Source organism: Diabrotica virgifera, chromosome 10, assembly GCF_917563875.1.
Source record: "Diabrotica virgifera virgifera chromosome 10, PGI_DIABVI_V3a".
NCBI classification, from domain to species: domain Eukaryota; kingdom Metazoa; phylum Arthropoda; class Insecta; order Coleoptera; family Chrysomelidae; genus Diabrotica; species Diabrotica virgifera.
In genome coordinates, this window is record NC_065452.1 from 36335911 (window position 1) to 36396858 (window position 60948).

Genomic DNA, 60948 nt, shown 5'->3' on the forward strand with positions numbered 1-60948 from the left:
ATTTTGATTTCAAAAAAGTGTAGGAGAACAATTCAAGATGTCAGGTCGTATCGTGGTGCAAATGCAGATTCTGACCACTTCCTAGTAATAGGAAATATGGAAATGAAAATAATTAAAGACACAAAGAAATTCACGAAAAGAAAAAATTGGAACGAAAGGAAAGTAGATTCGGATACTGTTCAGAAAGATTATTCTAAAGAGTTTGAAGCAAATTTAAAAGTTTCGAACCCTAATAACATAGAAGAAACGAGGAAAGAAATAAAAGGCCACATTTCCATAGCAGCAGAAAAAGTAATAGGATACAAAGAAATAAAAAGGCAAAAATAATGGTATGACGAAGAATGCGAAACAGCAACCAGGGAGAAAAACCTATCTCGAAAGATATGGCTTAAGACAGGTAGAGAAGAAGATCTGGAAGAGTATAGGAGAAAAAAGAAAGACTCAGATAAATGCTGTACAAATAAAAAAAGATATGGATTGATGAAGTTATAGAAGAGTTGGAAGTAAATAGCAAGAATAATGTAAAGCTTTACAAATATATAAAATCACAAAACAAGAAGAAACCAACAGTTAAGATTGATGCCAAAATATGGGAGAAATACTACGAAGAGTTATTTAAGGAGAGAGAAAGTTCTCTCGAATATACAGAAGAAACAGACCTTGATGATGAAATCGAAGTCGAAAAGCCGTCATATGAGGACTTTTTACGTGTGATAATAAAACTAAAACAAAAGAGAGCAGCAGGCCCAGATGAAATCCCAAATGAGCTAATAAAACGAGGCCGAGAAGAACTGCAACGGAAAATATACGACCTAATAATAAGGATTTGGGAAGAAGAAAGATTGCTTGAAGAATGGAAAACTGGATGGATATTTCCGATTCTTAAGAAAAGGGACACCACAAAATGTAACAACTATAAAGGAGTAACACTGTTAAACAGCTGCTACAAAATATTGACATCATTAATCAGGCAAAAACTCTCAAAACACATTGAAACTAAAATAGGAGACTACCAGCACGGATTTAGGGAGGGAAGGTCAACAATAGACGCAGTTCACTTAATCACACAGTCAATTGAGAAATGTTACGAACATGATATCGACTTACACATCCTTTTCATAGACTTCGAGCAAGCCTTGAGAGCTTAACAAGACCCGACCTAATAAAAGATATGAAAAACCTAGATATACCAATGAAACTTATAAAGCTTACGAAAATGACAATGAAAGGATCGACTGCAGCAATAATTACAGATAACGGAATCACCAAAAATATAGAAATAGCAAGTGGAGTATGACAAGGCGACTCTCTATCAACGTCACTATTTAATGTGGCTATAGAAGGAACAATAAGAGCTACAGAAATAAAAGGTACGATTATAACATCGACGTCGCAACTTGTAGCGTATGCTGACGACATAGCATTAATGAGCAGAAACCTAAACAGTTTAAAGGAAGAATTTACGAAGTTATGCAAAGAAGCATCCAAAAGGGGTTTAGAAATAAATCAAAACAAAACAAAATACCTAACATGCTCAAGAAAAAACCCAGTTAATATGATAAGCTTTAATATTGGTGAATATGAATTTGAAAAGGTAGAACATTTTAAATATCTTGGAGTCTCAGTTAATGGAACTAATGATAGAAGTATCGAAATTAATGAAAGAATCCAGGCAGGAGACAGAACCTACTGGAAATAGAGTAACTTCGTCAAAGATAAGAAGCTTACTTAGAATACAAAACTGAAAATTTACAAAGCAGCAATTGGACCAGTAATCACATATGGTGCTGAAGTAATGTGTCTGACACAGACTAGAAAGATTAAGGATCCTAGGAAGGAAAATAATTTGGAAGATAGAAGGACCACTAAATTTACGTAATAATGAATTTAGAAAACTCATGAACCACGAAGTAAAAGAACTTCTGAAAGGAGAAGACATCCTCAGATTTATCAAGGCACAGATACTCAGATGGATGGGACATATAGAAAGGAGGAATCCAGAAGCCGTTATCAAGAAAATTTACAAATGGAGACCTGTATCAGGCAGACCACGAGGAAGACCCAAAACTAGATGGGAGAACCAGATAGTGTAGGACCTTAAGAAGATGGGAGTCAGAGAATGGGTAACCAGGAGCAAAAACAGGAACGAATGGAGGAAAATTGTAGAAGATGCCAAGTCACACAACCAATTGTAAAACCAAAATGTTAATGTGGATTGATTCACCGCGACAAACGAATCGGAAGGGCCCAAAGAGGGCGGTAATCACTCCGCTAGGAGTGTAGATGGCATGATGATGATGATAACTAGAATTTACGACACTTGCTCATGTTATATTATATTATGTAGAGCGCGCCCGCTCGAATACACCTTTAAATAATCGTTCGTTTGTGGAAGTGTTATACTGGTTGCATACGAAAAAGGAACTCTTAAAAATCAAAAACTCTATGACGAACCGATCTTTACTGAGAAGTTATTGTTGGCAACATCATCAATCCGAATTATTTATAAAAATAATAATGTAGAATCTACACGCTTCTCTCCAATTTCTTTCAATCTTGCAACTAGTTTTTTTCATGCAATGCTTGAGATTTTCTGAACCTTCATCGGTTTCTTCGACGGAAGGATTAGCTCCGTCCAGTTGGATATCTCCATGTTTACGTTGAATGAGTTTTCCATGATTTCGTAGGATACTTCATCTACTAATTTCATATATTAGTATATTTCATTAATGTATTGTTATTAATATACGTGCGGGACGTTCAACGGTAGACAATCTCTTCACTTTAAAAATAGCACTAGAAAAAAGAATACAAAGAAATCAGGAAACCCACATCGCTCTTATCGACCTAGAAAAAGCATATGATAGTGTCCCCATAATAGAACTATGGAATTCAATGAAAGACATCGGTATCGATGGAAAACTCATACAAGCAACTAGAATGTTGTATGAGACCACTAACACCAGAATCAAAAACGGCAAAAATTTCACTGAGGCATTTAATACTTCAAAAGGTCTCCGACAAGGATGTTGTCTATCTCCCACTCTCTTTAAAATATACCTTGACCAATCCTTACAGGGTGGACAAAAGCAGTAAAACCGATGGGACTGAAAGTGGGAGACGACTCCCTATTTACATTATACTTTGCGGACGACCAAGTTGTTATAGCCCAAGATCAAGATGACTTAAGCTATATGATACTGAAGCTAAATGAGCATTACCAACAGGCAGGATTAGTAATAAAGATGGATAAGTCAGAATACTTCATAGTGGGAAACGAAGACACTGAAAACCTACCATTGGAACAAGGACATATTGTTGGCGTGAAACAATGCAAATATTTGGGAGCTATATTTAACAAACGAGGAAATAGTGAAGATGAAATACAACACAGGATCAATAAAGGTAGAAGCATCACTAGATCCCTCAATTCAATTTTATGGGACAAAGATATCAGGAAGGAAACAAAGAGAAGAATATATGAAAGTATAATGAAGAGCGCTACAATCTACGGTGCAGAAGTTTGGGACATAAGTGCAAGAAATAAAAAGAAGCTACTTAGTACAGAAATGGACTTTTTGAGGAGAAGTTGTCAGGTTTCGAGATTAGAACATGTAAGAAATGAAACAATTAGAGAACGTATGAAGGTTGAAAAAACTATAATAGACGATATTGAAAAGAGACAGCTGACATGGTTCGGTCACGTTAAAAGAATGAATGAGACTCGCTGGCCGAGAAAAATATTAGAGTGGGTCCCACCGGAGAGAAGAAGAAGAGGACGACCACGGAGAAGCTGGAGGGACAATATTCAGGAGGCAATGAATTCGAGGCAATTAGATGAAGATATGTGTTACGATAGAAAAAATTGGAAGCTGGGTATGGAGAGGCGGCGACAGCCGTAGAAATCCATTACATATATACAGTGAGCACGTAAAGGTTGGAATAAATTAATTTTCTCGAGAATGGACGATTTTGGAAAAAATCCCGAAACAGGTCAATTTTTTTTAAATTACGACTTTTTGGCATATATATCATACTAGTGACGTCACCCATCTCTGCGTGATGACGTCATCGATGATTTTTTTAAATGAGAATAGGGGTAATGTGATAGCTCATTTGAAAGGTAATTCAATTCTCTATTCAGTAGTATAAACATTATTATAATTATTTATACAGGGTGTCCAAAAAAAAATTTTGTGAATTAAATTTATTGACAAAAAGAAGAATGTGTGTAATTTATTTAATTCAAAATACATTTTACTACTCTCAAAAAACAGAAAAAAATGTTTATTTAACAAATAAATATTGTTTTTTGCTTAAATTACATATTAATGCAGCCACCCACCTGCTTCTTGACAGTTTGAACATTAAATTTAAGCGAAAAGCGATGATTATTTTTCAAATAAACATTTTTTCTGTTTTTTGGAAAGTAGTAAAATGTATTTTGAATTAAATAAATTACATACATTCTTCTTTTTGTGTCAATAAATTTAATTCAAAATTTTTTTTTGACGCCCTGTATAAATAATTATGTTAATGTTTATACTACTGAATAGAGAATTGAATTACCTTTCAAATGAGCTATCACACAACCCCTATTCTCATTTAAAAAAATCATCGATGACGTCATCACGCCCAGATGGGTGACGACACTAGTATGATATATGTGCCAAAAAGTCGTAATTTAAAAATAAAAATTGACGTGTTTCGGGATTTTTTTCCAAAATCGTCCATTCTCGAGAAAATGAATTTATTCCAACCTTTACATGCTCACTGTATATTATATTTCATATATTAATATGTAATATATTAGGTTTGTTCCAATTCGATACAAAACCGTTCTTGACCGGTTACGCGTAGCCACACTAACGAAAAATGTACTGCTCATAATTATTCGTTATTGCGCATGCGAATAACTATTCAAGAACGCAGAATGGTATTAACCCGGCACCTGCCACGTGGTTTTGCAAGACGTCAACTGCCACGTGGGGTGCTCACAGCACCCCTTAAAAATTTTCTGTGATCTACTTGTTTATAAACAAAATGATGTGTTGAGTTACACAAGAATATAAAAAATCATGTTTTATTAACTTATTAGCTACTAATATTATAATAATTAAAAAATTAAATTAAAAAGGGGTTATAAGCAAATTAGCAAGTACCAACCCATAATAAATGAAGTGAAGTAAAATATCTAAAAAATTTAAGATTTATTGAGTAAAGAGACTATATTAATAATTTAAATCAGTTATTACAATAAAAAAATGTAAATCTGACCTGTTTATCAAAAACACAAAAAAAAATTTAAAACTTAAACTGCCAGATGATGACACCCCAATTCTACTTTAGAGCTAAAAGTTTAGAATGACACTAAATAACCACTTCAAACGCAAACAGATCTATACTATATAATATTATAGAAATCTACTATACTATGACGCACAGCACGATTAACAAACTTGAAATACCAAATATTTGATGAAAATGTGTTATGGGGTGCTTGTAGCACCCCATGTGGCAGATGCCGGGTTAAGTGCTTTCGAGGGTGCATGTCGGCCAGTGATGTCACTGATGTTGGCGAATAGTCGACGACAAATTAGCAACAAAACGCATACGCAGTTTCAAATGATAAAAATAATATCGTTAATAGATCAATCGCACCCTAAGTGCAAGACTGCAGTAAGTCAAAATAAGTAAGTTTGGAGATAAAGACGATTTTGTTTATTTTCGTACCTTTATCGCTGTGCTAATGTCGGTGTTAAAGTTGTGATATTTAGCCGGTTGAGCAGTTGAAAGTTACCTACTAAAGTTTTACACTGGATTGATATGCATATGCATGTTTACAAGCAAATTACTTCATTTTCATAAAATTTTTGACTTACAACAGTTTTGCACTGAGGGTGCGAAATATACAAGGTAGAAATTGTCGTCAACAATTTGTCAACTGTACCCGCGAGGCGCGAACGCATCTTTTGTATTAAATTGGAACAAACCTCTAATCGCACTTGGAATTGTCTATTTCTTCTCTTCTTTTGGCATCATAACCCTGGATGGGTCTTTGCCTATCTGGCTATCTCCTTCCATTCAGATTGTGTAGATTCTGTAGATGAACAATTTCAAGGGCGACGACATATTTTTGGAGACATACAAGATGAAATTAGTAGATGAAGTTGCCTACGAAGTTTATGGAGAGCTTATTCAACGTAAAGATGGGAATACCCTACTGGAAGGAACAAACCCTTCTGCGGAAGAAGCAGATGAAGGTTCAGAAATTCTCAAAGATTGCTTGAAAAAAATTAGTAGCAAAATTGGAACAGAAAGCACCTGACCAAGTAGACATTTTCAAATGTAACATGAACAAAGTTATGAAGGATATCTTAGGAAGGTTTAAAGAACTCAAATTTTTCACCGCAGAGTCAATAGAAAAATGTGCCTATAATGACGTGCTATAAGCATGGAGTGAAAGAGTTATGTGTTGATGAGACTTATGTGTTTTAATAATTAAATAATAATTAGTTAATAAAGAGGTAAAAAATCCTTTTTGCTAAATCACTTTAAAACCGTGTTGAACACATCTTAACTAAAAACTAATAAAATAATAACGACAAACAAATAAAAAATAACTATGTAAATACAAATAATAGACTGAGCAGCAAAATTAACGCACCACCTTAAAAATGTAATATTTTTGATGTCTTGAATAGCCTAAACCTGTTGTCCGAATTGAATGATTTTTTTTAGTATGTTATAGCTTTATTCTTCAAGAATATCGATGTAATAATATTGTTACTAAACAGGTAAGTGTCATTGGATACCGGGTGTAACAATGAGAGTGTGTTTTTCCTCAGAGTTTGGAACACCATGTGGAATATTCATATAAAAAAATAATGTGTGTGTACTTTGTACACACGTAAGAAGTTATACTTCTATTATATAATTTCAACGAAATAAATATACTTAACTGTTTATATTTGCATTTTAATTAAATATTAAACTAACTTTCTTACCTACCACTTTCAAAAATTTTTTATTAAAACTACCAAAAATTAAAAAAAAAAAAACGTAAATCGTCCGGGATTTGAACCCGCGACCTCTCGATCTCTAGTCCAATGCTCTACCTCTTATCTGTTTCCTCTCCAGAGTTCGGAGCCGTTTTTTAATTCTGAACAATTCATTGCAACTAAGTACATACTGTCTGTGTGCTCATGCGCGCAGAATTATGAAATTTTACAATCCCGCCTAAAGAAGTATAACTTCAAAAATTTTTAACTTAAAACTCTACTGTAGCCTTAGGCACAGTATAAAGAGGGACAGTAGAACCACTCTCCGAAAAATTGGAAGTAAAATCTGTAGTCGGGCCTTAGGCTTTCTTAACATTTTGCTTTTTGATTAATTCGCTTATGTTGGATAATAAAAAAGTTGGATACTTTAACAACTAGCGACGTTCTTCATCAATACAGGGTGTTTCTAAACGGCGTTATCGAAATGCCTCCCACTTTTTCAGGTAAATATTTTCATACATGAAATGCCTCCCAGGTACAATCGAAGTGCCTCCGTTCCGTTAATCATTTAGGCTGATATTTTGTCTATTTAATCTCTGTATAATGACGCAATGTTGCCAAATCATAATTTAAATAGGTACTATCTATTTTGATTTTTTTAATTCTTAATGTAGTTAATGCATAATATTATATATCTGAAAATTCGACATTTTCTCCACATCTTTGGGCTGAGCATTCTTCATCCTTACAAAGAACCACAAACCCATGCGAAAGTTTTCATTCCAAGTATAATTCTTCTTTCTACTGCCGTCATCCTAACATTAATAATTTTATTGATATAATTTTACAATTTCAAGTAAATACTTACATTAAAATGAATTCTGTTTCGACACCAAAAAGAAATTGTTGCGGAAAGTACAGCAAAAATAAACTTTCTAAATGAAAAAATTTTAGAATTAAGAGAATGTAAAATAAATGGATTAGAATTTGTCAAAGTAGTATCATATAAATTTAGGAAAAATATTTTGCAATTTTATATTTCTATACACATTTTGTAATATTTTCCAAATAAGTTTTTTGTGGTGTTATTTTTATTTTCATTTTTATTTTTTTTTATTAAATTTATGTGTCTCGGCTGCAATGGCCATTGACACAAACAATATTGGTTATACAATAGTTAATTACAATGAGAACTTAAACCTAATTATTATGACAGTTAATTTCTAAATCGTAAATAACATTAGGTAAAAATTATGACAAAAATATTGGATATACAATTATTAGATATTATAGAGACTTACAAATAATTATTTCAATAATTATTAATTATTAATTATAATGATTAATTATATATTAATCACTGAATTTTGAATAACCGGTAGAGATTATAAAGACAAAAGATCATATATTGTGTTAAATAATTGAATGTCTTTCAAGAAACTAATTAAGTTATGAAGTTGATCGGACGAGATTAAAATATCTTTAATATTTGGCTTAAGTTTATGTCGATTTCTTTGAGTCACATACTGAGCACACTCAGTAAGGATGTGTTTCACGCTTAAAACACCAAAGCAAATTTGACATTAGGCTTCGGTTCAGACTTCATTAAGTATTCGTGTGTGTATCGGGTATGTCCAATTCTCAACCTTCTAATGACTGCTTTTTCTTTTCTGTTATTTGTAATAAATTCTTTTCCGTTATGTTATTTTTAATAAATCTATAAAATACTTATTATATTTTTGTATTTTTTCAAATTATTAATAACAAAAAATAATAGCTATTATATATAATGGTTATAAAACTAATTATATATTATGTATAAGTTAGTTGAAATTTATAAATACTGCCTAGTGTCAATAATGTTTAATACATAAAGTTTGAAAATAAAATAAATTAAATAAGAAAATGCCAATTTTGCCGAAAATTTACAAAGGGACGAAGATGTGGCAACATCTCACCTTCATATACAGATTAGAAGCATGTAATTTATTTAGAGCTTGGGAGGCAATTCGTATATGACCATTTTAGTGACAGGTAAAAAACCCTTCTTCGGGAGGCATTTTATATGCGCCCTTTCTAAATAAGTTCGACAAACTTTAAGGAGTAATTCTGCATAAAAAAATAATGATCGTTTTCTTTATAAACATATGTCCGCAAATGCTTTGTTAAATCTGACGATTTATTTATTGCTTTAAAACCGGTTGAGATATGCAAATGAAATTTGGCAGGTTTTAACAGGTAGTTACTGTGCATTTTTTGACATACGATTAATAATTTTATATTCACCATTTGGCGTGCATACGAGTAATATGACCAGGTAATATGACCCGTATGCACGCCAATTGTGAATATAAAATTCTTAATTGTATGTCAAAAAATACGCAATAAATATTTCTTAAAACCTTCCAAATTTCATTTTGCATATCTCAACCGGTTTTAGAGCAATAAATAAATCGTCAGTTTGTAAGAAAAAATTCAACACCCGTATCTCGGAAACGAAGCATTTGCGGACAATATGTATATAAAGCAAGCGGTCATTATTCTTTCATGCAGGATTACCTCTTAAAGTTTGTCGTACTTATTTAGAAACACCATGTATTCATGAAGAAAATGGCTAGTTGTTAAAGTAGGTACCTAACTTTTTTATTATCCAACGTAAGCGAATGAATCAAAAAAGAAAACCTGAGGCTATAATTGGGTTTTAATTACAGTATTTTATAAATGCTATTTAAAATGCTTTATATATTCCACAGTATGTGGTGAACTTTGAGAAAAAAGCACAGTTTTAGTTGTCCACTCGGTATATTTACTTTAGTAGAAAATTAACCTGTTTAGCAACAATATTATTACAGATTACAGCGATATTGCTAAACAATAAGGCTATAACATATTAAAAAAATCACTTAAATCGGGCAGCAGGTCTAGGAAATTCGAGACGTCAAAAATGACCCATTTTGTGGGGTGTCCGTTACTTGTGCCGGTCAGTGTATTGTATAATATTGAAAAACTCATGAGATTACAAATTACAAAGCGGTCTCAGTTAATGTTACATCGTTATCGTTTATTTTCAGATATGCGACCTCTGGCGGTGATGGTGCCAAACAGCTGACGTATTTCATCCTTCGAATAACGCTCCGCACATATGCAGTAACGCAGTAGCATGCTACTGCAACTACCAAGATAGTTATTGCGAATGCTCCGATAACAATGAATAGGTCTTGTACCAGGTGTTCTGAAAAATAACAAATATGATATTTAGTATTATAATATATTATGGATAATAATGAATATATGGATAGCCAATATATGGAGCCAAGAAAGCATAACAATACATGGAGAACAAATTAAAAAATGAAAACGTATAAATAGCTGGGTACAATAATTAATTAAAATAATGAATACACTTCTTCTTAACATGTCATACACCAAAGTGTATTTCGTTACTAAGGTTCTGTTCTTGGCGGCGTGAAACAGCCTTGCTGCCTGTGTTGTGTATTCCTGTCCATTCCTTAATATTCCTTAACCAGGATAGTTGTTTGCGGCCGACTTCTCTCCTACCTTCGATCTTCCCTTGTAGGATTAACTGTGGTATTTCATATTTTGCTCCTCTTAAAATGTGCCCAAGGTAACTAATCTTGCGTTTCTCAATTAATCCAAAGAGTTCTCTTTCCACGCCGGCTCTCTTAAGGACGTCATCGTTTCGAACTCTATCCCCTCACGGTATGCGCATCATTCTTCTCAATTACCACATTTCAAATGCTTTAAGTTTGTTGATTGATGTTATTTTCAAAGTCCACGTTTCCATGCCATAAAGCAAGATCGACCGTGTGCAGCACTTGATCATTCTGTAGCGTATTTAGAAATTTAGGTTTTGATTACATAGGAGCGGTCTGAATTTTATAAAAGCTTGTCTTGCCATTTGTATTCGGGTTTTTATTTCATGTTGTGGATCCCATTGGTATTTAAAAACTTAAATTTCTAAATAGGTATTCGGCAAGTGAATCACAAACTTAATCCTTTCCGGTCTCACGAAATTTTATGGGTGACGACAATAAACTATAATGCTTTGTACGTGACTATTGAAAGATTTGAGAATTGCAATTTGCCGAATTTTAGAACAATATTTCTAAATCTAGAAATGGGTTCTCTTTACCTACGTTTAGTATTTCGATATAATTATCCAGAGGCGTAACAAAGGCCCCCCACAGCATGAAGCTTACGGGGGGCCCCAATATGTCAAGGGCCCCATCTTATTGTTTAGTGTAAAAATGTGTTGTTATAGTATTTGCATAGATACGTTTTTTAAGCAGTGCAGTATTGAACATGAAGTTGTCCATCCGAATTAATACAATTGTAGATATATTCGCTGATAGTAGCACGAAGAACGTTGATCATCTCATAGAATAATACAAATGTAATCATTTAGTAATTTTTGTTCTATTTTATTCTATACCAATAAAGATGAAAAATGTAAGTCGTCATAAACAATGCATGAATACACCAATAGCTCAATAAATGACAGGTTTGGAGTGAAATTATCAGCGTCACGACGGACGTATTTGCTTGAAAATTTGAATTTAGGTTCTAGTTAAACTCCACTTCAAAGTTAGATTTATGCCGTTGGTTGCTTTTACTTCGGGTGGTGACACCCATCCTTGGGGTGAAAAACATACCTTTAAAATAAGTCCGTAAATATTTAAATTGACTAATTATAATTAATTGACTATTAAACTAATTAAACTATAAACTAATTAAATTGACTATTAAACTCGGCAGACGCAGGGAGTAAACACAAATTAGTCCTAGCAAAAATAAGAATGAAACTAACACCAACACATTTTCCACAGGAAATCACCGAGGAAAAATTCAATGTAGAATCACTGTGGAACGATTCTACCAAAGAAATGTACCAAAGGAGGCTAGCACAGAAGATACAGCTGAAGCAGATAGACGACATCGAAGATATAAACGCGAGCTGGGAGAAAATTAAAAACAATATTGAAGAGGCAGCAACAGAAGCTCTAGGAAAACGCAAAGTCATACTGAACAAAAGAAACAACAACAATACACCATGGTTCAGAAGAGAAATAAAAGACAAATATAAAGAGAAGAGAGACGCCTACATGAAGTATAAAACATCAAACACTCCAGAATCCAGAGACACCTATAGAAGAATACGAAATGAAACAAAGCAATTGGTAAGAAGAACAAAAAATGAACACTGGGAACAGTTTACAAAAAGGATGGAAAGCGACTTCTACGGAACACAAAAACAAATATGGAGATTCATAAGAAACCAACGGAAAGAAATGGCAGAATTGAAGGAATACAATAACATACCAGCAAACGAATGGGAAAGATACTTGACGGAACTGTTTAAAGGAAAGGAAAATCATAATCAAAATAATAACCTACCTGAATTAAGACACGAAATTGAAATCAGTTTTCAGGAAGTAGGGATAGCCATAAATTCACTCAAAAATAGGAAGTCACCAGGACCAGACGGAATAACCAACGAGCTTCTAAAATACGGAGGAGAAAGTATAACCCTAGAGATGACAAAACTTATACAAAAACTAATATTGCACTGCAAGATACCAGACGCATGGAGAAACAGCATAATGATACCAATGTTCAAAAAAGGAGACAAAGAAGACCCCAACAATTATAGAGGTATAAATCTACTAAACACCGCACTTAAGCTAACCACAAAAGTCCTAACCAACAAAATCAATAAACTAACAACTTTATCAGATGAACAACAAGGATTCAGATTCGGAAGATCCTGCGTAGACGCCGTATTTGTACTGAGACAAATCACAGAAAAGGCCATTGAGTACAATAAACCAGCATATCTATGTTTTATAGACCTGACAAAGGCTTTCGATCGCATCCAAGTCGAAGACGTCTTACATTTACTGTATGGAAGAAACATACCAATCAATATTATACAAACCATCGAAAACATCTACTTTCATAATCGAATACAGGCAAAGATAAATGGAAAACTAACGCAGTTTATACCAGTACAAAGTGGAGTCAGACAAGGTGACTCATTAAGCCCACTGCTCTTTAATATAATAATGGACGAAATAATAGAAGCAGTACGTAAAGGTCGTGGTTACAGAATGGGGAATAAAGAAATCAAAGTATTGTGTTATGCAGACGACGCCGAATCCAAAGATTAACACACATCTTTAATACAACAGCCAAGAAATACAATATGATAATATCAGCAGAAAAAACCAAATGTATGACAACATCTAAATACCCACTACGATGTAAAATCGAAATTGATGGGAAAATAATAAAGCAGGAAGCAAGGTTTAGATATCTGGGAATTGATATAACCAGTTACGGAGATGTTGAAGAGGAAGTACGACAACAAAGCTTAAAAGCAAGTAAAGCGGCGGGATCTCTTAATGACACAATCTGGAAGAACAAACACTTAAGACAAGACACAAAAGCAAGAATCTATAAAGCAGCAATTAGACCTATATTAACATACACGGCGGAGACAAGGCCTGACACATCTAAAACGAGACGACTGCTAGAAACAACAGAGATGAAAATACTCCGACGAATATCAGGGAAAAGTCTGTTGGATAGGGAGAGGAGCGAAAACATAAGAAGATCATGCAATATAGAAGACATAAATGGATGGGTGACAAAACGGAAACAGGAGTGGAACGAACACATTAGTAGAATGGCAGAGGATAGGATAGTACGAATAGCACGGGATAAGTCACCAAATGGACGAAGAAGTATTGGCAGACCAAGAAAAAGGTGGTGCGATAACCTAAACAATTTAGGAGGATAATATTGAAGAAGAAACAGGCTTTAAAGCCTACATACAAGAAGGAAGAAAGAAGAAGAAGAACTAATTATAAGCAACTTTTGTTCTATAGAGTTTCTTTATCTTTGTTAATACTTTTCAAGTTATTTGCGACTGAAAATGTTTATTTTTCAACAAAAAAACAACGTTTTCAGACGGGTTTTTCGCAAATACCTCAAAAATAAGTATTTATCGAAATAAATATTAGATATCGAAAAAATATTTGTAGCAAAAATGTAACTTATAAGATAAAAAAAATTGTGTACGTGTACTTATTCATGAAGTCTATCGACACAGTAAAAGCATAGTTTCAACTCATGAAAAATTATTCTTATTCGTCCAATTCCAAATCGAATATTTCAACCTAAAATAACCAAAAAAAGAAGCAATTTTCGGGAAAAACTCATTAAAACTTTTTTTAAATGTTTCAAAAAAAACCTTATTTTTATTTTTTATAAAAGTTTCTAGCATCAAAACTATACGAGTTACGCTCAAAATAAAGTTAGCTCCTTTTTTGGTAAAAAAAATCGTGAAAATCTGCCTCTATTTCGCACCCCAAATAAAATTTATCGTTAGCGCTTTACCATTTACTTTAATATTTATTGTTTATATGATCTGTAAGTTTGACCGGTTTGAAGTTCATATTTTTGAAAAAATTTGGTTTCATAGTAAAAAAAAGTTTTTTTATTTTGGAAAAATGCCTTTTTTTCAAAAAGTATTAGTGATACGAAAAATCTCAAAGACTAAAGAAATGTAGGTCTTGCTTTTATAAATATTTTGGCATTATTTTGTTTTTCTGTAAGACAAAAATTGGTTAAGATATGGCTGTTTAAAATTAGCATATACTTGTGATTAGCGAATCGTTCAAGCCCTTTCAACTAGAACCCTTTTAAAAATAAACACTTTGAAAGGGTGAAAGTGGCTTAGTTTTGATGCTAGAAACTTTTGTAAAAAATAAAGCTTTTAAACATTTTATAAAAGTTCTAATGAGTTTCCCTGAAAAGTATTTCATTTTTTGATTATTTCACGTTGAAATATTCGATTTGGAATTTGACGAATAAGAAAAACTTTTCATGAGCAACAACTTTTCTTTTACTCGAGTCGATAGACTTCATTTTTGTTTCATTTTTTTATAAGCTAGATACATTTTTGCTAACAATATTCTTTTCGATCGAATACTTACTCTTTGAACTATTTGCGAAAAATCGCCTAAAAACGTGGTTTTTTTTGTTGAACAATAAATATTTTCACTCATAAATAACTCGAAAAGTCTTCAGTTTGCCACTTCGGTGATGACACTGAAAATTACACGGTATCGCCATATTTTACGTTGATTTACAGGGCTGTAACACATATAGGTATTTGTTACACATGTCACATTTAGTAATTTTTTAAAGGGGGCCCCATTTCCAATTCTGCGGGGGGCCCCGACGGAGTTTGTTACGCCACTGAGCCTTGGACACCCTTCCGGATTTCAAATTCATCCGTATATTGGTCTTGATCAATCCTCATCTTTGCCACTTGGTTTCAGTATAGATTTTGAATAATTTTGATCTTCTTCTGGTCTGGCCAACATTGACCATCTGAACTAATCTGTTGATGGCAATGAATGCACAGACGAGATTAAAGCAAGAATAAGACAGGCAAGAAATGCTTTAAAGTTAAACAAACTGAAAAAGTATTTTGTAGCAGGGATATTATAATTTTTTTAAAGATAAAACATCTGAGATACTAGATACTACGTGTTCCCCGTATTATTTTGTGGGTTGGAAGCTTGGACATTAAAGACAGTTGTTTCGGACAGATTAGAAGCCTTCGAGTTATGGGCCTACAAAAGGATATTAAGACTAGGTTTGGTGGATAGAGTCACGAATGTCGAGGTAAACAAGCCAAACAAAATGGCCATACTGGTTTAATCGAAGCTTTTAAGTTAAAGGAAGACGTTTTTAGTAGTTATTTGAATAGAATGGAACAGTTATTCGTGTGCATCGCAATCAATATTTGGTTAAGTCAAGGTTTAAAGAAATGATTGTGATTGTGGATGGTGAAATGATTGTGAAAAGTAATAGTTTTAAGTACCTAGGATCGGTATTACAGAGTAATGGAGAAATAGATGGAGATGCATGCAGTAGAATTAGGGCTGGATGGATAAAGTGGAAAGAAGCGAGTTTTGTGTTGTGTGACAGAAAAATTCCAATGAAGCTGAAGGGAAAATTCTATAAAACAGCCATTAGACCGGCTATGATGCACGGAACTGAATGTTGGGCAGTGAAAAAGAAAGAGGAACAACGAATGCATGTGGCGGAAATGAGAATGCTTAGATGGATGAGTGGAGTGACAAAGAGGGATAAAATTAGAAATGAGTATATTAGGGGAAGTCTAGGTGTGGCACCAATTGATGCCAAAATGAGAGAGCATAGGTTAAGATGGTTTGGTCATGTTCAACGTCGAGACGTTAATCACCCAATACGAAGAATAGCTGAAGTGCAGATTCCTGGAAGGAGTAGGTGAGGAAGACCAAAGAAGACCTGGGGGAGACGATAAGGCAGGACATGTTGGTAAAGGGGATTAACATTGATATGACCCAAGATAGAATTGTGTGGAGAAATGCAATTAGGGAAGCCGACCCCGCATAGGGATAAGGCAAAGAGAAAAAGGGAAGAGAAAATAAATATTCACAAACTATAAGATCAGGACATAGCAAATGTACTCGTATATATTATGTAGTCTGGGCAGATTATCGGAGAATAGGTAATTTTTGGGAAAAGTTATTTACCAGCAATTTTATTGCTGAAATCGAATTTTATGATTGTAGGTATATATTAATAATATAGGTATGCAAAGTCCGCAAATAGTGTGCAACTTTTTTTATAAACAAGATGGCACCCGAAAATCGTGTTTTTTTTTCAATTTTTGCCGTATAACTCCAAGAATTTTAACTTTACACCAAAAACACTCAAATAAAAATTCACTGTAATTAAATTCTGCATAGAGACGTGTTTTTCCCGATTTACTTTGACAAAGATTTTACCCGGAAAATTCAGGTTTTTCCAATAAAATCTTTAATATTCTACTAAAATTTTAGATAAGTAATTGTTTATGAATAATTAAATAACTTGGTAATATAAAATCTATTTTCGTATGGATTATAATTCCAGAAGCCGATGGAAATTGAATGAACAGTTTAGCAACAATTGAATTGTTAATTAAAAATTTACGGTCGCTATAATAATCACAATAATTATGGTACATAAGAATAACTATGATATTTGTATAAAAAGATACTGTGCCTATATAATGTATTTTACAGAATTGAAATTGGACTATCTAAGCGGCCTCAGAAATATTTTAAAATTTTAAACAATTTTTGGGCTTATAAACAAATAGAATATCTCGGGAGGTATTAAATTAAATTAAATCATGAAAACGGTTTTGGAAAAAAAGTAGTAGGATGCTTCTTTTAAAAGAAAAAACGTTTAATTGTGATGAGTGGTTCCTGAGATACAATCGGTCAAAGTTGAGCGGCATTTGCGGCAAAGATGTAAACAATAGGATCATAATTTTTGAACCATTACCTTTTTATTTTTGTCTTCTTTCAACACACCAAATTTCATATCTTTAAAATACTCATAACATATATTATTATAATAAAAACTATCGATATTACGAGGGAAAATTACCAAAAATAGCAAAATTCCAATCAAAAATTAGGTTGGACAAAATGTAATCTCATAGTTCAAAATCGGTATACGTTAAAAAAATGCATTTTCTCGGCTTCCCATGGAGCAATTTTCGTCATTCTTTTTTTGTTCCCAAGTAACTCGAGTAGAGCCATCTACCTAACGCATTATTAAATGTCAAAGTTGCTTTTTTTTGTTATAATAAATTAATTTATTTATTACAACAAAAATTTTTAATTTGTTTAAATAAAGATTGTTTAAATAATTATACAGCTTTCAAATGAGAATATTTGTAAAAAAAATGGGACGTGAATTATAAATTGTAAAATTCCCTTATCTTCCTTAGTCTCAGCATCCGTTATGGCTTGCAAATTGTGGAAGCCTCGGAGGTGTTACCAGAGAAGGTTCCCATTGTTTTCAATCTGGTAGGATGTAGAGTAACATCTTTTGATGTTGTTTTATGTGCTGTTAGATTCAAAACTTATTTTTTGCTAGCAGTTGCCGCTAGGGCATCCCTGCAATTTCGTTCGTTGCAATCCGTGACTGCACGCCGTAGTTTCTCCTAGTTGGGTCAGAGAGAGCAGCATATCTGCCTCCTGATGAGAGACTAATAAGTTTCGAAACCGGTAGAGGTGCTTGCTGCACTCTCTGATTGGACTAGAATAATGATGCGGCTGTAGTTTCGTGTTGCAACGAAATTGAAAATGGTTATTTATTTTTGAGAATATTTGTGTTTTTAACGTTAAAAGGTACACTTGTAGTAAGTGTATCTAAAAAAATGTCTACAACTGGAAAAAATATGTAGTTTTCTTTTCTTATAAATAAATTAATATATTTCTTATAAATTAATTTATTGATATTTATTAATATATCATCACAATTAAACGTTTTTTTTAAGAGAAGCGTCCGTCCTGCCGCTTTTTTTCCAATACCGTTTTCATGATTTAATTTAATTTAATATTTCCCGAGATATTCTATTTGTTTATAAGCCAAAAAATTATTTATAATTTTAAAATATTCATGAGACCGCTTATAAATAGTCCAATTTCAATTTTGTAAAGTACATTGTACATTAGATAGGTACAGTGTATTTTTATACACAAATCATAGTTATTCTTATGTATCATAATTATTGTGGGTATTATAGCGACCGTAAATTTTTAATTAACAATTCAATTGTTGCTAAACTGTTCATTCAATTTCCATCGGCTTCTGGAATTATAATCTATACTAAAAGTTATTTAATTATTGATAAACAATTACTTATCTAAAATTTTAGTAGAAAATTAAAGATTTTGTTGGAAAAACCCGAATTTTCCGGGGAAAATTTTCGTCATTGTAAATCGAAAAAAACACGTCTCTATGCAGAATTTAATTACGGTGAATTTTTATTTAGGTGTTTTTGGTGTAAATTTAAAATCTTTGGAGTTATAGAGAAAAAATTGAAAAAGCACGATTTTCGGGCTCCATTTGGTTTATAAAAAAAGTAGCACATTATCTGCGGACTTTGCATACCTATATTATTAATATATACAATCATAAGATTCGATTCCAGCAATAAAATTGCTGGTAAATAACTTTTCCTTGTATTGTGCTAATTAGCCCAGAGTAATATAGAGAGCAAAGACAAGATAAAATAAACACAGAAAACGTAGGAGAAAAAGAAGATATTAACCAGTTATGGATAAAAATATGATATATTGCATTGACGAAATCGCGAAAAATAGGCAGCCGAAGGGTTCCATGGAGGAGGAGACACTCGTGACTCCAAAACTCGCGACAATGGTTAGGATTGTCATCTGTCGAACTATTTAGATCTGCCGCAAACAAAGTCAAAATAGCCATGTTAGTTGCCAACGTTTCAACGAACAAGGCACATGAAAAAGAAGAAGAAATCTGTTGAAATATTAGGTAAAAGCAGTGTAGAAGAAAGGAGTCACTGGCTTGATAATGAGAGCGAGATAGCAACAAACAGCACAAACGCGGCATATCAAAACACTTTTGTAGATTTCACACGGAGAAAAAAGAAGACTAGATGCCTCAGGAGAGAGGCAAAGCGCCATAGGCGTAACCAGGATGATCCTAAGGGGGGTTACAACTACCTGAAAGGGGGGGGGTTACAACTATTGGAAGGTCTCTGAGGGCTATGGTGTTAAGCGTATAGAGCTCAAAGTACATCCCAATGGGGGGGGGGGTTATAACCTCCAAAACCCCCCCTGGTTACGCCTATGCAAAGCGCATCAATAGACATAAGAAGAGGAAATGCCAGATTGCAAATGTGGAGTTATGGAAGAATATGGAAAATATAATGGACACAACACGTAACGAAAACAGAAACGTTAAGAAAGATGAAAAAAGAAAAAGAAATAATCAACACTATGAAGGAAAGAAACATGAGTTACTTTGGTCACACACTAATAAATGAAAAATATGATTTGATGTGATTGGTTATACAAGGGAAAGTATAAGGAAAAATAGGACCGGTGAGACGACTCATGACCTGGGCCCTGATTCTAATTCAAATTTCGACTGAAATCAAATCGCAATCAATATGGAGACGTTGAAATGCGACTGTGCGAGCTTTGTGGATTTTAGTTGAACTAACAAAATGATGTCATTAAATAGTGACTTAACGAAATTAATTGCGACTCCAAAAAAGTGGTTGATATTATAATTTCGAGTCGAAATTATTGTGACACTGACATGAATGAATGGCCGAAAGCGAGATTAGGTTTAGTTTAGATGTGTTTTGTTTGTTTCTTGAAGGATAACTAAAGCAAAAGGTATTAATATATGGCTGGGTTTTATGGAAATTTGCTGGCCTTTGAGGAATTAGATAGAATAGTATTAAATTAGAAATATAATAATTGAGAATGTTCACAACGTGAATTATCAACTCAATGAAAGATGTAAGGTAAATAATCTGGGAAAATAGTACAAAACAAGGAATATTATGTACCAGCTATTTTATTGCTAGACATGCTGGAATCAAATCTTAAGATTTCATATATTAGTAATATAGCTACGCAAAGTCCGCAGAAAGTGTCCTATTTGGTTTATAAACAAATTAGCACTCCGAAGTCTTTTTTCAATTATTGCTCTGTAACTCAGAAGATTTTAACGTTAAACCAAAAACACTCACATAAAAATTCACTGTAATTTAATTCTGCACATAGATATTTTTTTCGATTTTCTTCGGCGGAAATTTTCCTCGGAAAATTCGGATTTTGCAAACAAAATCTTTAATTTTCAACTAAAATTTTAGGGAAGTAAATATTTATCAATAATTAAATAACTTGGTGACATAAATCTTTTTTGTTATGAGTGTCTTGAATGAAAATTTGTATGTACAAAGTGAACCGGAATAAAAAGGTAATGGTTCAAAGATTGAAATCCTGTTGTTTATAACTCTGTCGCAAATGCCGGTCAAATTTGACCGGTTATACCTGGAACCACACAATTCGATTTTTTTTTCTTTGAAGAAGAAGCCGTGTCCTTTTCAACAGCGTTAACTTAATTTAATTTAATCTGATATTTTCTGAGGGGTTCCATTTGTTTATAAGCCAAAACATTGTTTCTTTATAACATTCCTGAGACCGCTCAAATAGTCCAATTTCAATTATGTGTAAAGTACGTTGAATAGGTATATGTAGTGCTTTTTTATACGAAAATCATAGTTATTCTAGTGTATCATAATCTTTCTCTTTCTGGTTATTATTTCGACCGAAATTTTTCAATTAACATTTTAATTATTGCTAAACTATTGGTTAGATTGTCGCCGGCCTCCTGATATATAATCTACTATAATAGCTATTTGTATAACAAGGGAGGAAAGTGCTACTTTTCCTCCCGAGAATAATCATTCACGGGAGGAAAAGGCACTTTACTCCCATGTTATACATATGGTTTTTCCACCTTCCTCAAATAACAAGTAATTTTTTCATTTTTACTTAATTTATTTATGCAACTAACCAACAAAATGTATTAGAACTAAAACTAATTATTGTCAGCTGTCAAATATAAGTCAAATTATTAATGTAAACATTGTTAAATTAAAATAACAATTTACTGTTTTTTGCCATTCTGCAAAATACAGGGTGTTTTATAAATAAACGTTAAAATGTATAGATACTTACGTAATAGAAAATAGATATTGTACAGGGCATCAATAAGCTATATTTCATGAATGAAATACCATGACGTCACTTTTACTTTTCCTCCCTAGGGAGGAAAAGTACAACTTTGCTCCCTACAATCAGGTCCGGAAAAGTATACTTTCAGTAGAGGTAGGTGGAAAAAAAATGTTTCATATCACCAATTTATTTAATTATTGATAAATAATTACTTTCCTAAAATTTTAATTGAAAATTGCAGATTTTTTTTGGAAAACTCGGATTTTCCGAGTAAAATTTTTGTTGAAGGAAATCGGAAAAAAATAACTTTGTGCAGAACTAAATTGCGGTGAATTTTTATTTGAATGTTTTTGGTTTAAAGGAAAAATCTTAGGAGTTACAGAGCAATAATTGAAAAAAAGAAGATTTAGGAGTGCTAATTTGTTTATAAATAAAAATAACACACTTTCTGCGGACTTATCATACCCCACATTACTAAATATGCAATCTTAAGATTCGATTTTAGCAATAAAATAGCTGGTAAATAACTTTTCCCAAAATGACTTCGATAATTTGCCCAGACTATCAACAAACGTTGCGGTGGTTGCATAGCTAATAAATCCAATAAACAGGAGGACCAACCCAAATTCTGAGCAGTGTCAAAATGATAACGTTAATATCCCCAGTTGGAACTAATATCGAAATGAATAACTGTCATGGCTGTCATGAATGACTGTCATGGCGGCGTCGAAATTAAATAGCGACCTCGAAATGAATTAGAATCAGACCCCTGGTTGAAATATTTAAAGCAGTGCAGTGGAGTGGAAAACAATAATAGAACTGTTCAGAACCGCTGTAGATAGAGTTCAGCGGGCCATGATGATTGCCAATGTCCTTAAAGGATGAGGCACATGAAGAAGAAGAAGATCTATTTTCAAATTTAGTAATTACCTTACGAATGTTCTTAACATTATGAGTAATTAGTGGGGAAAGAAGCTTTTTCAATATTTAAAATAATATAAAGTGGTCTTCAATATACAATGAGGCAATAATACTATGTACATAGTCATACCATAAAAATATGGGAGAGAGTAATCGACAGACGGATACGTGTAGAAACCGAAATATTCGATAATCAATTTGGCTTTATACAGGGCAGATCAAAAACAGATGCAATTTTAACCCGGCACCTGCCACGTGGCTTTGCAAGATGTCAACTGCCACGTGGGGTGCTCACAGCATCCCTTAAATATTTTCTGTGATCTACTTGTTTATTATAAACAAAACAATGTGTTGAGTTACACAAGAATATAAAAAAACATGTTTTATTAACTTATTAGCTACTAATATTTATTATAAACGTTAAAAAATAAAAATAAAAAGGTGTTATAAACAAATTAGCAAGTAGCAATCCATAATAAATGAAGTGAAGTAAAATATCTAAAAAAATTAAGATTTATTGAGTATAGAGACTATATTAATAATTTAAATCAGTTATTACAATAAAAAAATGTAAATCTGACCTGTTTATCAAAAACACAAATAAAATTTAAAACTTAAACTGCTAGAGGATGACACCCCAATGACTTTAGAGCTACAAGTTCAGAATGACACTAAATAACCACTTCAAACTCAAACAGATCTATTCTATATAATATTATAGAAAGCTACTATGAAGCACAGCACGGTTAACAAACTTGAAATACCAAATATTTTATGAAAATGTGTTAGGGGGTGCTGGTAGCACCCCACGTGGCAGGTGCCGGTTTAATTATAATGCAGTTGGTGGAAAAGTACAGGAATAAAGACACAAACGCTCATACAGTATTCATTCATCTTGAGAAAGGGAGCGTTTAAGCAGTGGCGGCTCGTGATTTTTACAATAGGGGAGGCTATACCTAACTCTAAAATATCTAGACAAATTTGCACTAGCAAAAAAATGTAATGTAAGGCCCCACTTTTTGACCATTTTTTATTTACATTTCATAATATCATCATAATTCATAATTTCATAATATCATATCATTTTAAAAATAATTAGTCTAATTGTAAAAGTTTAATACCAAAGTTTGTGTCGTTTATTTGTTAACAATTCCATCTTTGTAAGTAGATATGCATATCAAAATAAATACAGATTTGAAGTTTTGCAGTCCATACAGGTTGAAGGTTCACATTTTTTAAGATACCCAACTGAATTTTTTTAATTCTAAACGCGGCCTACTGCGAATCCAAAAACATGATAAATTACCAATATTTTGCTTTGCGTTACAAATATCGGAAAAAGTTATTTGAACAAGTTGTTCCAAATATTATTCTAACCGCAAATACCAAATTTCATAACAAAATTCGCACTTTTAGTTTTTTCATTATTTTTAGTCAGGACCCTCAAATTCGTTGTCCCGAGATGCACGCAACGGTAAAGGAGCCGAGAAGCTAGTTAGCCTCGGTTGGTAAATCTCCGGGCAGCTTGTGATGGCACCGTACGCCGTAGATGTCACTGTTAGGAGACGGGTCTCCTTAAACGCCTGCTGCGCTGCGCGGAGCATTAGCAACGGAGGCTGGCCGGCTTCTCGGCTCCGTTCATGCATCTCGGGATAACCCAGGGTCCTGCCTACAATAATAATAAAAAAACTGAGATAGCGTTCATGCAATCATGCGTTCTAATGCTAATGCTCCGTGTGTATGGATATTTAGTGATAATATGGGATTTACACGTTGTATAATAGTGAGAGTGCTTATTGTTTTTCGCGATTCAAGATAAACAAAACAGTGTAGCGTGTGTAAAAAGTTTATGGGGAGACTAAGCCTCCCTTGCCTCCTCTGACGAGCCGCCACTTTCAAGTATTACGTAACGCGATTTTTGAAGATTTTTAACCTCCCCCTCCCTACGTAACGCACTCTTATGGAAGTTTAACTATTGCGTAACGCAATTTTTGAAGATTTTTGACCACCCCCCCCCCAACCTGCGTTACGTAATACTTAAACGGTCCCAAAGCATATGACAGAGTTCCTCGAAAGATTCTGTGGTTGACACTCAATAAGAAAGGAGTCCCTAGTGAATATGTAAAGATTGTGAGAGATATGTATGAGAGAGTAACGACTAGTGTTAGGTGTTAGGACAGGTGTGGGAGAGACTGATAAATTTCAGGTGAAAGTAGGATTGCACCAAGGCTCAGTGCTTAGTCCTTATTTATTTTCATTGGTTTTAGATCAGATGATAGGGAAGCTACAAGGTAACATTCCCTGGTGCTTATTGTATACTTATGATGTAGCGTTAGTAGCAAATAGTGAAAGGGACTGAGAACAAAAACTAGTGGACACAATTTCTCGAGGAAAGGTTTAAAATTTTGTAGGACAAAAACTGTGTAATTGGAATGTTCATTTAAAAATGGAGTTACTACAAACAACATGATATCTTTGGATGGTGTATCTAATGATTGTGAAAATTAATTGTTTTAAGTAATTACCTAGAATTGGTATTACAGAGTAATCTTGTGTGACAGAAAAATTCCAATGAAGCTAAAGGAATAATTCTATAAATCTTTGAAGCTAATTCTTTTAATTATTTTTTTTAAACCTCTAAGAACGCTTCTATTTAGGAAATCGAAAACTAGTACGTCTATTCATATTCCAGAGATAAATCTATTCCATAAGTTGCGAATTTTTTGGGTTAAGGCAACGGTTATTTTATAGCATAACTTTTTTTGTCTTTAACTTTTAAATGTTTTTGACACTGGATTATTAAATTGTGTAGTACTAAAAGTTACTCTTGCGTTATGTCGGTAAAATACACCGTTTTTTAAATTTGTTTTCAAATTTTGTTTAAATTCAAAAAACGAAAAATTTTCAAATCAATTTTTCTAGAAAAGTGTATCCTACTGAACTAAAAAAACAAGAGTACCTTTTAGAACACCTCACAATTTAATAATCCAATGTCAAGAATGCTTAAAAGTTAAAGGAAAAAAAGTTAAAGCGATAAACTAACCGTTACCCTAACCAAAAGGGACGCCTATGACCGGTACTAGAGATTCGCAAATTATGGAATCGATTTACCTCTGGAAGATAAAATACACTGGAGTGCAAAATTAACCGGACACCTTAAAAATGGGTCATTTTTGATGTCTCGAATTTCCTAAACCTGTTGTCCGATTTAAGTGATTTCTTAATATGTTACAGCCTTATTCTTTAGCAATATCGCTGTAATAATACTGTTGCTAAACAGGTAAATTTTCATTGTATACCGTGTGTACCAATGAAACTGTGTTTTTCTCAAACTTGGCATTACACTGTGGAATATTCTAAGCATTTATAAAATACTCAAAATAAAACCCAACTATAGCCTCATGTTTTCTCGACATTCTGTTTTTTTATTCATTCGCTTATGTTGGACCCTAAAAAAGTTAAGTACTCAATTAGTAATGTTTTTCATCAATGCAGGGTGTTTTTAAATAAGTATGGCAAACTTCAAGGGGTAATTCTACATGAAAAAATAATGTCAGTTTGCTTTATAAACCTATGTCCACATATGCTTCGTTTCTGAGATAGAGGGTGTTGAAACTTTTCTTACAAACTGACGATTTATTTATTGCTTTAAAACCGGTTGATATGTGCAAATGAAATTTGATGGGTTTTAAGACGTAGGGGTCAATCCATGCCAAGTGGTACAATATAAATTAAGTTGGTTGCTTGACTATTTTTAATATTTTTTATTTTTCTACCTTTTAAACTTCAGCCTATAGAGAATACAAAATTGCATTCATTTTATTTTAAAAAAAATTATTTTGCCGATGACGGCCATTTTTGTAAGCGTATCGATTATTTTCACGGAGAACATAGTTTCGCTCTTTAGCCAATATTTTCACTGAGGTTTGTCCTAGAACAATAAATCAAACACCAAACTTTTTAGAAAAGTATGATTTAAAAAGCGGCCTATAGTAGTATTTAATTTCAAACTACCCTTAAGGCCTTAAATGAACCTCAAAATTTGAAAAGGTAAACTGATAAAATTCCATTTTCAGCATTTTTTTAACAGCATAAGGCAAGCCGATAATGGTTTGTAATTTTTTTCTGTAAAAGACATACGTACATACTTTAAGTAAAAAAAGTTTGAGCTTGAGGACTTGAGTAAATTTTTTCAAAAAAAATCTCAAAAATGTAATTTTTTGAAAAATCTCAAAGTTTCACCCCTTATATCTCTGATGGGCACGCATAAAAAAATTTGAAATTTGGTTGAATGTTAGCCCCTAGCAAGTAGAATAAGGAGTAAAAATTTGGAGTTGTAGACTTACGTCATATAGGAGTTACAGGCCTGCAAAATGGTCAAAAATCAAAATGGTCAAAATTTGAGCGTTTGCGGGCAGGGTAATTAAAATTCAAATAAACTGTCTAATAAAATAAAAATTAATCTATTTTCACCAGATTTCACAATGAATACAAATTTATACAGGGTGGGCCAAAGAAAAGAGTCCACCATGATATTTAGCAGTTATTAGATTTTAAGGGAATGCCGAAACAGGTCGATTTTTATTTTTAAATTACAATTTTTTTATATATATTTCATACTAGTGACGTCATTCATCTGGGCGTGATGACGTAATCAATGAATTTTTTTAATGGGAATAGGGGTCTTATGTTATCTCATTTGAACAGTGTTCAATTCAATAAAAATGGACCTATTTCGGCAGTTCCTTAAAATCTAATAGGTAACTATTGCCAAATATCAAGGTGAACTCTTTTCTTTGTCCCACCATGTATAAATTTGTATTCATTGTGAAATCTGGTGAAAATACATTAATTTTTATTTCATTAGACAGTTTATTTGAATTTTAATTACTCTGCCCGAAACGCTCAAATTAATGATTTTTGGCCATTTTCTCAGGCCTGTAACTCCTATATGACGTAAGTCTACAACTCCAAATTTTTACTCCTTATTCGACTTGCTAGGGGCTAACATTCAGCCAAATTTCAAATTTCTTTATGCGTTCCCATCAGAGATATAAAAGGTCAAACTTTGAGATTTTTCAAAAAATTACATTTTTGAGATTTTTTTTGAAAACATTTACTCAAGTCTCAAAGCTCAAACTTTTTTTATTTCAAGTATGTACGTATGTTTTTTCAGAAAAAAATTACAAACCATTATCGTCTTACCTTATGCTTATGCTGTTAAAAAATGCTGAAAATGGAATTTTATCAGTTTACCTTTTCAAATTTTGAGATTCATTTAAGGCCTTAAGGGTAGTTTGAAATTAAATAATGCTATAGGCCGCGTTTTAGAGCATGCTTTTCTAAAAAGTTTGGTTTTTGATTTATTTTTCAAGGACAAACCTCAGTGAAAATATTGTCTAAAGAGTGATGCCATGTTTTCCGTGAAAATGATCGATACGTTTTAACAAATATGGCCGTCATTGGCAAAATAATTTTTTTTAAAATAAAATGAATACAATTTTGAACTCTCTAGAGACTGAAGTTTAATAGGTAGAAAAATAAAAAATATTAAAAATAGTCAAGCAACCACCTTTGGATCACTTGGCTTCGTGACCCGTCAAAATAGCCCGGTCAAAACAGCCCCGTCAAAAAAGCCCCGTCAAAATAGCCCGAACACAAAATAGCCTCGACAAAATAGCCCGCAAACAAAATAGCCCCGACAAAATAGATCGCACACAAAATAGCCCCGGTCAAAACAGCCCCGGCTAAAATGGCCCCGGCTAAAACAGCCTCTTGTAAACAATTACATAATTATTTATACAAGGTGTCCAAAAACTTTTTTTTAATTTAAATTATTTGACAAAAAGGGAGAATGTATTTAATTTATTTAATTTAAAATGTATTTTACTGTTGCCCGAAAACATAAAAAAATGCTTATATCATGAATTAACATTGATTTTCGCTAAACTTAAATGTTCAAACTTCCAAGAGGCAGGAAAGACAGGACTCGAGTTCTCTGAAAAGACAATTTTTATTTAATGTGGTTAAGATAAACATCTGAATAGAGAATAATTACCATTTCCGAAAAAATGTATTTTTAAGGAATTATTTCATGATGAATTCTGAAGGGAGCTTTTTTTTTCGGGGCTATTTTGTCGGGGCTATTTTGTCGGGGCTATTTTGTCGGCGGGCTATTATTCCGCGGCTATTTTGTCTGCAGGCTATTTTGTCGGAGCTATTTTGTGTGCGGAATATTATGTCGGGGCTATTTTGTCGGAGCTTTTTTGACGGGGCTATTTTGACGGGGTACCACTTGGCTTGGATTGACCCGTAGTGACCACGTTGGCTTATATTGTACATTTTTTGACATACAAGTAAGAATTTAATATTCACCATTGGCGCGCATATGGGTAATATTACGTCATATTACAAGTATGCGCGCCAATGGTGAATATTAAATTTTTAGTTGTATTTTAAAAATGTGTAATAACTACGTCTTAAAATCCACCAAATTTCATTTGCATATCTCAACCGGTTTTAAAGCAATAAATAAATCGTCAGTTTGTAAGAAAACTTTCAACACCCCCTATCTCGGAAACGAAGCATTTGCTATACTGTTCATAAAGCAAACTGTCATTATTTTTAAATGCAGAATTACCACTTAAAGTTTGTCATACTTATTTAAAAAAAAAACCTGTATTGATGAAAAACATGGCTAGTTGTTGAAGTACCTAAATTTTTTATGGTCTAATGTAAGCGAATGAATAAAAAAAATGTTGAGAAAACATGAAGCTATAGTTGGATTTTAATTTCAGTATTTTATAAATGCTAGAATATTTCACAGGGTGATGCGAACTTTGAGAAAAAATACAGTTTGATTGGTACACCCGGTATACAATGAAAGTTTAACTGTTTAGCAACAATACTATTACAGCGATATTGTTAAAGAATAAGGCTATAATATATTAAAAAATCAGTTAAATCGAACAACAAGGAAATTCGAGACATCAAAAATGACCCATTTTTAAGGTGTCCACTTAATTTTGCACCCTAGTGTAGATGTATCAGCTTTCGTTTTTCTAAATAGAAGAGTTCTAGACGTATTTGCAAAAACTAATTAAAATACTCTATCATGAAAGAGCTCTAGCTCCTTAGGAAGCATTTTCGGACTAGGTAGGTGATTAATACCTAGATAGGTTAAACCCTAATATTTTGAGCCCAGGAATCTACAGTTAAAATATTTCGCAATATTAATGAAACACCCTGTATATTAAATAAACTCTGTACGGTTCTTGAAATTTTGTTTTTTTTAAGGAAAAATTATTTTATCTTTTTGATTTACAAATGCTTATAAAATTTCTGGGAAGATTTGATTTGGTCAGGTCAGCAAAATTACTCTGTCGCCCGTTTGGCAGATACCATAGCAACAACCCTGATATTAATTTTGTCAACAGTGGCATGATTTCAAATGAAGAAGTACGATAAAATATTGAGATAAAATAATTGTTACTTGTTAGTTTTAAGTTCTTCGTATCAGTGAATCATAAGAATTGTAACAGTAAAACGCTAACACAATGAGAACATATCTTGATAATGACATAATTTGCAATAATTCACCTGATAAGAGTTATTAGTTACATATGTTATGTTTATGTTTTGCTTATGCTTGTGTCGATAAGTCACAGCTTATCAACACCTGTTTATCGTGTAGATAATAATAATATGTGCAGATCATCTGGGAATAAATATTTTCTCAGCTGACAAAAATAAAAATATATTGTACGATATATTACAGAAGAAAAAGGCTTGAGAATAAAAAATGAAAAACATCAACATTACAACTACAAAGTGAAGACTTTGGTTCATATACAGGGAATCCAGAAACTCTCCGACAGACAAAGACTGGAGATTCCTCAGACAATTTTACCCAATTCATCTAAACCGAAAAACCTTCCAGGGAGCTAGTGCTCTTTGAAGATGGCGTGGCGCCTTGTCATTAGTTTTTTTAAATACCTCCCGAACGCTTCTATTTAGAAAAACGAAAACTGGTAAACTTATCTGCCAGAGATAAATCGATTACATCAATTGCGAATTTCTAGTACCAGTCATAGGCGCTCGTTTTGGGTAGAGCAATGGTTGCTTTTTGTTTTATCACATAAGTCTTTTGTCTTTAATTTTTAAGCATTTTTGATACTGTATTATTAGATTGTGAGGTATTCTAGTACTAAAAGGCACTCTTGCTTTAAGTCGGCAGGATGTACCGTTTTCTAGGAAAATCAATTTGAATTTTTTTTCAGAACATCGTTTTTTGAATAAAAAAAATGCAAAAATAACGTGTATTTTATCGATTTAAAGCAAGACTAACATTCAGTACTAGAATACCTCATAATATAATAATCTAGAGTTAAAAATACTTAAAAATTGAAGACAAAAAAGTTATGCAATAAAATAACCGTTGACTTACCCAAAACGGACGCATATGACCGGTATTAGAAATTCGCAAGTGATGAAATCGATTCATCTATGGAAGATAAATAAACGTACCAGTTTTCGTTTTTCTAAATAGTTTTTTTTACCTTTTTTCTAATTAATAAACGAAGAATTTTTAAATCGATTTTTCTAGAAAATTGTGTATCTTACCAACTTAAAGTAAGAGTAGCTTTTAGCACTAGAATACTTCACAGTTTAATAATCCAGTGTGAAAAATGCTTAAATGTTAAAGAAAAAAAGTTATGCGATCAAATAACCTACCCAAAACGGACGCCTATGACTGGTACTAGAAATTCGCAATTGATTGATTCATTTCTTGAGGATAAATAAGCGTATTTAAGGATAAAAATTAATAACAAGCAGTCATCTTCAAAGAGCTCTAGCTCTCTTAGGAAGCATTTTCGCACTAGTTGAATTCGGTTAAATTGCCTTAAAATTATCTGAGGAATCTCCTGTTTTCGTTTGTCGGTAGAGTTTCTGGAAACCATGTATATCTGATCTTAAAGATAGTAAAGATCTAATAAATATTAAATTAGAAGTAAAAAAAGCAGCAGAAGCTGTAATTGGGATGAATTAGTCCAGAACGTAATGCAACGCCCTTATGAACGCTGTCATGAGTACGGACTGAAGATGAATTTAAAGAAAACTAAATGCATGATCATAAAAATCAGCACACGTAAACATCCAATTAACTATTGAAGATACTGTAATTGAGAGTGTGGATAACTACAAATACTTAGGAACATGGATGACATCAAATGTATACCAAACCAAAGAAATTAAGACACGTATTGAAATAGCACGTGCATCATTCATAAGGTGACCAACTATACTTATTTACTGAGTTTTGTACTCTTTTTTCGCAAACCGTACTCTTTCTGAAAGTAGGTACTCATTTGTATAATTTATTGAACATGTACTTTAGAACTACCATAATTATACTACCAATACACAAAAAAGGAGACAAGAGAAACTGTAATAATTACCGAGGTATCACCATATCAAGTATCCCTGGGAAGGTATTCGCAAGAATAATAGAGACAAGAATAAAAACCCAAACAGAAACAACTATGGAAGACACACAGTGTGGATTCAGGAAGGACAGAAGCACGCAAGACCTAATATTCACATTAAGACAAGTAAGTGAGAAGGTAATCAAGAAGAATAGAGAGATACATATGTGCTTCATTGACCTGGAAAAGGCGTTTGACAGAATCTGAAGAAAGGACGTATGGAAGACACTAAAAGAAAGGGGAGTCAACAGACACATAATAGAAGTAATAAAGGATATGTACAAAAATAATACAAATACAATAAGAACCAATAACGAAAAATCCAGAGAATTTACTACAAGTCAAGGCGTCAAACAGGGATGCGTGCTGAGTCCACTGCTATTTTCAGTGGTACTGGATGAAGCGATAAAGAAAGCCAAGAGAAGAATGAGAAAACTAACATTAGGATACTGGCAAATGAAACGGACTCAACTATCGGAGCTACTATTCGCAGACGACATGGTATTTATAGCAGAAAACGGAGAAGACCTACAGAACAATCTTGAAATCCTAGAAGAAGAACTATCAAACATAAATATGAAAATTAATACAGAGAAAACAAAAACAATGATAATTTCAAATACGAGGAAGACACACGCAATAGAATTAGACGGGAAACAACTAGAGCAAGTGGAATATTTTAAATACCTAGGAGTAATAATCGAAGCAAATGGTAAACAAGACATGGAAATAAACGAGAGAATGGGACGAACAGGAAGCTTATTTAACGCTATGAAAACAGCATTTTTGGGGAAAAAAGAGATACCGGAGAAAGTAAAAACGGCAGTCGTTAAATCAGTAGTTAGACCAACAATCATGTATAGCAGCGAGACATGGACATTGACGGGGAGACAAAAATCCAGAGTCAATGCTATGGAAATGAGGTTCCTGAGGAAAATAGCAAACAGAAAGAGGACAGACAAAATACGAAACGAAACAATTAGACAAAACCTAAAACTGGAACCAATTAATGAAAAAATAGTGGAGGGACAACTTAGATGGTTCGGGCACGTGTGTAGAATGTCGACCGAGGCTTACAAAACGAGTGTTCGAAACGAGAGTGCAGGGGAAAACAAAAGAGGAAGACCAAGAGTTATGTGGGTAGATGAAATCAGGAAAGAAGTCGAGAAGAAGGGATTGACATTGGAAAGTGCAAGAAACCTAACGCAAGATCGGAAAGCATGGAGACTACAATGCCAAACTCAACTCCACCAGCCTTACACCTAAAGGTAGGAAGGCTTAGGACTAAGTAAGTAAGTAAGAACTTTAGAACATTAAATTGTTTCAAATGGACCCTTCTATGTAGTAAAATTGAATGGAAAGAAGTTTCTTCAGCAATCGAATTTGTAATGAAGGAAGTAAAAGATATTGTTATTAATTTTTCCTTTGAAGAAATTCGAAGAGTAAATTTATACTTAGGTAAATGAAGAAAAATTTAATAAATGGAACGATGAGAAAATAGAACTTGACAAAAGATGGGTAATTTTTGGGCATTTTAGAGTAGAACGTATCCCACATGAAACTTTAAAAGTTTTCATAGAAATTGCCGTATGTTGTCCCAGCCCTAATGCTGCTGTTGAAAGGGTATTTTCACTGGACTAGACTAGAGGATGGTTATTGGAGCAGTGAGAAGTCGCAATTTTCTGTAACAGCGTTATCTGCCGTGTTAACAGAGAAAGGACATCGCACACATCTTATGGAAAATATAATGTCACTCAAATTCAATAAAATTTATATGAATATATTCGTTTCAATTTAACGATCAATTCTTATCATTGCGCCAACTCTTAATTTTCAATAATAAGAGCAGAAATTGATATAAATCAATCTGAAATCAAATGGGTAGGTACATAAGTTAGAGAGAGAAAAAATATTTTAAAATACCCAAATTATAGTTAGTTCATAAATCTTCTCGAGCTCTTAAGCATCTTATTATAATAGTTTCACTAATCCGCTTAGGCCCAGCGGGGTTTAAGCTGTTTTGAATAGCACCCAGAGCAATAGTGATTATAACTGACACGTTTATAGACTCCAAAAATGTGATTTCGATAAACTTTAATTGCAATTTGCGCCGTAATTAATCATAATTAAGAGTTGGCGCAATGGTAAGAATTGACAGTTAATTTAAAACGAATCTATTCGTATACATTTTATTGAATTTGAGTGACATTATATTTTTCATAAGATGTGTGCGATGTCCTTTAATATGCAAAATGAAAGTTATTCGGATGTGGCTACATTATTAGACGAACATCCTCATTTAGTAAAAAAATACACTCCTAAGAAAAAATGTTTTTAAAAGAAAATAGTTTTTCTCGTTTTTTTTTCTTTTTTTTTACCTATGAAATACGTGCAAAGTGTAGGTACTCATTTTGAACAAAAAATAGTTGTTCACCTTAATCATTCATTAACCTTAAAAAGTTTCTTTGTTGTCGGGATATAAGGTTCGAACTACGTCTAAGGATGCTTCGATGTTACGTGTTCTCTACTCTTCTTTATGGCTTGGAAGCGTGAACATTAAAACAAGTCCATTTGAATAAGTTTGCCGCCTTTGAATTTTGCTGTTACAGAATAATCCTACGAATATCATGGATTCAAAGAATGTCGAACGTGGAAGTAACTAGAAGGATAGGAAATCAACCGGAAATAATACCAACTATCAAAAGACGAAAACTTGGGTACTTGGGACATGTAATGAGAGGGCAAAAATACTCATTATTACAACTTATTATGCAAGGCAATGCAACTTGAAAAAGTAAACGAATACAAATACTTGGGAACCCTTATCAATGAAACAGGTGACCAAAATCACGAGATAAAAAGACGTATTGAAATTGCCAGGTCTACTTTTATAAAAATGAAAAAATTATTTTGTAATCGTGATATTAGTATTCATCTACGAACTAGAATGTTAAAATGCTATGTATTCAGTACTTTGCTCTACGGTGTTGAGTCATGGACTCTTAAACAGAGGAATATTAAAAATCTTGAAAGCTTTGAGATGTGGTGCTACCGCCGTATACTAAGAATAAGTTGGGTGGATAAAATTACAAATGAAGAAGTAATACGCAGAATAAATAACAAGCCAGAAGTTCTACTGAATATAAAAAAGAGAAAACTTGAATACTTAGGCCACCTGATGAGGGGACAAAAGTACACATTCCTACAAAACATAATGCAAGGAAAAATCCAAGGACGAAGAAATCCAGGCCGTAGAAGAATGTCCTGGATGAGAAATTTGAGAGAGTGGTTTGGCTGTACCACTAACGAATTGTTCAAAACAGCAGTAAATAAAATTAGAATCGCCCTAATGATATCCAATCTCCGATAGGAGAGGCACTCAAAGAAGAAGAAGATGCAAGGCAAAATCTGAGGAAAGCAAAATGTGGGAAGACGAATAAGATCCTGGCTTAAGAACTTACGGGAATGGTTCGAATGCAGTAGTGCAGAGCTATTTAGAGGGCAGTCAACAGGGTCCGCATTGCCATGATGATTTACAACCTTCGATAGAAGATGGAAGTTAAAGAAGAAGAAGTCCAGAACAATATTCCCGGGACTATTTTGAGTTTACAAGTGGTTTGAGATTTTTTTAAAATAAATACCCAAAAAATAACTTTGAAATTACGGCATTTAGGTATAGGGCATATTGCGTGAAAAATAATCAGTATTTCTTATGGACTTCAGAACGCAAAAATATGTAGGGTGTTCCATTTGAAATAAGAAAGTTCATTAGATCTTCAGGGAAACGGAACATGTGACAACAATGTAACCACCACTATAATTTAATAGAAATCTCTAACACTTACTCAACAAAATTAATAAAAATCGTGCAAGCGGTTTCCGAGATAATTTAGCGTTCCATACATAAAACTTACTCTGTATAATTTGTTTTTTATGAAATAAAATCACACACAGAAAATAATTTATATGTAGGTACATTTATAATCAAAAAGTTTTATTCTTTGGAAAATTGAAATATATCGCTCATCCGAGAGAAAAATGTCACAACTTAAAAAAACACTTTTTTTTCAGTAGAGACAAAAATGGATTTTTTAGATCTTAATTGAACTGTAAGCTTTAAACTGTAACTGATAAAATTTATAAACCAAAACCGAGGAACATGGATAAGTGATAAGTGAATATTTCTAATGGTATAAGAAGCAAAACCAAAAAAACTATGATATCTAGTTTAACAAAGAAAAAAAAGATCAAATTTTGAATTGTGTCACTTTTTATTTAAAATATTGGTCACTTTTTTAAACCTTAACGAAAAATACCTGGGACACTTCTCGAAATACAACGGTTTTTGTAATAAGTATAGGATTTTTGGAGTCAATTTAACAAGATAACTGGACTTTTATTTTTTTCGTTGTCACTTTTCTTGCGGACGAGCGATATACTATTATGAAACAATGTAAGAATATAAAAGCGTTTACCGGTATGGCTGAGTTTCCTTTCATATACTCCTAAAGGCAAGGTTGTCGTTGTCGTGGGAGTAACTGCTGTAGCAACTGTTGTTTCGGCATCAATCATCTTGTACACGTTAAAATTTACTAAAAACGAAATTTTGCAATTAATTTAAATGCTATTGGAGCCCGGGGGAGTTAAAAAAATGATTCGCGCCCGCAAATATGGGAAGAATATGGAAGAAAAGAGATATCGAAATATATAAAAAAAAGAAAAGACAATACAGAACCAATCTTTAACATATATTGGAGGATTGTTCACAGCTAGAGCTGTTTCTTCTCCATCAGCCAGGACTTCCATTTTTCACGATCTTCCCAGTCTCCATTTTTCAATCCTATCTGTGACATGACTTCGTCGGCTTCATTTTTCCATGATCTTCTCGGTCGTCCTCTTCTTCTTGTTCCTCTTGGGCTCCATTCTGTAACCTCGTTTATCCATGTATTTTCTGCTCTACTTAAGTAGTTTAACAAATATCTGATGTGCATAACAGTGCATCTTCAAGCAGGTATTAATAATGACGAAACTTGTGAAGAATTGTGGAAAATGTGTCACAAATTAAACTTTGTTTTGGAGAAGCATGATGGAAAATCTGTGATTACAGAGAAAGACGAAATAATTTAATTCGAGGTAGAGATATAAAGAAGATTCTTAATTACACAGACTATTGGAAAGCTCATAGCCACATTCTCAGACCAGCACTGACTTCTTTCGTTGAAATGGTTCAAACCGACTCCTAAATCTTGCATTGAATGCGAAGAAACACCTGTTTGTAGCAGTTATTCTTGTCATTGAAAGAGTGAAGCACTACAACAAGCGGAGTCCAGGAAGAAGAAGAACATCTTGGTTGAAGAATCTCAGAACCTAGCTCAACACAGCATCTGTGCAGCTTTTCCGCGCTGCTGCAGATAATATTAAGATTGCCATGATGATCGCCGGAAATTCGATTCGATGGAAATAAATTAACAGAAGCATGTGGTGAAAACCAGAAATTGTTCTATAACACACTTAAGAGCATGAGAAAACCAAAACCAAATACATTGAAAAACGTGATGGATAAGAATGGAACCATACTTACAGAAGAGAATGAGATTATGGAGAGGTGGAGAGAATACTTTGAAGAACTCTTGGAAGCGGAACAAGTAGAAGGAAATAAGATAGAACAAAACAAAAATCAACACACTCCACAGGAGCAACAGGAACAGATAGGAAATATAACACAAAAAGAAATAACAAACGCAATCAACAAAATCAAGATGGGAAAAGCATCGGGACATGACGATATAACTGCAGAAATGGTGAAATACATGAATGAAGAAAGACAACAATAATTGCTAAACATCATGAACCAAGCTAAAAATGAAAAGAAAGTACCACTAGACTGGCAGATAGGCATTATAACACCATTGTATAAAAAAGGAGATAGCAAAGAATGCTCAAACTATAGGGGAAGAACACTTGGAAGCACAGTAGGAAAACTTTATGCTAGTATACTAGAAAACAGGCTAAGAGAAAAACTAGAAAACACTTTTGAGGAGAGCCAGAGTGGTTTCAGAAAAGAAAGAGGGACGAACAATCAGATTTTCATAATAAAACAAATAATAGAAAAAGCTCTTAAAACAGAAAAATAAACACATGTATGTTTCATAGATATGGAAAAAGCTTTCGACAGAATTAAAAGAGAAGATATTTGGAAAATACTAGAAAAGAGAAAAATTGAACAAGATCTAATAGGATGCATCCAGAGTTACGAAAGAAATGAAAAATCAAAAGTATTCGACAGCAACATTGGATTAAAACAGGGTTGTGTCCTGAGCCCACTACTCTTTAACCTAGTACTAGATGACGTAGTAAAAGAATGCAAACACAAATGGAGAAAATATAGTGTAGGATATTGGAATTGAGAATGATACAAATAACAGAACTATGCTACGCACACGACCTGGTGATCATTATTGGGGAGTCAGAAAAACAATTACAAGAAAATACAAACATATTGTATGAAGAGCTAAAAATCAGAAACATAAAAATAAACAAAGAAAAATCAAAAACAATGATAATTGGAAGACAAAAAGGAAAACATGAAATAGAAGTAGATGGCAAGCAACTTGAACAGGTAGACAGATATAAGTATTTGGGGGTAATCATAAGCCGGGATGGAAAATTAGAAGATGAGATAAATGAAAGAATTGCAAAGACTGGTAAGCTGTACAATATTATTAAGAGTAACTTTTTAAAAAAGGAAGAAATACCTCAGAATATAAAAACGGAAATAGTAAAAAGATTGTGAAACCCACTCTAACCTATGCCTGTGAATCTTAAGCATTAATAAAAAGGCAAAAGAATAGACTAATAAGCACAGAAATGAGATTTTTGAGAACAATAGAGGGGAAACAAGGAAAGACAAAATTAGAAATCCAACCTTTAGAGAAAATCTGAAAATACACCCAGTTACAACAACAATCGAACAAGGACAACTTAGATGGCTCGGACATGTACTGAGAAGAGGAGAAGAGAAAATAGTAAGACAAATATATGAAGCGAGAGATATGGGAAGAAAGAAGAGAGAACCAAGAAAGACGTGGACAGAAGAAGTGAGGGACGCGGCCGACAAAAGAGGAATAAAATGGGAGGAAACAAAAGCATTGGCCATGGAGGGAAGGAAATGTGGAAGAAAACGACACAGAACCTAACTCCGTAATAACTCACACCGAAAGGTAGACGAGTTCTGGATTAAGTAAGTAAGTAAGTAAGTAAGTATGATAATCGCCAAGATTCTTCACGGATAGGCACATCAAGAGGAAGAAGAATTCTTGCCCATATTTCTCATTGGCTGAACTATTATAGATTTTTGGGTTATCGAAGTATTTGGAACTGAAAAGATGCTACCAATCGAACTTTTGTTAACCGAAAGGATAAAAAGAATTCAATACTTAACGATCCATCATAGACAGTTGACATTCTAACAAACAAAATACAGTCCAACAAAACGAAAAAAATTGGATGCTAGCAGAAAGACAAAATCTCAAGAAATACAGATCAGAATCGAATAGGCCAGAAGCACATTTACAAGAGGCTTCTCTGCTGTCGAAACTTAACCTTGAGTTAAAAATACGACTGCTGAGGTGCTATGGATATAGGACGAAGCGTGGACACTGAAGAAACTTGAGGTGAGGAGACTGGAGGCATTCGAGATGTGGATGCACCGAAAAATGCTAAAGATATCATGGGTAGGGAGAATAACCAACGTAGAGGTAATGAGACGTTTGCATAAGGAGAGAGAAGTACCTCTAACAATTAAGAGAAGAAAACTGGGATAATTGCGACACGTGATGAGAGGAGATAAATATCTAATACTCCAGGTAAATAGGCACGGAAAACTTCAGGGAAAAAGATCCATATGAAGGAGACGTATCTCACGGACGAAGAACCTTAAGGAATGGTTTGGATGTGATAACAACGAATTATTTAGAGCTGCGGTCTCAAAAGTAAAAATCTCTCTGATGATTGCCAACCTTCGAAGCAAGCAGAAACGGCACCTAGACAAGAACAAGAAAATATTTTTGAAATAGGAGCATCGAATATATTAAGTTCTAGAAGTTCCTGAACTAAAATTGCTGTTATGCTGTGTAATATTTGTGTGTAGAAAAAATTATTATAGAGACATAAGAAAACCCATATTATGGGCTTAATAGATCTGGCAAAAACCTATGGCCACGTCTTCTTCTTCTTTTGCCCTTTAATTCGTCCAATTTTGAACATAGGCTTCCCCCAGTTTCCTCCTTTCGCTTCTGTTTAGTGCTTTCTGTTTCCAGTGCGTTCCTCCTATCTTTTTAATGTCGTCTCCCCATCTCATCTGGGGTCTTCCTCTTGCTCTCTTTACTGCCCATGGTCTCCATTGTTGTATCGTGGTATTCCACCAATTGTCCGTTTGTCTAGCGTTATGACCTGCGAAGGTCCATTTTAGTCTGGCTATATGTTGTCCTGCGTCTTTGACTTTTGTTTTATTTCTTACCCAGTTGTTTTGCTTTTTGTCTGTCAATTTTACTCCTAACATTGCTCTCTCCATGGCTCTTTGTGTCTTCATTATTTTATCCATGTTTGCCTTGGTCAAGATCCATGTTTGGCATGCGTATGTGAGAATTGGGAGTATGCACTGGTCAAACACTCTTGTTTTTAAGTATTGTTGTATTTTGTTATTCATTAGGACCCATTTTAATTTCCCAAGTCCTGCCCAGGCTAGGGCAGGATTTGGGAAATTATTAATTTAGTTTATTTATTAATTTGTATTTATTAATTTAGAAATTAATGTGGCTCCTCCTATTGCCACGTACTTATCTTAAAATTAGAAAAAGAACTTTAAAATTTGTCAAGAAATCCAGTGCCCTAGTTAAAACCATTTAAAAATGTTACAACAAGCTACCAGTACAAACTCAAAACGAATAAAAATAAAAAATAAAAGATACTTACTTTCAGTGGTGGGTTCGGTTGTACCCATGAGAATAGCCTTGAGCAAATCTGAGTTGGCATCACTTGTTTTTAGCCCTGTTGGAAACAATACTGTAATTAATTAACATATGTTACCAAAACAGGGAGAAGTAAAAGATACATAAATAATGCAACTCAAACAAACCATAAACAATCAGAGAAAGATATATACAAAAATCAAAAATTAAAAGAGTATAACAATAAAAAAAAAACATAAAATTGGCTACATGGACTGAAGAAGGAAAAGTTTATCAAAGTGGGTAAAAGAACTAAATAGTCAAGAAAGTAATAGAATATGGAATAGAATGATCCATGTCATAAATACTGTCCTTTAAGTAGTATGCTATGCTAAATCCTAATGTTGTTCTGAAGCTATTTCCTTGTGGCATTTTTATAATTAAGGTAGCAGTACACTTTAGAAGACCAAAAATTATCATTTTTTTTAAGAATTTTTTTCTCAGAACCTTTATTAAAAATGAACATAAAACTTTTTACATATTAATATATAACTCTTAGAGAGTACAAAAAATATATCTTGTTTAATTTATGCACGTAGACTAATATTGTAGAGGGCTCAAAATTCGTGGCCTCGAAAAATGATGGCGGACATTTAATCTCAGGATTGGGATATCTGAAACAAAAAAATCGTACTGCATTTGAAAAAGGAAAGTTTCTTACGTGACAATTTACCACAATTTGACCAAAAAATAAAAAATAAATATTTTTTAACCATGAAAAACTGAAGAAAAACGGGCGATTTTTTCACAAAATTTTTTAAAATTTCCGTAAAATCTTTTTTTTGTGCAATTTTTCACTAATGGTGGTAAATTGTTACGTAAGAAACCTTCCTTTTTGAAATGCCTACGATTTTTTTGTTTCAGATCCCAATCCTGAGATTAATTGTCCGCCATCGGAACTACTTTTTTTCGAGGCCTCGAATTTGGCGCCCACTACAATATTGGTGTACGTGCATAAATGAAAACTGATATATTTTTTGTATCCTCTACGAGTTAGATATTAAAATGTAAAAAGTTTTATGTTCATTTTTAATAAAGGTTCTGAGAAATAAAAAAGCTTTTCTTTAGTTACGAGTGATTAAAATTAAAAATATTATAAAGAAATCAACCAAAAAGCAAAAAAATATTTAAACAATCTAACACATTCGTCAAAGAAAAGCGTGGCGCGTCTTCATCAAATAAACGGTTTTCGCCCCACGCTTTTCTCTAACGAATGTGTCAGATTTTTTCAATTTTTTTTGCTTTTTAGTTGATTTTTTATAATATTTTTAATTTTAGTCACTCGAAACTAAAGCAAAGCGTTTCTTAAAAATTTTTTTTCATATTTTTTTATTTTTTATTTTTAGTCTTACACTTTTCAAACATTAAAATATATTGTCATGTATAAAACATATTATGATGTACTAACATGAAAAGTAGTTGAAATCGGAAAAAAATTTGAAACTTTATTGTTTATTTATGAAGCATAACGTAAGCAATTAACGTAAAAAGTAAAATTATGTATAGTTCATATCATTAGCTACAATCCGTAAAAGTTTCAAGTTTTTACATTGTAAAAAACAAGAGAATTTAACTAATTTAAAATCTTTTTTTTTATTTAAACAATTAATAAACATACAAAAATTTTTTTTATTGACTATTCGTGTATTGTTCCCGCGAATGCATATGTCTGCAAATTTTCATTCATTTGCGTTGGAGAAAAGGCAGTCAAATTAACGTCTAAAAATTTGACGCAAACTATTGAACTAAATAAAAGCGTTTAATAAAAGCGTTTATAAAAACTTGAAAAAAATGCTTATTTTTGGTCTTCTAAAGTGTACTAGTACCTTAACTATTTAGATGGGAAATAAGCCACAATTAACTTGAAAAAAATAATTTTATTAACGTTTTGACGCCCAAATCGGGTGTCGTTGTCAAAATACAAAATACGAATTAACTAGAACTACTGGAGAAAGAACTAACTAAATAAGGGCAATAATAGTACACCAAAGATTACAGACAGTAAAAATAGAATCCTTATTGTATGCGTAGTCCTTATAGCAGATTCCGTCAAAAATTGCAAAAAAACTTATTAACATATAGACAGAGAAAAGAGAGTAACTAAAAATGGAATTTTTTTTTATTGAAAAATGGCTTTGTCAGAGCCAATTAGCCATACTTGTTTGTGATTGATTACAGATTCATAGAAAATGGAAATTAACATCGAGAAAAGTAAAATAACGGTTTTCGGCGAAACAGAAGAAAATAAAATAAATATAAAATGCAAAAATACTCAACTGGAAATAGTTAGCGCATGTGATTATCTAGGAGGTATAATTACCAATGGTGGAAAAATAGACCTTGAAGTAACAAACAGAACTAAAAATCGAACAAATTGTAGTACGCACTACAGAAGTAAAAATCCTTTTAATCACCTAAAGTACGGTGTTTTGGCTACTGTGGAGGGCAAATTTTGGGTATTTTAACGTTTTCTACACTAAGATTTGATTGAAAACATCAAAATGGCTTGTTATAATGCCATATAATATTATTTTTAAGTTTTGTTCTGAAGCTATTTCCTTGTGGCATTTTTATGATTAACTATTTAGATTAGAAATAAGCCACAATTAAATTATAAAAATAATTTTATTAACGTTTCGAAGCCCAAATCGGGTTTTGTTTTCAAAATACAAAATACTACTAAATTAAACAAAAATGTTGTTGCTAAGTAAAAAAAATTCTTAATATTCTTCAATTTATTAGAAGAATTTATTATTTCTAATAATAATTCCTGAAAGAATCAGATAGTAAAAAGAGAAAAATCAAAGAAACGGCTCTAATTATGCTAAATGAAACCAATTGTGTCGCAAATTCCTTGGTAGAATGCAGTAGGATGTGGTTACCCTTACTGAAAGAGGAAGTCAGTAGAAAGAAAATACCACGATTAGTAAGTCAATAACATATCGAGTTAGTACTTAGTATTACTTATTGTATACCTATGTATTATTAATATTATTTATAATTTAAACATATTAAAGTCAGAATTTGTTGTTAGTTTTTGAAAGTAAATTAAATGTAAGACCAAATACTTACGATATCGGGATAGTATCACGAGGTTTTTTCCTGGTTTCCCTCGTGATTTACTATGGAATCTCTAACGCGAGAATTTTACTGTCATCGTTGAATTTGGTTATCTTTTTAAAGACAGATAACATGCTATAATTTTTTTGTGATGGATATTCTTGAGTTGGGATTGATTTCATGTAATCGAATGAACTATCTTTTAGTAAAGTCGTCCCAGGAACGCAACTCATAAATATTGGCGATATCATTTTAAAGTCTTCTACTTTAAAATGTAGAATATACGTCTGAATTGCCGATATAAATAAGTTAGATTAAATAAATTATTAGAAGAATTTTTTTACTTAGCGACAACATTTTTGTTTAATTTAGTAATATTTTGTATTTTGACAACGAAACCCGATTTGGGCTTCGAAACGTTAATAAAATTATTTTTTCAATTTAATTGTGGCTTATTTTTAAGTTCTTTCTGTTGAAACATCATTTTTTCCTTTGATACCTTATGATAAAATACATACTTATACAAATTTATTGAAATATTTTTTATTTAAATAAATACCAAATCACTGTAAAATCGTTAAAAAAGATAATTTGAGATTCTAAAAAAAAAACGATTTATTTTTACGTTACGAAGAGATTATACATCAAGTTTCAGACAACTCGGAGACCCAAGAATTTTATGGATCCAAAATTGAGTGGTTTGAAATTAATAGAATTATCCATAAGACGAATAGTATTTAAAATAGTATATTATAAAAATTAACTAAAAATAATAGTGACTTACCGTAAAAATGCGGAGGGTACATGTTCTCCCTTCTTGCACTTCTTGGCTGAATCATCATCCCTCCAGCCGTGGAGAAGACGAGGCCTGTAAAGTAAAATATAACATGAATGAAGTAAAAGACAGACGTACTCTCAATCATTTATTGTAACTTCCGACGACCGGTTTCGCTCTCTAAAGTATGCAGAGCATCTTCAGGGCAACGGTTACAAGTCACTAAATGATTCGGATACAAGGAGCTACTACCTCAGTATTCATTAACATGATGTTTTTGTTTTGCTTAAGTTATGCTAACGGGATATGGTGGAATAGACGGAGAATGTTGCAAAGGTAAACACGTTTATGGGATTTGGGAATTCTTGAGGGTGAAGAGATAGTTGTTGAAAGACAACCAACAAATCTGTGCCTGTTATTATAGATCTGGATCCCGCGTATGAAAAAAAAGTTGATTAATAGCAAGCTGAAAATTTTTTAATAGCTTAAGGGTGTCTAGTCGAATAAACTTTGATATATGGGAACACTGAAACAGGGGTAGTTTTAACTGTGGAACAGGTTAAAAATTTGGAACGGTCACAGCACGAAAACGGCACATTTATTTTGTCCGACAGAACAGACTTAAACTCTCCGAACAGAGATTAAACTCTCATGAAAAAATCAGACTGCTATTTATTACCTGTCATAATTCCTGTCATTTGACATATTCTACATGTTCCACTCATTAAAACGCCCATTTGGTGATAAATAGCAGTCTGATTTTTGCAAGAGAGTTTAATCTCTGTTCGAAGAGTTTAAGTCTGTTCTGTCGGACAAAATAAATGTGTCGTTTTCGTGCTGTGACCGTTCCAAATTTTTAACCTGTTCCACAATTCAAACTGCCCCTGTTCCAGTGTTCACACATATCAAAGTTTATTCGACTAGACACCCTTAAGCTATTAACCAATTTTCAGCTTGCTATTAATCAACTTTTTTTTCATACGCGGGATCCAGACCTATTATGTTTGTGAAGTAAACTACAGCGAATGTCATATATACAATTTTTTTAAAATGTGATGGTTTAAATGGTTTTAAAGATTTTTATTTCTATTTATTAAAAGATTTTGTTTTTATTTATATTTATTAAAAGACTTCTATTTATTAGTGTATGTATTAGTGTAAGATTGACAACGTTTGGATCAAGACTGGTCGAATGTGTAATATGTATGTTAGATGTGGATGTGCAGCTGTAACCTAAATTGTTAAGGTCGGTACTTCTTGATGTTTTAATGAAAGGAGTAGTGGTCGTATAAGGGATGACCAATCGGAAAGCTTAAAAGTTGTAGCTAAAATATTAAATTAGCAGTCATATAATAAAAACAGTAATACATGTGAATTGATAGACAACAATGTAGGTACATGAAACTGAGATATAAATTAAAGGGTGAAGAATTAGAGTAGAAAGAAAAGATAGGAATTAAAATTCAGTTGAAAGTAATTGATTGTAAATTGAGACTATGTTTTAATGATATATAAGCAGTGAAGAAATATTAATAAACTATTGAATCAGATAAAAGAAATGAATAGTAATAAATTATATTTTTGGGGTATACCTACATTGTGTTTTAAAATTCGTCAATAAATAAATAAGTAAATTCACATCAAAACTTAAAGTAAAACAAAGCACACAGGACACAAGACGATACAACAAGTAATGTGGGAATTTAAGATTGGTCAGGAGCACTGCATTTAATTTATTTAACAGTTAAATAATCTTAAAAATCTTTGATCTTTAATAACTCAAAAAGTATTGATTTATTTTAATAACATGATATTTACTTATAATTTGTCCCTCTATCGATTTGTGGGGTTATTTTTAATAAAATCGTTTTCATCCCCGAGAAGGGATGGTATCCATCCCCAGGGTAAAATTGCAAGTTGGCACCAAATCATTTTTATTTCCTGAGGTATGTTCTAACTAGTCATCAATTTTTATGCAAATCGATGGAGGTTTAACAAAATAGGAGGTGAAAACCTTTAATAAGTGGACTAACTTTACCCTTTCATCCCTTATTGCTACTTCCTGTATTCACTGAGGTGTCAGCCTGAAAGGGGTCATAATTACCAATATACAATAGACACATTTCACATGCCAAACTCCATATTACTTATGACGATGATTTTTCGGCTCTAGCTCTTAGACTATCAGCTTGTAATCGGCAACTTGCAGCCAAGAATTACAGAAAATTAAACGAATTGAAATCAGGTCATTTCTTTCCCCAGGGCATTAAAAGAAATATAGGTCAACAATTTTTGTTTAATTATTTGTATTTTATGACCAATACATAAAAGATTCCATATACAAAAAATTTCAGACAATTTCTTAATAAAATATGAAGAATTTAGGGCCAAAATAGTAGTAGAAGAACACCAAACCAAAACCATCCTACGGAAGCATGGAAACGAAGGGAGAACCGATAGAACTAAACATCTTTTTGAGTTTCTATTTGAAAGTAACACGTATCAAACGGAGCTTCTGTCAAAGGAACAAGAAATGAACCTATTTTTCCAGAATTGTCAAAAGGTCCTAATTTAAAGATGTAAACGCATTGAGGGAGTTCACCACCAACAGTGACTACATATTTATTAGAGTAAATATGTAAATATTTCAGTAAATAAATACAACAAATAAAACAACAACCCGAAGTGTTGGAAAATGCATTCAACGACCAAAGAATTAAAGCATTAGCAAATAATGGTAGACACATTCAAACAGAGCTTAATAAAATTGCTGCAAATGCATCAACCCTCATGTAGAAAAAATTTAATGAAACAATAATAAATTAAGATTAATCCCTAACCAACAATCTTTTACTATTTGTAAATAATCTCTCAAAAATGCTGACCCAGAAACAAAAAAGAAGAAATAAAATAGATTTCTTCAGACTTGCCAAAAGGGCATAATTAAAGATGTAAACGCATTAAGTTATGTAGGTAAAATGCAAGTATTTGAGTAAAAAAAAGAAAGACTACAAATGGAGACAGAAAACGCAAAAAGTTGGACAATATATTCAATTACCAAATAATTCCAGCATTATATAGAAAATAAAGTAAAAATATGACACAACTGGGCATAAAGTGCTCAGAATTACAGAAAATTAATATAAAACATAAAACACCTGAAATTATTTAATACCAGAAAATGTTGTATGTAAAGTAAAAATCCAAAATCCATTATAGACCAGGGCGCATCTGTAAAAATATTAGTACATTTGGACGTTGAGAGGTGACTCAAATTTTTTTGCAGAAATTGCTTGAAAATAAATCAAATAATAATATTTGAGTTATCCTCCCTCTCAAAAAGGTCCGGAACATTGTTTAAATAATCAAAATATCAAAAAATTAAGGAAAAATTCGATTTTTTTCATGGTTTTTTGATTATAACTTTAAAAGTATTCATTTGCGAGAAAAGTTGTGTTGACAAAAAAGTTGCGTAATTAAATTTCCCACAATGTAGAATTGGTTAAAAATTTAAAAAAATAGTCACCCTTGATGCAAAATAGCAATAATTGTGAAAAAAACATACAAAAACAAGTATTCGCATTTTACGTTTTTCAGCCATTTATGCTACACTTAGGACCTTCACGTTTCACTCTGAAAAACTTTATGATATAGTAAAACAATACTGTAAAGTTCATTAAGATCGGTTTAATAGATTTTGCAAAATAAATTTTGCAATCCAGCTTTCGTAAAAAAAATTCATTTTTTCAAAATGTTACAGGACTGAAAATAAAGTAGATAGCAAGTTGAAAATTTTTTTGCTTATAGAAGTGTACTGTAACTTTCATCTGCAATTTTGAAAAATTGAAATCGATTAACACCACGGCGTCAGGAATTTTTTTAAATAAACATTAATTATTGGTGCTACGCGCAGGACAGCGGATAGTTTGCTCTGATTGGGCATTTGGGCATGAAAAATTTAAATTTTTATTACATTTCGATATAAATAAATAAATTTGTTTATTGCGAAATAAAAACACATACTCTATCCTTTGAAATAACACTTTTATTAGCAAAAACTTTCTTTGTTCATATATTTTAACTTAAATAATAAAAGTTTATTATCTTTAAATATATGCAATTGTTTAAACAATATTTCACAAACAATAATAAAATTACTTTGATTTTTGTGGAATTAAAATATTAAAATACAACATAATATAGAGTAAGAAAATAATATATTAGATAAAGATTGGAAGAAATTTTGTTGGAAATCAACTTGTGTGAATCGAACACCGCTGTCCTGCGCGTAGCACCAAAAATTATTGTTTATTTCAAAAAATTTTTGACGCCGTGGTAATTAATCGATTTTAATTTTGAAAATTGCAAACGAAAGGTACAGTACACTTCTATAAGCAAAAAAAAATTCAACTTGCTATCTGCTTCATTTTCAGTCCTGTAACATTTTAAAAAAATTATTTTTTTTTGCGAAAGCTGGATTGCAAAATTTATTTTGCAAAATCTACTGAACCGATCTTAACAAAATTTACAGTATTGTTTTACTGTATCATAAAGTTTTTCTGGGTGAAATATGAAGGTCCTAAGTGTAGCATAAATGGTTGAAAAACGTATAATGCGAATACTTGTTTTTGTATGGTTTTTTTCGCAATTTTTGCTATTTTGCAACTAGGGTGACTATTTTTTAAATTATTAACCAATTCTATATTGTAGAAAATTTAATTACGCAACTTTTATGTTAGTACAACTTTTCTCGAAAATGAATAGTTTTAAAGTTATAATCAAAAAACGAAGAAAAAAATCGAATTTTTCCTTCCATTTTTGACATTTCGAATATTTAAACAATGTTCCGGACCTTTTTGAGAGGGATGATAACTCAAATATTATTATCTGATTCATTTTCAAGCAATTTCTGCAAAAAAATTTGAGTCACCTCTCAACGTCCATCTCAAAACAGATCCGCCCTGGACTATTAGGAATCAGATCATTCATTTTCCCAGGGCAAAAGAAATATACGTCAACAACTTTAAGTCTAATAATTTGTATTTTTTAAATAATACACAGAAAGCTTCATTAATACAAAAAGGTTCTAACCATTTCTTGATAAAATGTGAACGATCTAAGGCCAGATAAGTAGCAAAAGAAGATTCATCCGAAGCCGTGCTATGGAACAACGGAAATGAAAGAAGAACTGATAGAAATCTACATATTTTTTACTTTCTCTTATCATGTACCAGAATTGAAATAGATTTCAGCATTAACACAAAGGCATAATTTAAATATGTAAGCGAATATATCAGTAAAAAAAGAAAATCTGCAAATGGCTAAAAACAAAAAGCTGAAAAGTTGGACAGTGCATTCAAAAACCAAAGAATTCAAGCATTATATCAAAAATAAAATGGAAAATAAAACATCTTACCAACTTCAGATATTCATAATAATTCAGACACTCAAACATAATTTAAAAAAAATGTTCCAGATAGATCAACTCCCGTATCAACAATTTATTATTTTTTCTAAATAGGTAATTACTCTAAAATTCTGACCCGGAAAAAAACGCTGCAAAATTTAGAATAAAACGCTGTATTAACGAAAAAATGTACCTACTAAAGAAAAATAAAAAAGTACCAAATTGAAAAAGGCCTAAAGGAAGACTAAATTCATACAGGAAGAGAAGTGATAGAAGAAACATATATATTTAAAAGAATAAAGAAAATCATGAAATATTTTATAAAATCACAAATAAAACAGACAAATAATAGCTAAATAATACACACGAAAAAGCAAAAATATGACAAATACAAAAATAATTCATGAAAAAATAAAAAAACTGCCTTGAACAAAAAAAAAGTAGAATTATTTTAATCAACAACATATTCAAAATGTATAAACAATATTATTTTTAAAATCAAAATTTGTATTTAATAAAAATAAATTATAAAATGTTACAAAGTTTACTAACGAAGAAAATAGTTAATCTAAAATGTTATAAAGAGTACCTTACCTAGTAGTATAAATACTTGTAATAAAGCCATTTTACCGGTTCGCTATTTTGAGCAACCAAATAGACCAAGAACAATATATGATAGCCTAGACTAGACTGAACACCTATGTAGAAATACTCAAGTAAAGAGGAACATCGTGGCAAGAAGCAAAAGTTTTAGCAGCAGATAGGAAGAAGTGCCGTGCAGAGAGTAGCATATAAAAGAAGAAACCTCGACACCTATGGGTATAAGAGGCAATCGATTATATATGCATGTATGGTGACTGAATTCATATAGGAAGAAAAGTAGTACAAGAAACAGATTCCTCAAAAGAAATAAAGAAAATCATAAAACACTTTGAAAAATCCCAAATAAAACAAATAGCCAAATGATAATAATAATAAGACACAATTTTTCGGGAAAGTGTAAAAGCCTAGAAAGTGAGTATCAAATGTTCCTTACGGAAAATGCTCAACAATTTGTTTAAACTGAAACGACAGATTTGCAATCAACAGGTATAAGGAAGGCAATAGGAAACTACTTCACTATTTTTATCCCCAGGAAAAATTTAGAAGCATGGAAAACGAATATAAAGTCAGCTTATAATCGGCAACTTACAGCCAAGAATTACAGAAAATTAAACGAATCGAAATCAGGTCATTTCTTTCCCCAGGACATTAAAAGAAATATAGGTCAACAATTTTTAGTTTAATTATTTGTATTTTGTGGCCAATACCACGCCAATACATAAAAGATTCCATATACAAAAAATTTCAGACAATTTATTGATAAAATATGAAGAATTTAAGGCCAAAATAGTAGCAGAAGAAAATCAATCCAAATCCGTCAGATGGAAGCATGGAAATGAAGGAAGAACCGATAGAAATAAACATCTACTTTCTCTTTGAAAATAACACATATCAAACAGAGCTTCTGTCAGAGGAACTCAGAATTGTCAAAAGGGCATAATTTAAAGATTTATTCGCATTAAGCCAGTTCTTCACCAAGAGTGACGACAGATTTATTAGAGTAAATATACAAATATTTCTGTAAAAAAAAAGAAAGGCTTCAAATTATAAAAAACAACAACCCGAAAAATTGGAAAGTAAATTTAAATACCAAGGAATTCCAGCATTAGCAAATAATATTAAACACATACCAACAGAGTGAGATAAAATTGCTGTAGACTCTAGGTACACGAAATTTTATATAAAAAAAATTTAATGAAACAATAAAAAATTAAGATGAATGACTCCAACCAATAATAGTTTCTCAAAAATGCTAACCCAGAAACAAAGGCTGCAAAATATAACAATAAGATACTTCCTAACGTTTGCCCGAATTTCAGGCACTTCTAGGTTTGACTGGGTAATCCTCAGGTCTGACTGACAGTCTTAGTCAAAGCCCGAAATAAGTTACAGTTTCAGCCTTTGACTAGTCAAATCTAGGAGAGACTAAGTTGGTTAGGCAAAGGTCGAAATTTAATTTTATGAAATCGGGGTTTGACTAGTCAAACCCCGATCAGCTATTAAAATATCGTAATTTGTTAGATTACGTTTAATGAAACGTCATTTTTTAATTTTAATGTTTATTATTTTTATATTGTCGTAATTAAAATAAAAAAATTAGTATTTATTCCCATATGTTGAGGCATTATGGCATTTAGAGTTGCAAAATGCGTTAGACCTTACGTAATTTTGGAGAGCATTTCATATTGAAGTAGCATTTTATAAAGCCTTGTCTTCCAAATTTAGAATGTTTTGTACTAATTTCTCTTAGAGACAGCTTAACGTCTGGAACATCTTCGAAAATTACATAAGTAAATTCTCTTTGCATTCTCTTATTTGATTTCTTGAACAAAATGTGTTTATTGTTCAGTATTTCGTACCAACCGAACCCTATAAAAACCGTCAATAAATTGTTCCTTATTTTGTCATACAAGATAAAACAATTGACGGTTTATATAGAGTTGGTACAAAATACGAAACAAAAAGCACACTTTTTTTAAGAAATCAAATAAGAGATTGCAAAGAGAATTTTCTTAATTTCGAAGATGTTCCAGACGTTAAGCCGTTAAGCTGTCTCTAAGAGAAATTAGTACAAAGATTCTAAATGTGGAGGACAACATTTTATAAAATGCTACTGCAATAAGAAATGCTCTTCAAAATTCTGTGAGTGTAAAAGGTCTAACGTATTGTGCAACTCTAAATGCCATAATGCCTCAACATGTGAGAATAAACACTAATTTTTCTATTTTATTTACGACAATATTTACAATAAAATCACAAAATTACGTTTTATTCAACCTCATCTAACCTAACAAATTACGACATTTTAATAGCTGATCGGGGTTTGACTAGTCAAACCCCGATTTCATAAAATTAAATTTCGTCCTTTGCCTGACCAACTTAGTCTCTCCTAGGTTTGACTAGTCAGTAGTCAAGGGCCGAAACCGTAATTTATTTCGGGCTTTGACTAAGACCGTCAGTCAGACCTGAGGATTGCCTAGTCAAACCTAGGAGTGCCTGAAATTCGGGCTTTGACTATAACATATATGCCAATTACAATATATGGGACAGAAGACTGGGTACTGAATGACAGACAAAGAAAAAAATTAAGACAAGCTACAGAAATGAGAAATTTAAGAAAAGTGGTGGAGCAAGAAGATTAGACAAAATAAGAAATGAAGATTTAAGACATGAACTAGAGGTAAAATCGCTTAACGAAAATTTGAAGAAAAGAAGTTAAAATGGGCTGGACACATGATAAGAATAAGTGGTGACAGACAAGTGAAAATGGCATGGAAGGCCGAAGCAGTGAGTAAAAGTACGAGGAGCAGACCAAAGAAATGCTGGAACACGAAATACTTAAGTAAACAGGAACATCGTGGCAAGAAGCAAAAGTTTTAGCAGCAGATAGGAAGAAGTGGCGTGCAGAGAGTAGCATATGAAGGAAGAAACCTAGACACATATAGGTATAAGAGGCAATCGATTATGTACCTATGCATGTATGGTGACTGAATTCATATAGGAAGAAAAGTAGTACGAGAAACAGATTCCTCAAAAGAAATAAAGAAAATCATGATGAAACACTTTGAAAAATCCCAAATAAAATAAATAGCTAAATGATAATAATAAGACACAATTTTTCGGGAAAGTGTAAAAGAATAGAAGTACGTCTCAAATGTTTCTTACGGCAAATGCTCACCGATTTGTATAAACTAAAACGACAGATTTGGAGTCAACAGGTATAAGGAAGGCAATAGGAAACTACCTCACTATTTATCCCCAGGAAAAATTTAGCACCTTGGAAAACGAATATAACGTCAGCTTATAATTGGCAACTTACAGCCAAGAATTACAGAAAATTAAACGAATCGAAATTATTAGGTCATTTCATTCCCCAATGCATTAAAATAAATGTAGGTCAACAATTTTTAGTTTAATTATTTGTATTTTATGACCAATACATAAAAGATTCCATATACAAAAAATTTCAGACAATTTATTGATAAAATATGAAGAATTTAAGGCCAAAATAGTAGTAGAAGAAGGTCAATCCAAAGCCATCCGATGGAAGCATGGACATGAAAGAAGAACCGATAGAAATATACATATTTTTGACTTTATATTCGAAAATAACACGTAACAAACGGAGCTTTTGCAAGAGGAACAAAAATGACATAGATATCTTCAGAATTGTCAAAAGGGCATAATTTAAACCTGTAAACGCATTGAACTAGTTCACCACCAACAGTGATTACAGATTTATTATAGTAAATATGCATATATTTCGGTAAAAAAAGGCTGAAAATGGTGAAAAACAAAAACCCCAAAAATTGAATAATGCATTCAAAACCCAAACAATTCAAGGATTACATAATAATGGTAGACACAAACAATAAAATATTAAGATTAATTCATAACCAACAATTTTTGAATATTTCTAAATAATTTCTCAAAAATGCTGGCCCAGAAACACAAGCAGCAAAATATAACAATAACACGTTGCATTAAGGAAAAAATTTATTACAGATAATTGGAATATGCTACCAATTGGAAAAAGGATATTGCCTAAGCCTAAAGGAAGACTGAATTCATATAGGAAAAAAGTAGTACAAGGAACAGACTTCTTAAAATGAATAAAGAAAATCATGAAATACATAAAGCATTCATGAATCAATAAAACATTGCCTTCAACAAAGAAAGAAAGAAAAGAAGACTGAATTCATCCAGGAAGACAAAAAGTACAAGAAACAGGTTTCTTAAAAAGATTCAAGAAAATGATAAAATACTTTTGCATGAGCATTATATCAAAAATAAAACGGAAAATATTTTTTCCACCTACCTCTACTGAAAGTATACTTTTCCGGACCTGATTTTAGGAAGCAAAGTTGTACTTTTCCTCCCTAGGGAGGAAAATATTTTTCCTCCCTAGGGAGGAAAAGTAAAAGTGACGTCATGGTATTTCATTCATGAAATATAACTTATTGACGCCCTGTATAATATCTATTTTCTATTACGAAGTATCTATACATTTTAACGTTTATTTATAAAACATCCTGTATTTTGCAGAATGGTAAAAAACAGTAAATTGTTATTTTGATTTAACAATGTTTACATTAATAATTTCACTTATATTTGACAGTTGACAGTTATATTGTACCTACTTGTTGTTTTAGTTCTAATAAATTTTGTTGGTTAGTTACATAAATAAATTAAGTAAAAATGAAAAAATGACTTGTTATTTGAGGAAGGTGGAAAACCCATATGTATAACATGGGAGTAAAGTGCCTTTTCCTCCCTTGAATGATTACTGCCCTCCGCTACGCGTCGGGCAGTAAACTTCATTCTCGGGAGGAAAAGTTACACTTTCCTCCCTTGTTATACAAATAGCTATTAACCAAATAGTTTAAACACATTCCAACAGAGTTAAATAAAATTTCTCCAGATACACCAACTCCAAAAGAAACAATTTATTATTTTTCCTACACAATTACTCAAAAATGCTGACCTAAAAAAATACGCAGTAAAATTTGACAAAAATGCGCATGCTGCATTATCGAAATAATGTACTACTTAAAATTGGACAAAGGTTAGGTATTACCTAAAGGAAGGCTGACTTCATATAGAAAGATAAGTAGTACAAACAGATTTCTTAAAAAGAATAAAGAAAATCATAAAATACTGTGTATAATCCCAAATAAAACAAACAAAAAGCTAAACAATACACAAGACAAAGCAAAAATATGATACACACATACATCATTAATTATGTTTCGTGTACCTTAAGAAAGCATTTGACAGGGTCAAATTAAAGGACGTTATCCATTTGTTATACTCAAGAGAGGTACCTCTCGGAATAATTAAAACGATCGAAAACATCTACCAGAACAACACAATAAAAGTAAAAGTGGAAGATGAACTAACTGACCCAAATGAAGCCGGCAAGAAGATAAGACAGGAGGATTCCTTGAGTCCTTTATTATTCAACCTAATCATGGACGAAATAATAAAAAAAGTAAGAACTAAAAAAGTTCAATAAGATCTAAATTGAAGCTGGAAGGTCAGATAATAGAACAAGTTGTGGAGTTTAAATATCTAGGCATCACACTATCTAGCTATAGGGCTCTTCATTCACAGTCATTTGTTTCGAGCTTCTGTCATATGTCGTATAATCCGTATATATTAATATTATACACAGATTATACAACATATAACAGAAGCTCGAAACAAATGACAGTCGATGAAAAGCCCTATGGAAGGCTCGAAACAGAAGTGGAAGATCAAATGAATAGAGAAAACAGAGCCGCAGATGGTCTGAATGACACAATGTGGAGAAATAAAAATTTCGGAAAAGAAATGAAAGGCAGAATTTACAAAACAGTCATCAGACCAATAATGACATACGCGGCAGAAACACGACCCGGCACAGAGAGAACAAAAAGATTGCTCGAACCAACGGAGATGAAAACCCTTCGAAAAATCGATGGTAAGCTGGGACACTTCTGGGATACTTCTAGCTATGGGACATAGCTAGAAGTACAGATATACGACGGAGATGCAAGGTGGATAACATTAATAACTGGGTAAGAAATAGAAGAATGGAATGAAATGACCACATAAGCCGAATGACGACAAATAGAGTAGTAAGGACAACGAGAGATGGTTCCCCAATAGGAAGATGATCAGTGGGAAGACCACGAAAACGATGAAACGACAACTTACTAGAGGCACATTGCAAAAACAGACAGAGTCATGTCTATACATAAAGAATAAGAAGAGATAAATCATTAATGAAAAAATTAAAAATTGCCTTGAGCAAATAAAATGCCAGAAAAATTTTAATAGAAAAGTATTAAAAATCAAATAGACTTCTAGATACAAACATACAACCAAAATCATTTTTAAAATCAAAATTTGTCATTAAATGAAAATAAATTACAAAAATGTTACAATATGTAAAGAATACCTTACCAAGTAGGATAAAAGTTACATATTTTAACATGATTCACTATATATTATATTATTTGCCCCACCAAGTATAAAACGAACCTATGCGCCACCAAATAGAATAAGAAAATCATAAAATACATTTTAAAATCCCAAATAAAACTAACACATAGCTAAATAATATACAAGACAAAGCAAAAATACGGCAAATACATAAAACATTCAAGCAAAAATAAAAAATTGACTTGAGCAAAGAAATCCTAGTAATTATTTAAAAGAAAAATATTCAAAATTTACAACCAAAACTATTTTTAAATTAAAAAAAATTGAAGTTTTTATTAAATAAAAAAATTTAAAATAGTTTTAAAAAGTTTACTAAATAGAAGATATTTAAAAAGGATTGCAAATTTTTCAAAACATAATTTAAAAAAGTGACTTACCAAGTACTAACACAATTACCATTGAAGCCATTTTCACCAAGTGAAGTAGGTACTCTGTTGAACTGTTCTTAAAACGTGCCAAACGATGCGACTGCTGATTGCAAATTGTTCGCTCAATTGACAGTGAGTTCTGGAAGAGCCGAAAACTATAAGCGTGACATGCGCAATAATAAAAAATGTTCCCTGTTGTCTTAAAGGGAAAACTAATGGTGCAGATTTTACAAGTAAAGCGTAACACAGGATCGTACTAAACTACATAGTTTTGTATTATTTATATTTTGTATTTTACTACATATTTAAAACAGCACTTAATAAAATTAACCTTAAGTCTAATAATCTTTAAATTAATTTCAAATATTTTTCTTTAAAATAGAAATATTTTCTGTGCCTATGTGGACATATAATTTCACACAACTGTTTCCAACTATTTCTACCGTTTGGTTCTTCCCAGCTACTTCTTCTTCTTGTAGTACCGTCTCCTATCGGAGGTTGGCTACCATCACACCAATCTTAACTTTGTTGGCTGCAGCTCTGAATACTTGTATTGAACTGCACCCGTACCACTCCCTTAAATTTCGCAACCAAGAAATCCTCCTACGTCCCACATTTCTCTTTCCCGAGATTTTTCCTTGGATTATGAGCCTTAGCAGGGAGCCTTTTACCCTCTCATTATGTGGCCTAGATATTCCAATTTTCTCATTTGTATGTATGGTTTGGTATGTATGGTTCTCATTTGTATGGTTTTTATGACTTCGCTTTCTTCCCCGTCTTAAGCAAAACATCTTGATTTGTTAGATACTTTTTCTGTCCATGTTATTTTCCACATTCTCCTGTAGCACCAGATCTCGAATGCCTCAATGTTTTTGATGTTTATCTTTTTCAGTATATTTCAGTATTTCCATGCCGTACAGCAGAACGGAGAAAACATAGCACCTTAACATTCTCGTTCTTAAATTTAGATTTATATCCCGGCAACATGGAACTTTTTCATTTTGATAAATTATTGTCTCGCTATATTTATTCGCCTCTTAATTTCTCTTGTCTAGTAACTCTTTTAACTTGCTTATTATTTATGGTTAAATGCACATTGGTGTATAGCTTCTTTGTTACCATCCTAAATTTAGTCTTTTGGATGTTCAGTTTTAGATTGTTGGTATGAGTGTTCATGTTTTCCAGCTAAGTACCGTAAATTTGCTAGGTCTAGGTTATCTGTTACTATTATCTGTCATCAGCGTATCGTGTATTGTAATTAACAATTGTAATTAACAACAAGCTCTCCGTTAATGTTCACACCAATGTTTTACTCTAAGAGCGCTTCATGACATATTGTTTCAATATTGAAATACTTTCATTGATATTCAATGCTTGACAATATATATTGAATAGTAGTGGAGAAAGCACACAACCCTGACGCACACCTCGACGAATCTCAATTTCTTCGGTTAACTCATTATCAGCCTTGATTTTTGCTGTTTTCCCCCAATACAACCGTGCTATGATGTTAATGTCGCGACTGTCGATGTTTTTGCTTCTTAGGATTTCATATATATAATACCACGACAAGAAGTATCCTCACTTATGGGTGTGAAAATTGGACAATAAATAAGAAAACTTAAAATAAAATAAGAGCAACAGATATGAAATTCCTAAGGAGAAGCTGCAGAGTAAAAAGGAGAGATAGAATAAATAACATAAAGATTAAGAGAAGAATGGGAGTGAACTCAGACATAATAGACTACATCGAACAAAATAGATTAACCTGGTATGGACATGTCAGAAGAGCATCGAAAATCGTTGGATAAACCGAATAACAGAGTGGAGCCCGATAGGAAAAGAAAGAGAGGCAGACCCTGAAGATTCTTCAGAGATGAAGTGGACGAAACAATGGAGAGAAGAAATCTACACGAAGGGCACTGGCAAAACAGAAAGACCTGGAGAAAACGGTTGAGTGAAGGAATATAGTGAAAACTGTGGAAATCCTTAGCATATATAGGATTTCATACAGTTTTTGTGTCTGACTTTGTCGAAGGCCTTATCAAAATCTATGAAATCTACATAAAGGTCTCGGTTTATATCCAAACATATCTGCATTAACACACTCAGACCAAACAAAGCTTCCCGTCTTCTCAGTCCACTTCTGAATCCAAACTGTGTGGTACTTATGTCCTCTTCTACTTTATTAAATATACTTTTGTGAAGTTTTTTTAAAATACTTTCAGTGTGTGGCTCACCAATGCTATAGTTGTGTGGTCCCAACACTCTCTGGCATTATTCATTTTCAGAATTGTGACAAAAGTAGAGGAGAGCCATTTCTTTGGTATGACGCCTATTCTATAAATTGTGTTAAAGAGGTTCACCATTTTTTCAAGTGTATCGTCGTCTATAAGTTTACAGGAATTTTATCTGGTCCTGCAGCTTTACTCCCTTTAGTGTTTTTACCCCAGCTACTGCTCAGATGTAATCATACTATCTTAAGTTATTATTCCTTTTAAAGAAATGGTATTATTATATTGTATTCTTGAGTGGCCTAATGAGTGGTGCGAATCATCCTTTATTCCTATCCATAAAAAAGGATCACTAATTTTATGCAGCAATTACAGAACCATTGCCCTTATTCCTCATGCAAGCAAAGGTATGTTATATCGTTGATTGAAATATTAATACGGGTATTAATATTTCAATCAACGGTTATATACAGTATGTCCCTGTAAGTTGTATCCATATGAAAAACTTTTTTATTATTAATTTTACGAAAAAAAATCATTCTTCATAAAAAGCTCTGCATGGTCCAGAACCTACGATTCAACCATCAGATATAAAATTTTATGAATATTAGACGAGGTATGTCAAAAAGTTTGAATTTTACTCAAGAGTAAAGTAGCTTTATTTTTCACAATATTGAAAATTGCTATTATGAAAAGTTGTTTGGAATTAAAAACTATATTCTAATATGCAATTACATCCTTCTAATTGAAAAATTTTTTTTTGAAAAATTATGGATAACTAACTTTATTTTCAGTTATTTCAATTCTGATAACTCTTTTATTATTAATTTTACGAAAAAAAGTGATTCTTAATAAAAAGTTCTGCATGGTCTGAAACCTAAAATACAACCATCTGATGTCAAATTTTATCAATTTTATGCAAGGTATGTCAAAAAATACGAATTTGGCTCAA

At 32.4% G+C, this 60948-nt stretch overlaps 1 protein-coding gene and 1 pseudogene across 1 annotated transcript; one reads left to right on the forward strand and one right to left on the reverse strand.

Annotated features, from left to right (window-relative positions):
• Positions 1-6058: 6058 nt before the first annotated feature.
• Positions 6059-7197, forward strand: LOC114335312 (translationally-controlled tumor protein homolog; annotated as a pseudogene).
• Positions 7198-8818: 1621 nt separating this feature from the next.
• On the reverse strand, positions 8819-57867 carry LOC114335307 (uncharacterized). The gene is made up of 5 exons (XM_028285529.2): positions 57772-57867; positions 44908-44991; positions 41029-41103; positions 36531-36647; positions 8819-10233 (listed from the first exon to the last, which is right to left on the reverse strand). The coding sequence occupies exons 1-5, from the start codon at positions 57800-57802 to the stop codon at positions 10025-10027; spliced, it is 516 nt and encodes a 171-aa protein (XP_028141330.1). The 5' UTR covers positions 57803-57867; the 3' UTR covers positions 8819-10024.
• Positions 57868-60948: the final 3081 nt, after the last annotated feature.

Coding starts and splice junctions, on each gene's coding strand:
- LOC114335307 (XM_028285529.2), bottom strand. CDS start 57,802: ATGGCTTCAATGGTAATTGTGTTAGTACTTG. Junction 41,104..44,907: donor GTACCCTCCGCATTTTTACG/GTAAGTCACTAT, acceptor TGTTTCCAACAG/GGCTAAAAACAAGTGATGCC. Junction 36,648..41,028: donor AACCGAACCCACCACTGAAA/GTAAGTATCTTT, acceptor TTTCGTTTTTAG/TAAATTTTAACGTGTACAAG.